General features: G+C 32.4%; 8 protein-coding genes, 2 long non-coding RNA genes and 1 pseudogene across 14 annotated transcripts; 7 read left to right on the top strand and 4 right to left on the bottom strand.

Moving 5' to 3' along the window:
• Positions 1-1,474: 1,474 nt before the first annotated feature.
• LOC142546159 (amino acid transporter AVT1I-like) lies at positions 1,475-3,405 on the top strand. The gene is made up of 3 exons (XM_075653746.1): positions 1,475-1,777; positions 2,137-2,744; positions 2,834-3,405. The coding sequence occupies exons 1-3, from the start codon at positions 1,609-1,611 to the stop codon at positions 3,350-3,352; spliced, it is 1,296 nt and encodes a 431-aa protein (XP_075509861.1). The 5' UTR covers positions 1,475-1,608; the 3' UTR covers positions 3,353-3,405.
• A 2,511-nt stretch (positions 3,406-5,916) lies between these two features.
• On the bottom strand, positions 5,917-8,136 carry LOC142546224 (uncharacterized). Of its 4 annotated transcripts, none has more exons than XM_075653863.1 (2): positions 7,066-8,136; positions 5,917-6,295 (listed from the first exon to the last, which is right to left on the bottom strand). In XM_075653863.1, the coding sequence occupies exons 1-2, from the start codon at positions 7,735-7,737 to the stop codon at positions 6,272-6,274; spliced, it is 696 nt and encodes a 231-aa protein (XP_075509978.1). In that variant the 5' UTR covers positions 7,738-8,136; the 3' UTR covers positions 5,917-6,271. The 4 variants fall into 4 exon arrangements, with proteins under 4 accessions (XP_075509978.1, XP_075510139.1, XP_075510218.1 ...); XM_075654024.1 differs by lacking the exon at positions 5,917-6,295 and adding an exon at positions 6,325-6,446; XM_075654103.1 differs by lacking the exon at positions 5,917-6,295 and adding an exon at positions 6,453-6,649.
• Positions 8,137-10,561: 2,425 nt separating this feature from the next.
• On the top strand, positions 10,562-13,522 carry LOC142546456 (cyclic dof factor 2-like; annotated as a pseudogene).
• A 2,489-nt stretch (positions 13,523-16,011) lies between these two features.
• LOC142515390 (uncharacterized) lies at positions 16,012-16,790 on the top strand. The gene is made up of 3 exons (XR_012811242.1): positions 16,012-16,109; positions 16,233-16,297; positions 16,414-16,790. It is a non-coding gene; the product is annotated as an uncharacterized LOC142515390 (long non-coding RNA).
• A 2,031-nt stretch (positions 16,791-18,821) lies between these two features.
• LOC142540218 (putative calcium-binding protein CML46) lies at positions 18,822-19,442 on the top strand. The gene has a single exon (XM_075646605.1). The coding sequence runs from the start codon at positions 18,822-18,824 to the stop codon at positions 19,440-19,442; it is 621 nt and encodes a 206-aa protein (XP_075502720.1).
• A 1,822-nt stretch (positions 19,443-21,264) lies between these two features.
• Positions 21,265-22,182, bottom strand: LOC142540913 (transcription factor MYB117-like). The gene is made up of 2 exons (XM_075647756.1): positions 21,685-22,182; positions 21,265-21,602 (listed from the first exon to the last, which is right to left on the bottom strand). The coding sequence occupies exons 1-2, from the start codon at positions 22,073-22,075 to the stop codon at positions 21,265-21,267; spliced, it is 729 nt and encodes a 242-aa protein (XP_075503871.1). The 5' UTR covers positions 22,076-22,182.
• A 3,148-nt stretch (positions 22,183-25,330) lies between these two features.
• Positions 25,331-29,466, top strand: LOC142546540 (KH domain-containing protein At4g18375-like). Of its 2 annotated transcripts, none has more exons than XM_075654340.1 (8): positions 25,331-25,449; positions 26,155-26,731; positions 27,100-27,528; positions 27,612-27,869; positions 28,242-28,508; positions 28,611-28,678; positions 29,035-29,104; positions 29,283-29,466. In XM_075654340.1, the coding sequence occupies exons 2-7, from the start codon at positions 26,156-26,158 to the stop codon at positions 29,081-29,083; spliced, it is 1,647 nt and encodes a 548-aa protein (XP_075510455.1). In that variant the 5' UTR covers positions 25,331-25,449; position 26,155; the 3' UTR covers positions 29,084-29,104; positions 29,283-29,466. The 2 variants fall into 2 exon arrangements, with proteins under 2 accessions (XP_075510455.1, XP_075510534.1); XM_075654419.1 differs by lacking the exon at positions 25,331-25,449 and adding an exon at positions 25,849-25,872.
• A 1,677-nt stretch (positions 29,467-31,143) lies between these two features.
• On the bottom strand, positions 31,144-31,584 carry LOC142515401 (uncharacterized). Its single transcript, XM_075619798.1, has one exon. It carries the CDS (start codon positions 31,447-31,449, stop codon positions 31,288-31,290), a length of 162 nt encoding a protein of 53 aa, XP_075475913.1. The 5' UTR covers positions 31,450-31,584; the 3' UTR covers positions 31,144-31,287.
• Positions 31,585-33,359: 1,775 nt separating this feature from the next.
• LOC142515417 (casparian strip membrane protein 1) lies at positions 33,360-34,404 on the top strand. The gene is made up of 3 exons (XM_075619799.1): positions 33,360-33,630; positions 33,734-33,857; positions 33,985-34,404. The coding sequence occupies exons 1-3, from the start codon at positions 33,413-33,415 to the stop codon at positions 34,198-34,200; spliced, it is 558 nt and encodes a 185-aa protein (XP_075475914.1). The 5' UTR covers positions 33,360-33,412; the 3' UTR covers positions 34,201-34,404.
• An 8,253-nt stretch (positions 34,405-42,657) lies between these two features.
• On the bottom strand, positions 42,658-44,325 carry LOC142515433 (uncharacterized). The gene is made up of 2 exons (XR_012811283.1): positions 44,105-44,325; positions 42,658-43,258 (listed from the first exon to the last, which is right to left on the bottom strand). It is a non-coding gene; the product is annotated as an uncharacterized LOC142515433 (long non-coding RNA).
• A 1,555-nt stretch (positions 44,326-45,880) lies between these two features.
• LOC142515444 (NAC domain-containing protein 92-like) lies at positions 45,881-47,338 on the top strand. Its single transcript, XM_075619801.1, has 3 exons — positions 45,881-46,287; positions 46,378-46,655; positions 46,743-47,338. The coding sequence occupies exons 1-3, from the start codon at positions 46,110-46,112 to the stop codon at positions 47,238-47,240; spliced, it is 954 nt and encodes a 317-aa protein (XP_075475916.1). The 5' UTR covers positions 45,881-46,109; the 3' UTR covers positions 47,241-47,338.
• Positions 47,339-51,306: the final 3,968 nt, after the last annotated feature.

Raw genomic sequence — 51,306 nt, forward strand, 5'->3', positions numbered from 1 at the left:
TTATTGATCATCTCAACACAAATTTCATGTTGATTTATACTGCAATATATGTGACGGACAAATTCTTTGATCGTGAGCCTCATTAAAATGTTAAAAAAAATTCAATGGGATTTACAAGAATGTACAACTCCGTTAATCCTGCATTGGTTTGGTGTCCAGCGTTTTTAAACGTAAAGGTAAATCAAATATAATATTTTATAAATGATTTAAATTTTACGATGTCCAAGAACGTATTGAACACCAAAACAAATTTTTTAAAAAAATTTCGCTGCGCCTTGAGTGCGAGAAAACGATAGTCCAACATTATGTTTTTATGGCTGATTTTTTGTTATGGTTTGTGATTATTTCCTTATAATTTTAATTTTAATTTGGATAAAAATTATGCAACTATAGTAAATATGTATTTCGTAAGAAAATAATGTGTGTATATTCGTAAGAAATAATTGTGTGCATATTTGAATTTTGGATATAATGTGTGAATATTAGGATTTTGAAAGTGAATAATAAATGGAAACATATTATTTTCTAAATTTTAAGAGTATTTCCGTAAAAATTTAATGGTGTAACAAAGTCATACCAAATTCTGTCAATATCAGGTCTCTCATTTAACATAATTATAGCCGTCAACTTGGATTGAGCTCGTCACGCTGCCCATCCCACCAAACAATTTAAGTAGGTTGAATTGAAAATTTACTAACCCATTTAAAAAAGAACATAAATAGGCAGCAGGTTGCGAGTCTAGACGGTGTTGGCTCGGGTCTGTCCGTGGGTTGAGAAGCGAATAAAAAACGTGAATTTTTATTTATTATGATGTTATATGTATTTTTTAGCAGAAGAAGTGCATTTTTAACGTCAATTGGTTTGGCTAATATGTATAAATATGAAAGCAAAAATTATGAATTTTATTGTGATTTTTTAGAAATTTATTTATGAAATTAAAAATTCAATTAATTGTTGGGATTCATATATATAGAACTTTTTATTTTTTTTTGAGCTTCGCCTGACCTACAACCTACCTCGATTTGTATGGTGGAAGATTTTCCAAGTGTGGCAAAATGAGGAGTTTTTGGTGGACCATCCCGGTCGATTACGGACGGGCCCGTCTGACAGCTTATAGATTGATATGCACTTGATAATTTATATGTTTTTTTTCATTAAAAACTTGAACGATATCAACTGAAAGATTAATAAAAGTGGAAAAATCGCATACTGAATCTCCAAAAACACGTAGAATGTAAGCTGGCCGTATTTATCTCCATTTTTTTCTTCCAATATTGAAAATTTAGACACTCTTTAAATTTAAAAATTGTTTACTTCACCTAACGTCAAGATTGAAATTTCAAAACGAGATTTTTTTCAACACTCAATTATATAATTTATATCAGGTACCAACTTATTTCTTTTATATTTATTATAATAATACAAATTTATTATTTCGAAATTATAAATAAATACTATAAAAAAATTATAAAGCAGAACCCTAACAATATCTCAGGAGCCGTATGCCACCGGCTAAGCGCTGGATATAATAAGCTTCCCTCGCAGCACACAGAACTAGACCTCTCTCCAGATTCCTGGACACACTCCATAAAATCTTTCACAAATCCCATGAAAGCCGGCGTAGACGACGGCGGCGATGGAGCAATCATCGTGCCGCTCCTGGTCGGACACAGAGACGGAGACGGGATAGTCGACTGTAAGGACGACGATCATGGCTTCGTTTCAGGCTCTACGTCTTTCTTCAAAACCTGCTTCAATAGCGTTAATGCTTTAGCAGGTATTTTTTCCACTAGCATATCCCGTCGATCTCTTTTTTCTGTTTGTTTGTGGGTTGCGCCTGGATCCAAGCTTTGACCGAGGAAAGCGAGAATCATGAATTCCTCTTTTTACTGGATTTCTGGGTGGCGGAATCAAAGTTTTACTCGTAGTTTCTGGTCTCTTTACTTCTCTTTGAGAATATTTTCTTCCAAATAATGTCTCCTATATCTCGAATATATTGTTAAATTTTCTCGGATATACAGATGAATTTTTTTCCTGGGAGAGATCGTTACAACGAGGTTTTAACCTCGTTTTGAATTTAAATTTGGGACAGCGAAAATATCATAGTGAATTGCTACTTTACTTTTGGTTTATCAGGTGTCGGAATATTATCACTTCCTCATGCCGTATCGTCGGGGGGCTGGTTGAGTTTGATATTTTTCTTCCTTATAGCGGGCTCAACTTACTATACCGCTTTGTTGATTCAAAGATGCTTGGACATGGATAAAAACTTAAGAAGCTATTCCGATATCGGTGGCCGGGCGTTCGGGTCTAAAGGACGAGCAATCGTATCCATAGCCACGAACATTGAGCTCTACTTGGTGGCAACAGGTTTTTTGATATTAGAGGGAGATAATTTGTATGACTTATTTCCAGACATCGAATACAATATCGGCGGGCTAATTTTGGGAGGAAGAAAAAGCTTTATTGTCATAATAGGCTTCCTTATACTTCCCACGGTTTGGTTAAACAATATGAGCATTCTATCCTATATATCTGCTACAGGAGTAATGTCTTCATTTGTGCTTATTGGCTCAGTTCTATGGGCTGCTGTGTTCGATGGAATTGGATTTCGTGGAAAGGGAACATTTGTAAATTTGAAAGGATTTCCCATTGCTTTGAGTCTGTACGCCTTCTGTTATTGTGCTCATCCAGTCTTCCCAATATTATATAATTCGATGAAAGACCAAAAGAAATTCTCTAAGGTACTACATAGTAAACAAGATTTCAGTTATGATAACTTGAGTTTCCTATTTCGTTAGTTCTGATTGTGAAATTGTGACTTCGATCGCAGGTCATGCTCGTTTGCTTTCTTGTTACAACAACTAGCTACGCAATTATGGCAGTTCTGGGGTATCTGATGTTCGGTTCAAAAGTGGCCTCTCAAGTAACGTTAAATCTTCCGACAAGTAAAACCAGCTCGAAAGTAGCAATTTACACCACGCTCGTGAATCCATTTGCCAAGTATGCTTTGATGCTAAAGCCAGTCATAAGTGCACTTGAAAATCGTCTCACATCAGGCCCTAATAGAGGACTTAGCATCTTGATTAGAACCGGATTGGTACTTAGCACGATCATAGTGGCCGTGGCCATCCCTTTTTTCGGATATCTCATGTCACTCGTTGGCGCATTTTTGAGTGTTTCGGCCTCAATTATACTACCATGTGTTTGCTTCTTGAAGATTTCTGGAAGTTATCGGAGATTTGGGTTTGAGATGGTGTTGATATGGGTAATTGTGTTGGTAGGTTTTGTAATTCTAGTTTTCGGGACTTACACCGCTTTGGATGAGATAATTGAACATTTGTTAAAGTAGATTTTTCGTATGAATAACTCATTTTGATTGGATTCAATAAAAAATTTTCTCCATATCTATTGCAAAGCAAAGGGATATTCCTACCTTTTTGATATCAATGAATGTTGCCTGTCCAAAATAAAAATTTGAATACGATTTAATTTTTGTTTGTATTTACATTCAGATGAAAGACGGATTTTTTTTCGAGCGATTACGAAGAAAGATGATATTTGATGATTTTTACAGGCGTGACAATGTGGAAGAGTATTTGATTTGGCATGAATGGACTGGCAACTTAAGTTTGGTATGAACGATTGGGTAAGGATGAAAAGAAGAGGTTGTGTTGAGATATTCAAACTTAGGATAAAATTGTTTAAAACCGAAAAAATCAAATGTTGAACCGAAGGTCGAATTTTGTAATTTGAATATAAATGTTAAATATGAAGTTTATTTGGATTGATTTTAGATTAAATATGTCAAAATCAAATCGACCGAAAAAAATTAAAATTTCATTAAATTAATTTTTTATTTTTTGATATATTTTATAGATGATATTTAGTGAATGAAGAATAATTTTTAGTAGACTGATGTTTATTAGTGGGGTGTATTCAATTTAGAGTTTTGACGATTTTTAATAACTTTTTCAAATGATAGACTTTTATGGATTTGATATATTTTATTGACTTTTACAGAATCTCACAGATTTATAAACATATTTATGTGGATTTATGTAGACTTTTTTGCAAGATTTTTATAGACATTTGTGGACTTTTTTATAGAATTTTATAAATTTTGTACTTAATTATAACATATTATTTTTTATTAATTTCTTTGAATCAATAATTAATTGACATATGTAACATATTCACTAAATAAATTTACTTATTTAAAAGTTAAATCATTTAATATCTACATGTTTATATATGTGGGTTTGTATGCATGTTTGTACATTTTTTAAAATACAGCAATTGATTAACATGTAACCTTGTTTTTAAATTGATAATATACATGTGAAACGAATATTATTTAGTATTGTGTGAATATAATTTTGTATAAAAATATCATAGCTTACATATTAATTGAAAATGCTAAAATGAATTTAAAAAATCATAGTTGTTACGAGACTGTTCAATTATTAAGAATTAAGCAATATTTTTTTTGGATCATATTTTATTATTATTGAATATTACATTAATTTGTATAAATAATAAATTAAAAATCACAAAATCAATTCTAGAATTCAAAATTTCCTGTGATATTAAATAAAAAATTATTAAATTAACAATCAGCCAAAAAAATAAAAATTTGAAAAGGAAATATGAAATATATATAGAGATACACTTCGAAAATTTAAGAGAGTGATAGAAATAGATGAGAGGAGAGAAGATAAGAAGAGAGGTGATGTGAAGCGACAGAGAGACAAATAAATAGCTTGTGCGTGAGTTAAAAGTTTTAAAAATCCATCCAAATCTTGGATTGAACCAAATACAATTTTGTACAATTTATAGTTGTACCTTAGGCTTTAATGTTTGCATGTTAATGAATTCCATGAAGTTATGAAAAGTCTATGGAAAATTTGAATATCTATAGACTTTTATAGAGTTTTTAAAAGTCAATGTTGAATACCACTTGACTTTTTAAAACTCTATGAAAGTCTATTTTGAATATCACTAGACTTCTATAGATTATGTAAAAGTCTTAATTGAATACATCTAGACTTTTAAAATCTACAAAAGTAATTAAAAGTCAATAAATTTCCTATATTGAATACACCCCCCTTACTTCATTGAAATTTTATATTTAAATGTTTTACTTAAAAAATTATATAAAAAAATAACATATTACATTTTACAATATATTTATATTATTAATTTAAATAATTATATCAAAACCAATTTAATCGATTGAAATAATCGAACCGATTTGATAGAAAATCGAATCGAAAAAAATGGTTCGGATTTTGAATTTACATTTCGAAAACCGAAAAAACTAAAATAAAAAATAAAAATCGAATCGACTGATGAATACCTTAGTTTTTTTTTTTTCCAACCAAAATCCGCTACACGATAACTTTGATTAAATACTTGGAATACTTGTGCAATTAGGTTACGTCAACTTGATAAAAACAACCAGTAATACGTACAAACTGGAAAGGCCATCTGTTATTGAACGAAAAGTTCAGTTCTCTGTCATTTTCTTTGGACTCCCGGAAACTCGCATTCAAGGGTCGGAGCGTTTTCTTTTCCCAAGAAATCATTTCTGGGATTTTGTCCTCTCTTTCTTAACCAAATAAAGACCCGTTTGAATGTAAGGTTCAGTAGAGAAAATTATGAATGTTTTGCTTGGCGCCAAAAATTGGGAACCCAGGGAAAATTTAGGAACGAGAACAAGAAGCAAATACGTCTTAAATGGAGGTATTGATTGTATTTGCTACTTTGTTCCTCACAGCAACAAATAATTCAAAAGATAAAGACCCGTTTGAATGTAAGCTTCAGTAGAGAAAATTATTATTTTTTTGCCAAACATTGGGAACCCAGGGAAAATTTAGGAACAAGAACAAGAAGAAAATACGACTTGAATGGAGGTATTGAGTGTATTTGTCACTTTGTTCCTCACGGCAACAAGGAATTCAAAAGACCAAATCGGATGGCTCGAACCAAATAAGAGCGCCGTATTGAAACAGACATAAAAATTTCTCTGTTCAATGTGTATAAACAAAATATAAATCCAAAAACATGGCGGAAAGGTAGGGGTTAGCTAATGTGGATATTGCCTCATCCGTGACCCAATAATACCTCTCTAGCCTGGTGCTTCCCTCTCTCTTTCACTATTCCCACCTAGATCACTTGGCCAGTGGCATCGAGCCATTGCTATGTAAGCTGCATCTAAGGACCCCATAAAACCACCTTATTCTCATGGAGCTGTGCTGGACATTACTGCTCATACAGCTCCCAGCGACAGGTACTGAAAGTGTGGATGGATGCACATCAAACAGAGATAATTTAATTTACTTTATGGCTCCCTTAAATTCATTTGTTGGTGCACTACTCCACTCGTTTATCAAGATTATGTCTATCAAAGTGCTAAGGTGCTCTATGTAAGTCTATCTGCAATCCTGTTTCCTTGTCCAAAAATTTAAGAGGTTGGAAATCCAATCTTTTCAGATAAGCGGTTGTATATTTGTAGGCAGTACTTGACACGATCTACAGCAAAAACCAATAAAAGAATTCACCAATCTTGCTTCGGGTACGTCTCAAAATGATTTTGTGAATATTTTAGACTTTGTATTTTAGAAACTTGAGGCTGTACTTATTTGTCCTGCATATAGACGAAACTCACTTTTGAATTTAAGATTTGATGTCCTGAGACAAAAAAACAGAGGTTTGCACTCATATGAGTGGAACATGAAGTAAGACTCGAATGATAGTAAACTGCAAAACTAGATCTTTGTTTCACATTTCAAAAATCATCAAAATGCAAAGCCATCAAGTACCGGTAAAGATTAAACAAATTTGAACTATTAAATATCACAGAATATGGTTTTAGAATGTTACAGGTAACCTTCAAATAACCAGTTTGTATATTATATTGTTCAGATAACTTATTCCAATAGGTTTTAATGAGCTTATTCAAATGTATATTGTTCAATGGAGACTAACCTAATATCTCTCATCGCTATAGCCACTTCGTTATTGAACATAATCCTAACGATTCTATTGACATTATTTCTTTACCTTTCGATATTTCCTCGGTCCCGGAACCTCCATTCTGCCGACAGGACACCCACATCTTGCTCGAAAGACAAGAACCGCTTTCCCATTAGGTGGAGCCATCTTCTTTAGCTCTGCCTCCAATTCTCTATGGTGATCACGATGCAATTCAAACAGACCCCTATTTAATGCAGCCTTTTCTAGATAATCAGGTTTCTTGAGGCAATCCTCCGTCTCTATTTGAATATCAAATTCGGGGGCATTATGCAGACCATGACAGCCATGTTTACCACATCTCCTATCTGTACACACCATGATCCCCACAAGTGCCATTGCTGAGAACAAAATGCTAAGTCCTAAGCACCCAAATAACAAAGGGGAATGAACAATCTCCTCAGTTACAACATCCACAACTTCTTCACCAAGTTCAATACTTTTACGCGTTAAAATCTGAGCGTAAGGATAGAGCAAGAATCCACATGCGCCTACAACAGCAATCAAGATTACAACATCAATTACAGCAGAACGAGATTGCTCACAAGCCGGGATGTTCAATTGATTCGTAGCGTTCGATATCCTTTTGTTCTTGTGGAACTGATTAATTTGCCGAAGTTTCAAGCAAGGGTCGGTTGAGTTCACAGATTTGGCCATCTCTATATGCTGCTCAACCGAAATCGAGCTTTGAAAAAAGACCATTTGGATTGTGATTACACCGAATCAAGCCCTAGATCGACTCTTTCTCAAGAACCAACCAATCAAGACCAAATTTTGAATCAGACCCACAACAAAACAGTATGTTTTCAGATCAACCCACTTCATGAATCGGAGAGATATTTGGTTTTCAACGCACGACAAGATCGTAATTCGTCGGTGTTATTCATGAAACAACTCAAAATCGTCCCACAGTTCGCTACATCGATATGATCAAGGATAAAAAAAATCTAACTACAGATGATAGAGATAAAAAAATTCGAAATCCAAAGGCAAGAGGACAAGAAATCTCAACCGGCTGGTGATTGTGAGAAGCAGAGGCGAGAGGCAACGAAGCCAATTAGATGTGATTACAGTGGTACCTTCTATTCTGCCAGGTGTGCATTTAGGTCAACGAATGACTACAAATGTTTAAAAGATTTGAAATATGTTCAAATTTTTTTTAAATTAAATTTATTTTATTTGATAGTTCATGACATGAACTTTAATTTTAATTAAAATTCAAATAATCAAATATTAAAGTCCTTGATCGATTCATGAACTATCAAATAAAATAAATTTAATTTTAAAAAATATTCTAACATATTTCAAATCTTTTAAACATTTGTAGTCATTTATTGACCTAAATGCACATAGATAGATATACATTGAGCATTTGGACGTTTCGAGTTTTGATATTTGATAGTTAAACTATAATTTTGAATTGAGACCAAAATGATCGATGTAATTCATAAAGTGTAACATCAATCACATATTAGCCATGGATCCTTGGACCTTGGTAGCTTTGAATGTGTGCGCGCGCGCATACACAGATTATCTGGACATGATTTACTTGTCTACAAGTTCACATTAAGATACGAGCCTTATTATTGATATAGTTATTGTTATATCATGTTAGTTATTTCATATCGATTGAATAAAATTCACGAAAATTGCATATATGAACTTGGTCAATCCTCTTCTTTGAGCTAGTCCTTAGGAATGAGTTATGTCCAAATATCAAGTCTCAATCTTAATATAACAGGAAAGATTGTTATGATACACATTATGAGTATCATTACATCATGGATTCGTCAAGACTTCTTCCTTTTAAATTTGATCGGCCGAAGTAGATTATTTACGCCGCTTTTAGAGTCATGTGCAACATGTTAATAACAGACGAGTCGATAATTATATTAGGAGTATAACCCTACAAGAAATTGATTCAACTGTCTTGAGTTGGAGATTCGAAATTCACTTCTTTTATTAAGGAGATTCCTTACCAGTGCATGATATTGCATTTTTTGGCATAGTAGATATTTCACTATCAATGCTTGGTTTAGTGGTTATAAATTATTTAGCATCATGTTTCTTTGGGACAATTTTTCATCTTTTAGGGACGACCCTCCCCTTAAAATCCTCTGGTCCAATTATATTAGAGGTCATTTAGTTGGGCCTAGAATGTGGACTATCGCAACATGGGTTATATTCTGCTTTCAATTGTATTTATCTTCCGTACTCTTTCAAATGGACTGTAAATTAGACTAGTTTTTTTTAGAACATTTTGTATCATGGATCCTGTTTGGATCGGATCATGATACATAATGAATGAATTAGTCCGAATAATTTTAAAATATCGACGATTAATTTCCATTTTTATCACATCATAACATACATTTTTTTTGAAGTGAGTAAAAACATTTTAACGACAAAGAGCTCGAAAATAATATCTCTCAGGTGACCTATAAAAATCACACATGCAGCAGGTAAACTTGCATAACACGGCAAATAAGCTCAAACAAAGTTGAAGTTTTTTACCCCTAAATTTCACATATTCAACCAATAAACCTAGCTTTCTAACACAACACGTTTGGGATATTGAGCCTCACTCTTGCCGTCGAACCAAGGGATCCATATAATTGAAAAGGAGAACTTTTTAGAAATCCAAAAATTGGTAGGGTAGTCATATATATACTCGTTCATGTAAGTAAAGCATATAGGAAACACAAATTGTGACCACATCATTGGTATGCGGTTCAAAATGAGTGCAAAACTACCGTTTAAATATTAGATACAACGAAACCTAAAAGCATAGGATGACGGTGACAATTTGGCAAAGCATACCACGATTCGGACCCAACTAATTCGTTTCATTACTTATAAAAAAATGTCATGCTGTCAAATTTAAAACTTCTGGTTTTATAAAGTATTGGTAAATCTTGTTCAAATTATTCATAGCTAGTGGCGTATAACCAAGATTAATGAACCATCTTGTATCGCTGATTCCACACGCATTGATGGGGTGGCCACACTTTTCTTGAACTTTTTCTTCACTTTAACAAACCTGCGTTGCCAACCACAAAAATGGGAATATTAAATAGAACACTAAAAGTTAGGCCACTTTTTGAAAGAAAATACAAAAAAGAGAGTTAAAAAAAGGAAAAGAGAGAGGGCTGGGCCAGATCAGATTAAAGAGTAGAGTCCAGTGTAGCACAACAGAATCAAAAAGAAAGAAAACAAAAGGGGAAAAGAGAGAGAGGGTGGAGATCTCAATATAACTTGTGGCTCAAAATTCATTTATTGTTGGCTGACATGGCAGTTTCATCCTTCCTTGTCTACTACACCACTTATTTCAAGTTGTAAATTTTATATTATTTAAACAAGATAACTATAAAATGAAAGAGTGTTTTTCTAATCTAATCTAAAAAAAGAGTCCAATAAAATTTGGTTTTTGGGATATTTTTTAAAACTTCACTTTTTTAAAAAAATAAAAAAAGATTTTTTTTTTCCACAAATATATTTAGGTATTGAAGCTATTTTTTTTAACACACTATCAAGAAATCGATAGTTAGGTATTTCTTTAACAAGCTACTTTGTTGCCCAAACTAGCACTCATTGTGTGTTGTCATATTTCCCAATTCCCAATCCCAATTCCCTTGCACTTGATTTTCTTTTTCTGTTCATTTTGCTGAATTTTATCATGTAGTTGGATTATAAGAACAGAAGACAGAGAGAAGAAGGAAATATGTTCGTAGAAAAAGACCCCAGCATAAAACTTTTTGGTAAGACCATTGAACTACTGGACGCCGCGGCAGTTCCAGCGGTTACGATTTTGCCTGTTCCAACTCCCTCCTTTGTTGCTGCTGAAGAGGATGGCTCTCACCAAGATCCCCCTTGTTCTTCTAATTCTATGCTTGAAGATAGGAACTTGGATTTAGATGCAGAGGAACAGGAATCAGCCAAGGTATGAATTGGAAGACGACCCTTTTCTTGATTTTGTGTGAAATATAATGGGTCCGTTTTAGTTTTGGTTGTTTTGCTAGACTTTGTGGACTTCCAGGGTAGGTTCCTGCTTAAACTTTCGTTTAGGTAAGCTTGATACTGTAGTTTGTAGAAGTAAAATGATTTTAATGTTAGGATTGATGTGAAAGCTTTTGCTTGATGCCATTTTAGGATGTGTAAATTGGAACTTAGTTTGTGACGGTAGTTTTATTATTTTGGATTGAAGAATTATTTGGTTGAGCCATGAAGTTGAGGGATTTATTATTGCTTAAAGGGGAGCTGGAGTCTTGATTAGGATAGTGCGATAGGTTTTAAGGACTTTGAAAATGAAATTTTACTCGTGGCCATCCGGATTTTCTTTATTTGTACTTGGAAGATGTCAGTATTTCTCTGCAAAAGCCACTTTTTCCCAAAAATAAACCTTCAAGAATGGAGCTGGAACATTTACTGTAGATTTATTCATGGAAATCACTTCTATGATTGAAAACTAAAAGGTTTCAATAAAATATTCCATGCTTCATAGTTCATATTGTTGATTAACAAATGGTTGAATTGATTCTTATCGAGACTAACCCGTGATTCTTCGCTTCATGGATAGATAACGAGTTTGCTTTTGTATCTACAGTATACAGTTTGAGGAGTTTCAATTTACTTCTTGTCTAAGGTCAATGTGTCCCGGAATTCTTGTTGTTTGGTTTAAATGATTGATACATAAGGGTGGATTTAGCAATTCGGGAGAAGGGGAGACAAAATGAAGGGGGGAATGGCTCATTAGTCATTACATTCTTTTGACTTATAGTTTTTAAAAAAGATTACAATGAAATTGAATGTCTCGCCCGAGTTTCAACCTGTCCTTGTTGACACATGATGGTAGTTGCTTCATGGCGTATTTCTTGCAATATAAATTATTATATGAAATTAGAAGGAAAAAAATTCCATACATCTCTCTAATGGATGATCATTATGAGCATGCAGAGTCTATCAGACACAAAACAAGATGCAGCGAAAGATGGAGATCTAGGCCAACCTTTGATGTCAGAGGAATTAAGAGATTCTAACAGGATCCCACCAATAACTGAGGACTCGATGACACCTTCCGCTGATGACGGTGCTGTGGCTATGAAAACCTCGAAAACTGAAGAAGACTCGAGTGGGTCAGGTAATTCACAGGATAAAACCTTAAAGAAGCCAGACAAGATACTTCCATGCCCACGATGTAATAGCATGGATACAAAATTTTGTTATTTCAATAATTACAATGTCAACCAGCCTAGGCATTTCTGCAAGACTTGTCACCGATACTGGACAGCTGGTGGGACAATGAGGAATGTTCCAGTAGGTGCTGGCCGCCGTAAGAACAAGAACACTGTGTCCCAGTTCCGACATCTAACTGTTCAAGAAGCTCTTCAGGGTGCCCAAGTGGATATAATAAATGTAATTCACCCCGCCGTTCTGAACCCCAATGACAGCACTGTCCTTACATTTAATTCAGATGCACCTCTATATGAATCAATGACCTCAGCTTTGAATATTGCGGATGAGTCAATCATTAACAGTACAAGAAATGGATTCCACATAGCTGAAGTGAATATATCTGTTTCTCATGGAAGTAAAGTGAACCAAGATGATCCCTCGGTTGGAACTTTTGCTAGTACTGCAAGTTCAACGGGTGACAGGAGTAAATCTGTATTGCCAGAATCGACCTCAAATTTTCCTCCTGTTCCTCCACAAGTACCATGCTTTCCTGGAGCCCCCTGGCCTTTCTCATGGCACTCTGATCCTTGGAGCTCTCCAATATCTCCAACTACTTTCAGTCCTGCTAGTTTTCCTGTGCCATTCTTCTCTACAACACTACCATATTGGGGTTGTGATGTACCCAGTACATGGAATGTTCCTTGGGTTTTTCCACCAATGCCTACTGCCATTCGATGCGACACACCTCGAAGTTCCACTGATCCAAATTCCCCTACACTGGGGAAACATTCGAGGGATGTCAACCTTCTAAAATCGCCAAATGGAAATGAGGCAGAGACACAAAAAAAGAGCAGTTCTGAAAAGAGTCTGTGGATTCCGAAACGTTGCGAATTGATGACCCAGAGGAAGCGGCAAAAAGTTCTATATGGGAAACATTGGGGATAAAACATGACTCTGTTGGTTCTCCAGGTGGAGCTCGACTTTTCAAGCCCTTCCAAAGCCAATCCAAAAGTAATGAAAAATCTAATGTTCTTGAATCCTCTTCAGTATTACATGCCAATCCAGCAGCACTGTCCAGGGTATTAACCTTTCAGGAGAGCTCGTGAGCTTGTCCATCTCGAACTCCATGCATCACACAAGCTCAAGTTGAATGAAATCGATAGATTAGATTGCAGTGGTAGTTGGGCTTCGTCTTTTAGCTTGTTTTCATAGTGTTTGTGCATAATTTTATGAGATACTTAAGAGCTAGAATGTTTTATGTGATTGAGTGTAACATGCGTAAAAATAAAGAGCAACGTTGAGAATTTTATCTTATGCCTTATCAGGTCATCTCAAAATGCATCTTCTTCTTGAATGAGATTTCTTTGATTTTTGTGGCAAAATGAGTGGTTTTTAAATTTAGGCCAATCTCTTGAAATTTCGGATTTTTATAGGGTAAATAGTTTGAAGTACTTTAACTAATTTAAAATAATTAGCAAAAATTTCTTAATATCCCCAAAATTTGAAATATAATATGATATTTCGTTGTAAATTTTCCAATATCAAATTGGTGAAGGGAGTAGATTAATCCAAATTGTCTATTCCATTACTTTTCTAACACCTTATAGCCCTTTTGACCGCAACAAATTTTTAATAGTTTTGAAATTTCCATAATTTTTTCTAAGAAAATAATGAAACAAATTATTTTCTCGAAATTTTACATAAATCAAGAATTCCAAGCTGACCAAGATACTGATATTAAATACCTTTGTGCTTTGGATCGAGTTTGAAGTCAACTCTCACCATTTCGGTCCTGCTATAACATGGAAAGCAACGTAACTTGAGTCACCTCAGATTTGAACCTTAATATATTATTTTTGAAATCTTCTATGACATTTCCATGTTACACCAATAAATTGATTCACATGTATCAAATATAAATTGATTTTCTAAAGGTATCATAATCATAAATTTATTCCACCGACAAAAACTCTACACTAGTCAATGTTAGATTTTTTTCCAATTTCCAGTACATGTTTTGCTCTCTTTGATCCATGTTCCGTTGAAGTTTTGGGTAATTAATGATATAAGATTAGGTTTCTTGTGAGACGGTCTTACAGATCTTTATTCGTGAAACGGATCAACTGTGTACATATTTACGATAAAAAATAATATTTTTGCGATAAAAAGTAATAATTTTTATGAGTGACCCAAATAGAATATATGTACACAAAATTGACCCGTGAGACCATCTCACTAGAGTTTTGTGATGATATAATAGGGTGTTAGATCAAATGGTATTTAGCTCGAAGCTTTAGATATACGTACAATTTCATTAGACATTATTTTCTTCAACATTGTCCCACATTTGGGATTATATGTTTATATCGACCTTTTCAGATTCAAACATGGTTTCAATTACGATATGAGATGTTATATATTTTTATTGAAGAGACTGTTAAAGAACGAAAAACATAAAAGCCTGTTAAAAAAAATCTAGAGTTAAATAACTAAGTAGCCCTTTTTATACAGCGATCGATTGTTTAGCCAACTGATCAATTTACTTCTCAAATCGCTCGAACTTTTGCTCCAGCCAATTAGTCTTAGTGATATCATATTCTCACAAATGTGCGAGAGATTCAGGGTCGAGTCTTCGTCGCATCCAAATAAAAAAAATTCGAGTTTTTCCCACCCCAAATAAAAATTAAAAATAAAATTAATAAATCACTCGAATTTTTAGCATTATATATGTGTATATATATATAAGTCAAGAGGACTAATATTCTTTTGCACTTGAAAATTAACTAAAAATGCATCATTATGCTTACATGGTGGACACGTTTGAGGTTGATTTACGTTTAGCTTTTTGACTTTTTTCTTTCCCCCCCCCCCCAAAAAAAAAACATATTGATGAAATTATGTTAATCCTTCATCAAATTCAAATCAGTATGCACGTTGTTGGGTTTTGGAGCTCGAAGTCTCAACTCTCACTTTAATAATAATAGTTGACTTTTTTGTGACTAATGAATTAGTTATTGTAGTTAGATTTGTAAAAATAACAGAGGCAACTTATTTAAAAATGGATCACAAATCACTATGCATCCACTTGCACATTCTTTTATCAGATACATTTTGGTTTGAAATTTCCGTGTTTCCTGAAAATATTTGTTTTCTTTTTTAGCATATAAAAAAGAAGGTATAAACTTTCGAAACAAATCATTTTTGCTTGAATACAATCATTAATTGCTACATGCTCATATATATGTATGTATGTATGTATATATATATACACACACACATTGTCGATCGACGAGACACACACGATGCATGTGTAAAATTAATGATAAATCTGAAGCATAAATATTTGATGCATTTGTTATTTATTTGGATGTAAAATCAAAAAAAAGGTGTGTTAATCTAATTTGGATGGAAAATTGAATAAGAAGTGAGAAAATATTTAATTAAAATTGTAATATATTTTATCTTTTTTAAAAAAATGTGAGAGATATTTCTAGAATTTTCTAAAATAGATAAAGTTTCACGAAAATATCAAAAATTAAATTATTCGACATAACACCTTATTTTAAGCCATACTCCTTCATTGACCCCGAATTTGGGAGGCAGTTAAATAATAACAGCGTGATTTTATAATTTTAAAAAAACCAGTGAGTAAATAAAAAAGTGAAAACCTAAAACCCATCACAAGCATTAACCCGACGACTTCTAATATTAATTAATTGATGTGTTTTAGCCAAAAAAGAAATTATTTATTCGAGATTATATAGAGGATCATGCTCAACTTCCACCGCTGGTGAAATCAGAAAGCTTCCCATTACCAAAATTTCAAAGAAAAAATATGGGCAAACTTTATTTTACTAGGGTTCTTCTTCTCTCGGTCTTTTTTGTCACCCTTATCTCCAATGGTACGTAGCAAAACTTTTTCTTCCTTTTTCTTCCGGTTGCGGCCGCTAATCTGATCTGATCTCTGTTTTTTTATAGTGCGTAATAAATGATATGTAATGAAACTAAATTTATTATTGGAATAGGGTTTTCGAGAGAAATGGCGGATTACTATGGCAGAGAAGAAGTTGTGAATGCTTCGGTGGAGCAGGTTTCATCTACATTCTTCCCATTTTTTGTTATTTTACGTTTATATATTTTGAGATCCATTCTTTTTTTTAATACATACATATATATATATAATCTAAATTTATGAAATTATTTCAGGAGAATTTAAGGGAAATAGAGTTGGATTACGTGTATGCTGGGCCAAACTTCAATTCAAAATCGAGCTTTATTTTGCCTCCTACTGCTCCACCCCCTGGATTGGGATTTTGATTAATGCAGAGCTTCACTCAAGAATCTGAATCGGAGGTGGTTTAAATAATGATAAAATCTTCTGCTTACGTGGCTGAAACGAGGATAAAAAAAATTGGTTTGCAGAAAATTTAGATATTATGATTTATATTTTTATCTATACACAAAAGTGAGAAAAGTTTCTTAGACAGTAGGTTTTCACGTTTTCTGTGTTTTTGTTTTCTCTATTTCCTTTGCTTATATTCATGACTTTTATTATATAATTATTAATATGATTTTTTTAAGAGAGGTATCGTACATATAAACTCGTGGCAATATGCGTGGTATATATAAACTATATATGGAATGTTATTGAAGTTTACATGATATCAACTAGTCCATGATCTAAAATGATATAAAAACCAGCCTAATCGTTATGTGTTGAATTGCCCTGAACATGAGATACCTGCTTATGTCTAGTAAAACTCCATGCTCCAAATGTTTATTCATAACACGAAGGAATGTGTTAGATGTATCATATTATGAAAATTAAGTTTTTTAGATTTATATATATGAACTTAGACAATCTTCCGTGGATGTGTGTCATATGTTCCAAATTGGTTGGATTAAGCTCTTTGGAGTTATATATATGTACTTGGACAACTTTCCTCCCAATGAACTAACTTTTGCAATGAATTAATTAGGTTCAAATTCATAATTTTAATATGGTATCAGATCACATGCTCATCGTTATGTATTAGATCGCACATATGAGACACACGCCAAAATGTTTTATAAGCTTCACACTCTGGATTTTTATTTCTGTGCGTGAGAGGGTGTGTTAGATGTCGTACATCAGATTGATTAAGTTTTTTAGAGTTGTATATATGTAATTGAACAATCTTTCTTCTTGAACTAGTTTTTGAGGTAAAATTAGATTCAAACTCACGATAAACCGTAGGATTTTCCCCACCGAGCATGTCAAAATATCTTTCTCTGAGTATATTTCCTCAATGAACCATGATTATTGTAGATAACACCTAAATATTCGGGCATAGATTTCTCAAAGTAAATTCTGGATGCACTTTATGTATCGCTAACTGAACGTGAATGCTTTTCGGAGTTGCTCCTGAGTCCTGATAAGTTGTTTTGGACTTTTCAGAAATTGGACTTAAGATATGGGCAGGAAAAAATCATGACTGCAAGCGAAAGAATAAGGCCCATATATTTCACCCATTTTATTTTCTAAGAATTCATCCGTTCTTTATTAGTTATACTAGCAATCACGCAACGCGAATTTATCCAAGATAGCTTAATTATTTAGAAACCGAAAAAATAAATATATTTATAAATGGTAAATAATAAATTTATTGAAATATGGAAGAAAAGACATTATTGTTCATGTACTAAAATGACCAAGATAGTTATTCTAAATATAAGGGGTTGATGCATTATTATATAGTATAAAATAATGGTGTCCACTAGAATTTTTCTGGTATATATTCTCTTCTTAACAAAATAGAAAAATTAAAATTTTAAAATTAAAAATGTTCTGAGTTTTAATTAGTTTTATTAAAAAAATTACATAAAATCAATTTGTCATGCACAAAAGCGTATATATGAGATTTTGGCGATGGAAAAAATTCACCATGTCACTAATTGTAAATTAATTTAAAACTTTCTAGTTTTAATAAGTTTTTTTTAAAATTATATATATATATATATATATATATATATATATATATATATATATAAAGTTAATATGTTATTCGAATAAAATGAGGTATTTTGAGGATGGAAAAAATTCACCATGACATTAATTTAGTACAAGATATTAATGTTCAAAATTGTTCTATCACGAGGAATGATAATGTACAGCGAGTTGTTATATAAATGATAACTTCAGGAAAACAGCAGCCAAAAAGTTTTGGTCAATTTAACCCAATATATTAAAAAAAAGGTAATTTCTACGAGGATGTAACATCAATCTGAATTCTCCTTTTGACTAAGTAAGGTGGCTTACCAAGACAACCTCAATTCCTCGAAATGTCTTTTAAAAGGCGCGGTCGCTACGAGAAATTTCCCACACATTCTTCATTCTCGGAACGTGGCGCCATCTAAATTACACGCGCTCACCACGAAACTTCCTCCTCGTTGAAAATACTACCAAATTTCCAAGATTTTGAGCCACTCCTACCTACACTATATATAAAGAGAACCCCAGCATCAAATTCCCCAGAAAAAAATTTCTACACAAGATTCATGCAAGAATAAATTATCTTTAATACTTATAAATATTTAGATTTCTCGTCGAGAGAAGAAAGATACTATTATTAGCCATGTCTCCCGCTTATCTGAATCAATTCTCAATCGAGAATGTTTCTTTAAATTTTAAAGGCCTGCAGTTGATCACGTTGATTACGGGATTGATATTTAACTTCCTCTTTGTTATATTCCTTGACAAGAAAAGGGTACACATCTTTTTATTGGGATTTTTCCAGTCTGCAATCCGATCCCAGTTGTTAATGAATCCCGTGGATTCCGAATCCAAACAGCGGGATGGAACAAAGAAGGGCGGTATCAATTCATCTGTCAAGAAAGACAAAAGGGTCGATCCAATCTTGCACGGAGGAGATGCAGAGGATATCGTCATAGGAAGTTTAAGATTGATGAGCAATCCCGAAGAAGCAAGATTTGATGTGGAATCCCATGAAATATTTAGCCTTTTCGAGGAGAAAGATCCGAGCCCGGATGAAGTGAAGGATGCTTTTGATGTGTTTGACTGTAACGGAGATGGGTTTATCGATCCAAAGGACTTGCAGAAAGTTTTGTGTTCTCTGGGATTGGATAAAGGATTGGGGATGGATAGTTTCAAGAGGATGATCGATGTTTTCGACGATAATGGAGATGGGAGATTGGATTTCGGAGAATTTGTTAGATTCTTGGAGTTTAGTTTATGATGAAACATTCTTTGATTAACATTGTAAGAGAACTTTCAAATCGTGTGTTGTTAGAAGTTAGAATTTACGGTGAAGCTTGATCTTTTTTACACAAGCAATTGGAGGTTGTGTGTTTGGTTGAGCTATTATAGTTTAAAGCTACAAGTTTCTCGAAATTCTCAGTCAATTCATGCAATTTTTTAAATACATAAAATAAATATTATACCTGAAGATATTCAATACACAATATTATACTTTGACATGGCTAGATTTGATATATATATATATATATATATATAAAACCAAATTGAGGCATGTTCGAACTACAGTGTTCTTAAACCATATTCGTCTTGTATGTGCTTCGATGATCGTCTTGGACGTCTATTTTTCAGGATACAACGGAACAATCAGCAGTGACTTGACACGACGTACTACTATGGCGAATTGAAAACGTACCTTCACTTTATCACCTAAATTTAACGGAGGTCAAATGGAAAGCTAACAATATGATATGCAAGAAAATGCTTGAAAAATATAAGATTTTCATGTATATGAAATGATGAAATAAACACTATTTATAAGCCTCAAAATGCACATCAAAATTCATGAAGGATTAGTTAATTCAATTAATTTTCCATTAACTTAAAACTATGAAGAGCCAAAAGTCTTCAATTAACTCAATAATGTCGAAAGTCAAAAGACACTTCCACAATAATGAGCCATAACTAAACCAAGAATGTGGAGAGCCAAAAGACACTCCCACATTCATGAAATATAATTTTTATTCAAACTCTAAATTTGATTCAAATTTCCAACAGATAATTAATGTCAAGCTCATTATCCACTAATATGTATAATATATGTATATATTTATTTTTTCTTTGTCTACATTCAGACATTAATACAACCGAACTCACTTTCTTGATTTGTTTGTATTGATATTTTTTTAGAGTAGAGTTTATTGTTTGAATTTATGTTACATTTGAAATAACATTCTTCCTATATTTTAATATAATATATTTAAATCGATGAATTGAACATATTGTATCATTACATAAAAAATATTGTTACTTTAGATGTGTATAGACTTATCTCGTTTAGGGATATTTGGGGAAATAATTTTGATCAAACTTTATTTTTAAAAAATAACAATATCTAAATGCAATTGAGTGTTTTCAAATACAGAAGATCATTTTTTTTAAAAAAAATATTTGATGAATACTATTTTAATAATACCTATCTAGTTTATCACAAAGGCGTGTCCAAATCCAGGATCCAGACAGAGGAAAAGCGCGCTATGATAAATTTAGGAGGATTGAATATTAAAATTTTCAAAAATTTAAACTTTTTTCAAGAAGATTGACGCTTCTCCCCCATTCCCACTTAAAATCTACTGCTAGACAAATCAAAAGATAATAATCACAAAAACCATGAACTTGAAACTTGAAATTGCAACTTATCCACCCTCCGGCTCACACGATGTAATAAACAACGTAAATATAGTCGTTATTTTTGGGTTGATTAAGAGGCTCCAACTCCAAGAAAATCTATGAAAGTAGGTATTGTTGCACTGTTCTGATCACAATGGCTCTCTCCAGTCGATGATGGCTGATCGGTATATGATATTTCAGATGTTGACAAATTGTTCTTTGTTATTGAATCCTGCAACAATATTTCTCTTTTCATACGCCATCTCCTTTCCCGACCTGCAAATATATGAACAAGATTCCTTTTATTTATGCTTTGGTTTGATTTAATTATGAACTGAGAACTTATGATATTCTGAATATTATAAGTATCATATTTATAGAAAATCGATATATTAAAGAGGCATGCATGCAATTTATTCAGTGAAAATAGGTGGAAAGATGCAAACCAGATATTGTTGCAGAAATTCATCCGTATTGAATCTTCTTCTGTAATAATTTGTACAATGAGAACTCCTTTTTCCGAGTTTCATGCATGATTTTGATAGCTCCCTCTGTCTCCTGGCCATCGCAACGTTCCAGTGATTCTTCACTGCATTATCTGTTCTACCTGGAAAAAGCCTGGAAATCAGCGCCCATTTGTTGCCGTGTTGTGTTTGAGCCGCCATTAATCTTTCCTCTTCTTCTTCACTGAAAGCTCCTTTATTGATCTTTGGGTCCAGCCGATTATGCCATCTTAATCTGCAGCTTTTTCCTTCTCAAAAAATCAAGTAAAAGATTACAGAGAAAACAAGTGAGTAACATTGTTTTGAAAAATATGATTAGAAGATCATTACCTGATCTTCCTTTTAGTGTTTCAGCTATGAGGTTCCAGTTCTGCGGGCCGTACATGGCTACTAGTTCTCTCAGTTTGGTGTCTTCTGAAGGTTTCCAGTGCCCTCTACAACATAATTTCGACTGCTTATTTTTGAATTTTTTGCAATTTCCATCTGAGTTTTGCCCATCGATCAGGTAGACGAAACCATTTTTCTTAGATTTCTCGCCGCAGGCTTCCATTGCAGCATCATCAAAAATTCCTAATTCCCCTCCCTTCAAACCGCCTCCACATCTCCTTCGAAAGTCCGCAACTTGTTCAGAATCGTTGAAAGCATCGACAGGAAAACCCATTTCACAACGTTGGCTGTTGGCGGCGGAGCAACCATTTTCTTTGTAGCGTTGCCGCGGCATGGAGATGAAATTATACGCGCACAGAAAAGATGGAAAAGGGTTGAGCTAAAAAAGACACGAAAAACCGGCTTGTTTAAGAGCACGAAAACAAAGATGGAATTATTTGAGAAAGAGAAGGAGATTTATTCACAGAAATCCACACGAATACTTAGCTCCATCTGCGGAGAGGAGGGTCTGCCACCTACATGGCTCTACCCAGTGGGCAGTAGGTATGACCCCTAGTTTGACTTATTATTACGGACTCCATTAATGCAATGTGTACCAAAAATGGGTGCAGTCTTCTTAAATTTTTGGATTTCACACGATATCGGTTCCCCTTTTTGAGGTTTTCACCAGTTTTCAAGCGGTCATTTTCCTGTGTGATTAATTTTTTTTAACGAAGCTGGAACTAGCTAGCCATCGTTATCTTTCGATATATATGAGTAAATTTACTTTAATGTAAAAATTTTCAAATCAATTTAATCAAAATAGACCACAATTAGTACGACAAAATTGTTTGATACGAATAATCGAACTCATAATAATTGATCGAGTACTAATATAATCCACCAAAGCACAAGTCAGACATATCTGAAAGGGTCTGTTTGATTAATCAGTATGTTGTTTGCCTGATTTAGAGAATGGTTGAGAGCATTTTTGCTTATTTTTAAGCTATTTTTATATATATTATTTTGAAGTAGATGATAAGTAAAAATAAAAAGTATTTGTAAATAAAAATATAAAACTGATATAAGCTGAAATTTGAGTTGTTGGAGAAGAATTATTACCAAACATAATTTTTGCAAAATGACAACTATATCCTTAATCTATACATCATTTATTTTTTAATTATTTAAAGTTTTGTATCCACATCATTGGCAGTATATTTATATAATTATTATTACATTTTGAATATTTTGTATCAAAATTAATTTATTTTTTTATAATATGAATGCTTGAAAATTTATAAGTTCCCTTCAAAACTCTTAAAAATTAATATATAAATAAAATTTAACGTTTTACAAAATCTCCAAAAATATTTATAAAAATTAAGACCAGCTAGAATATGATATATTTTTTTTAAAATATGCAGATATCAAAATATAACTTTAAATCATTAATAAAAAAAACAAAAATAGAAAAAACATGCCAATTTTCCTTTTAGCTTTTTTTTTTAAAAAAAAATTTACATATTTAATTTGATTTACTCCTATAATATTATTCTCTAACGCTAACTATGTTGTGGTAACAGTATAATTTCATTGTCCAAAACAATACACTATTTTAACTTCTAATCTTCAAGCTATTTTTCCTTTAAAATTTCAGCAGTTAAATTTGGATTAAACTACGGAAGCTGCAACATTTAATATTTTTAAATAATTTAATTTAAAATTTTGCTTTCAGAATTTTCTTGTTTAATTAAATACGATTTCTGCACAGTAATATAATTTCTACGAAAGTAAATTGGCGCAGTGATTATCGCTAGACTACGATTTTATACCATATTTCTCTTACCAACATATACAACAACAACTATTATAATCACTAGAACGTCGTGATACAAAACAATACATGTGGTCTATAAAAGAATAAGAAATAGGTATTTTTTATAAAAAAAATTTAAATAAAAAATATCAATTTTTGAAAAATTTAATTAGTCTAGATGTTTAACTTTAGTTATCGTTTAAGATCTTTTACATGGGATATTTGCACACATATATGTGTAATAATACATTTAAAAATAAAATTTATTTTATGTATATCATATTTTTATATAAAACATAATTGTATTATTATACATTTTAAATATTATTTTTGAATTTTTTTATAGAGATAAAAAATTGAATTTACTTGATCTTTGTTAGAGGAAAAAAGATAATAGAAAATCTACATCGATAGTCATAAATACATCGATTCTTTTTTTTTTTTTTAAATACGTCGATTCTTTCTTCACACACACTATAATAGATATTCAAAGTCACATCCAACTAATTTCCCATTTATTGATCGACAAAAATTTGTGTGAGATAGTCTTACGGGTTGTATTTTGTAAGACGAATCTCCTATTTGGGTCATACATGAAAAAGTTTTACTTTTTATGCTAAGAGTATTACTTTTTATTTTGAATATCGGTAGACTTGACCCGTCTCACAGATAAAAATTCGTGAGACCGTCTCACAAGAGACTTACTCGAATTGATCTCATATTTATTTCAATAAAATGATATATATTATAGAGTACGTAAGGCTAGCTACTGTTTTCGATAAAAATATTTTGAAATAAATTTTTAAATTATTTACTATACTATAAAATGTGTGAATTTAACAGTATATATTTCTTGGAAAATAATGATACTTTAATTTATAGTGTTTATATACAACGGAGCTTTACAATCATATCTCTTCATTCGAAGTATTTTATTTAATTTTTAGTATGTATTTACTTGTTTTAAAATTAGAGATGCCAAAAATGTTTAAATTGTTCGACATGATCCGTCTAATGCGGGTTCGGGTCGGGACGTTGACCGTAACTTATCAATTCTGGGTCGATATTTTAATCCGTTACGGGTTTATTTTTATACTACTGGGCCAGCCCATTTTTTGTAGATAGAAAACAGCCTGGGCACGGTTCGTTTAAGAATTTTAAATTCATTTTATTTATCTCGCACATGGGAAATGCATCTCACTCAAAAACCGCCAAAAATTAAAAACTTCGAATTATAACTTTTTATATTTATAAATCTTAAAATAGATCAAACTGATTCATGAATTTTTGTTATAATTTGTATTATTATTTGGATAAGTAATTAAACATAATATAATTATGTTAAGTTATTTTTAGAGATAATATGTTAATTTTGAAATTGAATTAGATATTGTGGTTATGTGTAAATTATATGAAAAATATTACTATCTAAATGAATATGTTATTTTCGTAAAAACTAATAGGTGTTACAAAATCGAATTACTAAAAGTCCCAACATATATTAAAAAGTCTCAAATTTAATAATATAGTATATAAATATATATAGTATATATAATATAAATAGATAGTATAGATATAAATATTCATAGAATGATTACAATACCTCAAATTAAGAATTTTGTTATGAAATTCTATAAATATTTTAAGTAATAAAAATCATGCAACTTCAATCTATTCTAGTTAATTATAAAATTTTATAAAAACCATTTCTAAAATAATTAATTCTAAATGTAGAATTATGAGAATTGGCCTAGTTTTTTTTTTTTTTTTTAAATATAATAGTAAGTATAATTTTGTTAATGACTGGTCCGGTCAAAACCCTAGGTACTTTCTCGCACCATTGCTGAACTTGCTGAAATCCCTATCTCGCTCCCGAATTCAACCCTCCAGAATTTTTGTGCGATCCAGAGGTATAATGTTGCAATAGTTTCAATCTACATGTAACTTCGCGTGTACATCGATTATTGCTGCTTATTATCATTATTATTAAATTTTGGATCCCTGGTTCACGTCATCCTGTGACTCTTGGATCTTTTCACCCCAGAATTCTCGAGTTGTTATCTTTATGCGATGCTAACAATTGTGCTTCTTCTTTAATTATTCTTCTCTGTTCTATTGTGGGTCATCCGCTTATGACTTTTGGGTATTACCACTAGAGGGCGCTGAGTCGATTCGTAGTTTTGTGCTCTCCGAAATTTGGGCAATACTCATTTGTTTTCAGTCGAGAGAAAAGATTGCTGATTTTTTTAATCAATCTATAAATTGTAGTTTCTAGAATTACGTGCCTGTTTTTTCTCTTCCCAATATCCAGCAAGACAGGAGCCTTTGCATAGGTACGCCCCAATACTCTCATGACTTTCTCGGTGCAATGGAGATTATTGACTTTTCTGCGCTGGTGAAAAGTTGTGATCTTGGTCGGCTGTTGCTTGTCGTAACAGTTTGGGCTCTTGAAAACCTTAATTTGGTGTTCTTTGGGTTATAAGTAATTCTTGGATTGAGATTCCCTTATATGGATATGTTATCAACCTTCTCAATGCTTTAATGTTTACATATGGTTATTTTTCTTTATCTGCTAATCATGTGCTTATTTGAATGTTATTAATATCTAATATCAGGATGACCGGTCAGAGGAATAACTATGGCAAACGGCCTCATTCCCATTCTGATTATGCTGAAAATAACGGGAATAAAAGAAGAAATTCTGGAAGCGATAAAGATTCATTTCATATTGGTTATGATGACACAGTGTATCGCTATTTGTGCCCAGGGAAGAAAATTGGAAGTATTATTGGAAGGGGAGGAGAAATTGTTAAACAATTAAGAATTGACACTAAATCAAAGATCCAAATTGGTGAGTCTGTTGCAGGATGCGAGGAACGAGTCATTACCATATACAGTGCTAGCAAGGAGAGTAATGACTCTGATGGATTCGATAGTCATCTTTGTCCTGCTCAAGATGCCCTTTTTAGGGTACATGATAGGATCATTGCTGAGGATGCGATGGTTGAGGACTCAGAAGAGTACGCACAAGTTACAGTTCGACTTCTGGTACCTTCTGATCAGATTGGTTGCATAATTGGGAAGGGTGGACAGATAGTTCAAAACATCCGCAGTGAAACTGGGGCACAGATTCGAATTGTAAAGGATGATCATTTGCCAGCATGTGCATTGCGTTCAGATGAACTTGTCCAGGTACTGTGGAATGCGGTGGCCTACATAAAGCCATATATTCTTTTGTTCATATCTTGGTTAAATATTCTTTTATAGTTAAGAGCCATATGGCCGTAACACTTTTCATATTCTTGGAAGTTACTATGTTACCTTAGGATGATTGGGTGATTTATTTCAGTTTTTATTTTTTTAGCGCCATGTTGTTTCTTATTCTCGTTTGCAATGCTAATTTTTAGATTGTAGATCGATGATGTTCTGAGTTGCAGTCGAGTTTCAATTGGTTCCAGTGCACTATTCATTGTCATTCCTTGTCGTTCTTGATAAATGCTTACAATTCAACTCAAACCATATTTGAGTCCAATTATCCTTCCTCTTTCCTTGCCTTGTAGATATCAGGTGATGCTTCTGTGGTGAAGAAAGCTCTGTATGAGATTGCATCTCGCCTACATGACAATCCTTCTCGATCTCAGCATTTACTTTCTTCTTCTGCTCGTACTGGGTATCCTTCTGGTGGTTCAGTATTGGGTTCCAGTGCTGGTGCTCCAATAATGGGATTAACTCCACTTGTTGGGCTCTATGGGGGATACAAGGGTGAAAGATCTGAGTGGCCTCAGTCTCTTTACTCAGCTCCTAGGAATGAAACATCTTCAAGAGAATTCTCAATTCGCTTGGTGTGTCCAACTGCTAATATAGGGGGTGTCATTGGCAAGGGAGGCACGGTAATCAACCAAGTAAGGCAAGATTCTGGGGCAACTGTTAAAGTTGATAGCTCTGCTGCTGAGGGAGATGATTGCTTGATATCTATCTCTGCAAAAGAGGTAATTTTTAGTTTAATCATCTGAATCGAGGTTTTGGTGTATTAGCTTTTATTCACATATATTCTTGTGCTGTGTTGGTTCAGATTTTTGAAGATACGTTTTCTCCGGCAATCGATGCTGCTATACGATTGCAGCCCAGGTGCAGTGAAAAAGTCGAAAGAGACTCTGGTCTTGTTTCTTTTATGACCAGGTTACTTGTTCCTACTTCTCGAATTGGCTGTCTCATTGGAAAAGGAGGGTCCATAATTTCGGAGATGAGGAAAGTGACCAAGGCTAATATTCGCATTGTGTCGAAAGAAAACCTGCCTAAGGTTGCTTCTGAAGATGATGAAATGGTTCAGGTGAACTGATAGGAATTGTTGTGGTTTTTAATAATTAGCATCAAGTGCACTTTCTACGTTTAAGCGTAATGGGTGTCAGCATGTACCCTTTCTACTTGTTAAGTAACTGGTATCTTCTTTGGAATATGTGTGATTGCTATTGCATTACTCTATTTTAAGTTTCTTAAGATTATGTCAATTGCTAGAGTAATTATGAGAAGATAAATTCGGTGTATGCTTTTAATGTCTCTGGTCTCTCCCCATCCTTAGCAGAACTAGTGTAAAATAAAAATTAGCCATGCAAATGAGGAAGCAGAAGCACAAGCAATGGATCATCTAGGACCGTAAAAGAAATAATTGAATGTAGCTAATGTTGTGCTTTACCTTTCGCAGATTTCTGGAGATCCTGATATTGCCAAGGATGCTCTTATACAAGTAATGTCACGTTTGAGGGCTAATGTTTTTGAGAAGGAGGGCGCTATGTCTACATTTATGCCTTTTGTCCCATATCTTCCAATATCAGCAGATGGTTCAGACAGCTTGAAATATGGAAACAGGGATGCTAAGAACCGTGAGCGAGGGTATTCTTATTCTGGTGTATATGGTCGTTCTGCTGATTTGGCACCAGCGGATAATTATGGTAGTTATGGCGGTTCCCGGGTAAAAATTTTTTTACCTCATAAATAACTAAAGCATGAGCATACAGCTTGTCCATTTATTTTGTTGTTCTGCATTGTTATCACATTTTTCCGCCATCTGCAGAGTGGTAGCGGCGGCAATGCATATGGAGCATATGGAAGCTATTCCTCAGGGCGATCTGTTGGTTCTGGGTGAGACTTGTTGCATTCTTTTTTGTTTATTCACTCAACGTCTTTACCTTTTTTGGTTTTTGTATCAGAGGTGTAACCAGTTCAAGAGTATTGATTGTGTTCTCCTTGAAACTTTACAAGGAAAATTATTTACTGGCATGGACTTTATCAAGAGTTTCTGTCCTTGAGATTGTGCTAGATTAGATTACCTAAATGACCTGATTATTTCATGTTCTCTGTTGTTATGGGCTCTGTTTTTTTTTTAAATTCTCACTAGGGAAGTTGACTTTCAATCATCTTAAAATGAATAACTGCCTTGTCTGTCATTTGAAACGTTTAAATGTTCCCAATACTTGATTTTCCATTTCCTTAACCAGGTTTTCTGCACGTAGTCCTGTTTCACGTGGGAGAACCTACGACTACTAGAGCATTGTAGTAAAATTACAGGTAGAACATGATATCATTTTTCATATTATGTCTCCACTTGCTTCCGTTGCGCTTATATGTATTTGAAGTAACATTGCAATGAAGCATTTTGACAAATTGCCTCGATTGTCACACCCCTGATCCAGTTGACTGATGCTATTATTTTACCTTTGTTTCATTTCCCTTCGCAATATAACAGCTGAGATATCTGAAGCCTGAAGTCAACCACTTGCCTATATTGATGAAGCCACCTGCCTTAACCCAAAGACCAGTTGATAGAGGGTTTTGATTAACTGATGGCCCACCTTGATGCTTTTTTATATGAGGACCAATACCTGAAGACTCTCCCCTTAAAACACGTATTGGTACCAAACATCACCAAGCTTAATCTGTAGTGCTCCCAAGAACCTGCTGCCACTCTCTATTTTACGTTTTCCAACTGATGTATCAGATGACTTCATTCTTCTCAGCTGTATGTTTAGGATGATACTTGTGGTTTCCTGTAGAGTCAATACTAGTTATTTCTCATGTCATGTGTCGGCTTATATGATTGCATCTTATATCTTGAGCGTTTTTGCATTGAATTGCATTTGAACTATTGGCATTGCTCAATTTGAAACTAATCATTATTGTTGTTTATTCTTGGGAAGCTTTTTGTCTATTTTGTTTGAGCGTCAAGGTAATTCTTGTTATGTCAAAAAGGATTTCCAAGATGGATTTGAGAAGAATTAGGCTATGTTTGGCTCAGGATCTCATCAACATTCAGTCTTTTAAAAAACAAATCGTTACCTGTCTTCTAATTACTCAAAATATATATCTGCGTTTTGGGGTTAATGGACTGTAGAGACCGGTTGTGATGTCAGCAGGTAAACTTGCCTCAATATTATCACGCACGCGTCTTACCCATCACAGTTTTGTCTCTTCTAGTGTCCACCATAGGCCTGGTAAGTTGTTAACAACCCCGACTCCCACCCAAATGGGGTTTTGGTACACCATTCCTGCATGTCTGAAGCTGTGGATATATGCATGTATGAGCTTATTTTCATTCTAGTAATCTTGTATATTTCATGCATATGTGTGCATATAATATTCGTACGAAGGAGGTTGTCTATTTTCGGATTCAAATTGCATACATCGGCTGCCACACTGAGGACTTGTATTATATTGTATATTACATGTGTATGTGTGCATATAATACTCGTACGAAGGTGGTGGTATATTTACGGCATCAAATTGCATAATTCGGCTGCCACACTGAGGATGTTTACCTTGTATGTTTCTATGAGATTCATGGTGAATATCCTGGTTGTGGATATTCAGTTAAAGCAAAGAACAATGCAGTGGGAAAAAAATAGTTGGAGTGCTTGCAACCTGAGATGATCGATACACTTGTTCTCAGATCAAATTGTTCTTGAAGTTGCTTGGCCATATACTCAAATCGCGATTGATATTTATTTCTTTCTCGAGGTATTGATCAATAGTTTTTCCTGTGTCTAGTTTTGTCTTAGTTTGCGGGGTCGTCGTATTCTTTTGATAGCTCTGAGCGAGTTGAATGTCGGCCATTTTTACATTCAACGGGTGATACTTCTGTAACCGCGGATATTACATAAATTTTGAAAGAGGTGATTGATTAGAAGCAAGCTGAAAGAGACTGTCTTTATTTGGTTCTAGTGTTTACTGATTAATTTTTCAAACAATTACTATCGATTTTGGTGAATATAATTCATTATTGCTTGATCATGTGATATCATATCGATCAAAATCGACACCTATAGATATAAATTAAACACCTTTTTTCTGGGTAACAAATGTGAGCACGAGTTATGGTTGAAATCCTACAAATTTTTAAGTACTCATCGTAACAAACGAAGTTAATTCTTGTTTATATTATGTTACACAAACCACAAACCAAAGACTTGCGCGAATATAAATTACCCTTTCATGTGATATAACGTGAGGGTCTAAAATAATAGTCGGGTAACTCTCCGTAGCGGCTTGTAATATTATTTCGAAACCAAATATACCACAAGTTAGAACTGAACTTTAGTAAAACATAAGCATGAACAAAACATTTGGTGGTCAAATATCTGGCTTCCAAGAATCTCAAGTTAGAGGCACAAAATGGAGAACAAACGCAATAAAACTAAAATTATTATCTATTTTCGAATGATAGAAAATAAGAATATCCTTCGAGAACAAGCTCGTCAAACAGAGAGAATACCTTCTCTAACAAGAAGACCAAAGATCAGAACTAGTAATCCAACCGTGATACACTGTGTGGGAGATATGAAGGTCTGGGAATAAGCAGAAAGCGTGATCACCGCACCTACGATTCCGATCAGAAACGCGCTTTTGTTTTGATCCATCTCTTTCCCTCTGGCTCCTGGATTAATATCAAGATCACAAGTAGAAGGGAGGGGAATTTATAGCGGAAGATGAAGAATCGGGACTTAAAAAGTTGTCTGAAAGTCAACTCTTTGGGAGCTATGAATCTCGAATTTAGTCCATTAAATGGTTTGGCTCGGGCGAAATGACTGTTTTCTCCTTGTCATAGTTGACTTTTCCTCTAAGCTTTATATTTCCCCATCACAAACCAGTGTAATGAAATTGTAAGTTTATTATTTGGTTATGCGACGGATTTGATTTAGGAGAAACAAAGCACGAATTGGGCTGGTGCCGTGATAGTCGTAGCAACGTCGAAAATGAAGGTTTTGGTATGGATTCTGATGATGTGAAGGATTTTAATAAATTCATCATTTATTTTTATTAGGTGATTTTCATGTGAAATCGTTAAAATTCATCTTAGTCTAATATATATATATATATATATATATATATATAAAGTTTAGATGTGTTTAGAGCCATTAGATTCCCAAAACACTTGCGGATTCAAAATACAATATAAGAATATGGGTTTTGTATGTAATAAAGCTTACTCCAATTATGCTTAGATTTTGTTCTTTTTATTTTCCGTAAATGTACATGGAATATGCTATAAGAATATTTGTTTTTTTTTAATAAAAATGTCGCTTGATTTTATGTCTGTTGATTAGACAACTTACCATATATCCTTAAACATCACCCCGCGATTTTCTCGGAGAAGAGCTAGGTAAATATGAATGCCCAAATTTAGGGGTGTATACCGTACTCTAACGAAAAATACATAATATATACCGTAACGAAAATTAGATCATTAAAAATATTTACCGTACCGAAAATTTTCTATATGAATAATTAGCATATCGATTATAAAGAAATATTATGGTACGATATTAGTATATATTGTTTTTACCGAAAAATACATTATATTTTTTAAATTTCACTTTATTATTGAAAAATGTTATATATATTATTTTGATATTTTGTTATATACCGAAAATTTCAAATTTCATATCCATTAATACTCTAACGAAAATTTCGGTAATTCAATATTTTTTATTACTGTAACCTCGATGTACCGAAAATTCGATATTTTTTCTAACTCAATGCACAATATAATTTAACACTTCTCAATTATGTTCACATAAGCAACCAATACAAATTTCGACGGGAGGTTTTGATATAATCATTAGTTAGAAAACTAAATATACTAAGTTATAAACGAATTTAATTATTAAAAAAAAAGGTCATGGTCTTTTCACGGCAGATTGATACACCAAACCGACTCGCGATTGGCAAGAAATATATAATGGTTTAAGTACAGATTGTCGATAATAAAATAATAGAAAAGTGATACACGGTTCACACACGTATTACGCACAATCCTTATCAAAGAGAGAAACATCCTCCCAACAATTTATGCATGTTTGCTCCATCATTTTTATGTGTAGCATTAATTTCTTCCTTTATAAATATTGTAAATACTGAATAAATACTTATCATATGTACATCAAATAATAAGATATATAGATAACACATATTGTCTCTGTGTGTGCGTGTGTGTGTGTGAGAAGATTGGAATTAGTATATATACATAGATGTATAGAAGTAGAAGTAGAAGTGTAGAACCAATTATTTCCATTTTAGGTATTGGACCAAACCTTTTCCTTTTCCTTTTTCAAGCTTAGAACTTCTAATGGAGTTGGAAAAGTACAGCAGGTAGACTTAACTTAATATGGTTCTGTAGCAGCTTTAGCAAGTAAATTATTTACTACTCCACATCTTGTTTCGAGATTCTGCACAAATACTAACCTGCTACGCATTTCTTATCACTCTTCCACGCATATAAATTATCATATCAGGTAAGGCATTGAATGTTACAGCAATTTTTGTTAACTAAAAGAAACTTATTTTTTTCCCAACAACTAGCAACATTTATACTCGATAAAGATGAAGGGAGGCGTGCTCGAACTCGGTGTGAAGGAATCTTCAGCTCCAAGAGCTGGGGTGAATCGTGGAGTGGCTGTTATAGATTTTATCCTGAGAATTATTGCGCTTATTGCAACTTTATCAAGTGCTATTTCCATGGGGACAACTGATGAAACGCTTCCGTTTTTCACTCAGTTCATTCAGTTTCGGGCTGAATACAACGATCTTCCCATGTTCACGTTAGTTATTTATTCATCTGGAAGAATTTATGATGATAATTTTTTTATGCATGCATGCATGAATATAATCTTGATCGTAGTATTAATGAATTAATTTCTGCAGGTTTTTCGTTGTGGCGAATTCTATAGTAAGTGCGTATCTTGTTCTCTCTTTGGCACTGTCGATCTTCCACATTGTAAGAAGTGGTGCACAAAACAGTAGGGTTGTCCTGATTTTCTTCGACGCAGTAAGACCCCTTTCTTTATTTCATTACATTCATAATTCTTGTCCATATCCAGACTATGTAACTTTAATAACTATATATGATTAAATATTCAAATGAAAAGGGATTTTCTTAAAATGATTTTGTGAAGGGAATGTTGGCACTTCTGAGTGCTGGGGCATCAGCAGCAGCAGCAATAGTATACTTGGCACACAAGGGGAACACAAGGACAAATTGGTTCGCTATTTGCCAACAGTTCAACTCCTTCTGCGAACGAATTTCGGGGTCACTGATCGGATCATTTGCAGGCATGGTTGTTCTCATACTCCTGATCTTGCTGTCCGCTGCTGCTCTCTCGAGACGTTGATTCAAACCAGCCGTGTGATTTTTATATTGCATGTTATTTCAGTGTTTTGAAGAATGCATGTTTGCTGTTTGTGGAGTATTATTATATATGGTTTAATATTTTACAGTACTGTATTAAAAACCTCAGCGGATGAAGATTGAGTTTAGCTGTCTTTGTATTGTATCCATGCATTTATTTTCGTTTTAATTTAATATGTTATCCGGGAAAATTTTGTGTGTTTTAGAATTTTTACATATATCTTAATTCTCTCATGGTTGATAGAATAGGTATCTACAGATTAGTTCATATAAATTGACTGCAGAGTCGTACCTGTGGTTCACAGGACCTGAGCCAATATGTTAAAATAATCTTGTTGTGATAAATAATCGTAAAGCTCATTTTGCAAATTAAAAATAACCAAAAAATAAATATAAGAAAAATATAATTTACGAGTTATATATTTATCTCTTTGAGATTTTTTTCTTCGTGCGCCACAACATCAACATAGCTCTAACGTAATGCAGTATCATTAATTATATTGAGAAAAGATTGAAATTGACAAAAAATGTAAGATAAGTTGCCAAAATTGAAATTTATCAATATAAACTATCAAAATAACAAAATGATAAATATAATGAACCAATATTGTAAAAATATATGATTTGTTTTAAATAATAAATATAATATTTTACTCAAAAAATAGAAAATAAAGATATGTAAAATAGGTAAGTATCACAATTTTTTGTGTTTTATTTTTTTGAAATGGGTCCAACTACGTAAATTCAAGAAAAGAGGCCAAATAATCGACAAGTAAAGTATAAAAGTTTAACACATGTGTTGACACAAGATAAAATAATAAATATATTGGATAAACATTACCATTTTATGCATACAAAATTTTTAAAAATTTAATCAATGAGCCGTGTAGTTTTATTGTTTGGGCTCTACATAATTTGATTAAATCCACAATAACACAATCATCATATTTAATCATATTTTCAATGGATCAATGTCCGAATTTTTTTAAATGTCCATTACACATACTATTTAGGTGCATACATAAATAACATGAGACTTATGATTTTTTTTGGACCCCTGTGAGGGCCGGGCCCTGAGGCGATGACCTCTCTCGCCTCATAGGAGGTACGGCCATGAAATTGAGTTATATTAAGAACTGATGCAAAGAATATTATGGTATCACTAATTTTTGTTCAACTCAAAAACACTGGCAATAAATTGAACAGATCAAACTACAGAATTATCCAGCCAACTTCAAGATTTCATACAGAACTCCATTAATTCGCTACTTTTGAAGATACACAAGAAGCAGTATACTTCTCTTTCTATGCAATACCAAACCAATGTACATGTGAAATGCAAATATAGTTGCCACTTCTCGCGCAGTGAATACACCAGTTCACGGTTCTCATGGGGCTGAACCAGCAAAGAATAGTATGACATCTTAATATTTTTCCATGAATTTTTGTGGCTTAAAACTAACATAGACGTTTATCATCAAGAACGTACCTGATGTAGAGAAGCAGTTCATACTTATAAGTCAATGTCGTGCGCGTGCAACTGCATTTGTAACTTTGTAAAGAACTTGGAAGATTGAAGTGTCGCTTGTCATCTTTGTTCCAAGATATTTCAAGTACAACTTCAATGCCGAACAACGACCTTCATCTTGGTTAGCAACAAAAGGAAGTCCTTTCAGGATCCACGGACGGTTCCCATGCTTTTGAGCCAGTGATGCTATGAACTCTGATTTAGTGCCCAACTCTTTGAGTTTGTATGCTATGAACTCTGATTTAGTGCCAGATAACATGTGTGAAATATTTAACACGGTACATTTTCTTTGAGATTTAGTAAAAGGAGAAAATATACAAGAGGTTGCACTTGTAAAACATAAGCTCGTATGCAGTAAGTGGTGAAAAAAATATATATTGGCCGGGGAGACAGTGGATCAAGAGAAGGATAACTTATCTTAAATTTTCGACAATTAACGAGTTCTTCTCGATCGAGTGAAACAATGTCCATATTAAAACCGATTAACGAGAGAAAACACAATCCGCATCCAATATATTGAAAGGCAGCTAGCTGCCTGAGTTTATGATAAAGAGTGGACCTACCAATTTGATGCAAGTGAGATCAATACAAATAAAAAAATAAAACAGCTGAGAGATCAGTAGCAAACAACACAGAACAATCATTACAACAAGGAAATCTTATTTCTCACGTTGTCGAATGCACGACCCAAATGAAAAATCATATGTAGCATGGTGTTTGTCTTTGAATCAATTGCTCTATTGGCAATGTAGTACCTCTTAGCTATGTGCGTTTGAGTTATCTCAAACTTTTATCCACCTCAGTGCGCAAAATCCATCGAAAATTAAATTGAAACTCACTCTTTTAATATCAAAACAAGAGGCGACTCGCGTGAACTGATGAACGCAAAATAGGTTGAGTTGTGGACCTACATGAATCACGAAAATGTAACTGACCCAGTAGAAACCGCAGATAATCACTTCCTTTCAAATGGGGAAAAAAAAGAAATTTTATGTATATTTTTTTCGTAAAAATTCTACTTTCGTTTTCACCCACCCAAACTCGTGAAGGTTGTAATTTTGTATACTAAACCATTACTTCCAACGCTAATGATATTGGGCCAGTCCTCTTGTAAACCTCTACCTTGATGGGCTATTTCCATCATCACGATTGGGTTAAAGTATCACTCGATTTCGCTTTCAACAAAATATCGAAATCATAATTTAAATAGTTTATATCGGTATTTAATTTTTGTCTGATACATGGCCACATATATCATCTCTGACATGCGGTAAAGTTTTTAGAAAACAAAGTGAAAGTCACAAGTTCAGATTCCAATGAAAAACTAAATGTTACTTACCTTCCAATTTGTATGTATTTTGCCCGTGTCCGGATTTATCTGAGGGACGAAGAAAGGAGGTAATTCTTTGAATTATGGTTAAAACAACCTTTCATTAAGACTTGTCAAGAGTAAAAATAAGCTTAAAGAGAACTCGGTGGCTAAACTCTGAATTCTGGGACTTACGTTAAATTTCCCCACCATTTGTTTTAGCAAGTTTTCCTATTTTTACGCACCAAGTTTCGATAAGAGCCTTGTGATCATAATCAGTTAGTAACATTGGGGATGTGGGCGTATTTGAGATCGAATTCAAATTTCTCTGATTTTAAGTCACTTTCTTTTTAGGAGAAATTTGTCACCTCAACAATATTTCTTAAATTTTTAAATACACACATAAATTCATACTAATAAAAGATAATTAACAAACAAAACTTGTCACATGTTATATTATTGAATCTTTTTTATGCTACAAAATTACTGAAAACAAAATCAAATATACAAATTTGAGGACGCAACGTTACTTTAATCACAAGTGTCAAATTTTGTTTTTGTTACACTAAGTGGCGGAGCCACATGCTCCTTTAAGCCCAGGTGGTCTAATTTTTTTTTTTAAATGTATATGTAAATTTTGTATAATTTTGAAATAATATGATATTAGTCCGGGTAGATCAATTTAAAATATTAAAAGATTCTATAGTTTAAAATTACAGCCCGGGCAGAGCCATATTTCTAGCTCCGCCACTTACAATAACTTTTGATTTTCGACTATTTTCTCATATATCTTTAATGTTTCCGCGATCGAACCTCTTGGTCTAATACCACTGTGTGTCCCAAAAATAAGACACGTCTCGAGTTTGAAATCTTATAAACCTCCCACCCCAGAATATAAAATATAATGCTAAGTACTCTAGACATACATCACAACCATGTCTCATTTATATGGTCAAAATGGGAATAATTACAGTTTCTAATTTTGGAAAGACAACAATGGGATGTCTCTTCACTCGTTTTTTTAGGTGGCTTCGATTAAATGTATCTAATCCCAATATCTATCTCATGTCAAGATTCAATTTGTGTTCATTGAATCCGTAGCATATAATTGTGAGTTGTATACATACCTAAATGTCTGGTTCATTTTACTATCACATCTGTGAATTATTGGAACGATATAAAGTAAAACTAGCTAGAACTCTTGTTTTTTTGTGTGGGAACAGTACTGCAAGAGAGGAGCTCTATCATTCTAGGAGGATCGAGCATAGAGTTCCCTTATAAGCCAACAGTTTTATTGTAATTTAAATTATACTGAAGAGTAATCATTGCATATTTGAATGCCCGATATTTTTATGTATTTAAAATTTTAATATTTGCTTATTTTTTGGACAACGTGTATATGAAATAGGATTGATAAACACATGCGTGGATGTCATATGGTCAGCAATTGATCCGTAAAATAATACATATTTGGAGAGATAGATTTGATAGATTGATTTCAAATGACATTTATTTTTTGTATATTTGAAATCCACGACTATTATTATTGAAGCTTTATAACTTAATATGCAGTAGATTAGAAATTCACTTCAATTTTGTTCGTTCATTAACCAAAATAAAGAATAGATTTAAATCTATCAATTCAAACACAACGTTAGATATATCTACGACATCCATATCTTAAGTTTATGGATGTTTAGTTTCTTCGGCAAATTGAGGAGCAATAGTTATTTTTGCTATTTTAAAGGATTTAAATTGCATGCTTAAGTTGTAACTTTACTAACAACTTCAAGCAGTACTACCTCCAACATAAGGTTCGATTTTTATGAATTAAATATTGGTATAATTATTAGGAAGATGGTAACCATCAATTAAAACAAAGTTAATTTTTTTAATTAATATCATTATCATATGTTATAATTTTTCATGAAACAATTCAGATATTTACGTAGGATTAATAATTCAAGACATATGGTAGGTTTATTGTTCCATAATGTTTCAAGACGACATGCTTGACACTAATTTGGAATTAATAATAGGCAGAAACATTCAGTTGGCCGTAACCTAATCCATATGCTTAACCATTACATAAAATTAAATGCCCATTTGTGTAGGATAATGTTAAATCTTATATTTTGTATTCCATTTTTATCAATGATATCTCACATTTCATGGGCCATAGATCTTGATAAACAAATATTCCCCACATTATTCCATGTTCTCAAAATGTTTTGTTCTTGGATGCATAGATTTCAAATCAATGATTCCAATTTTTCTGACTTGTTTGGATTTAGAAAATTCAAGGGAATTTTTTATGTACATGTAAGAATTTTTAACAGTAATTGTGACGAGTTTCAAATGCTCTGTCATTTTGAAATATCTCACTCTAAACGCATTATTAGTTATTACATTTCAACCTCTAATCATCCGAAAGACTTAAAAATACAAAAGTATATCACACATTTTTCAACACTTTATATGCCTAACTCTTTCATACCACTTGCATGTGTTACCATTTCCATTCAAACCTGAAATAAGATTAACTTTGGTTATCAATAATAATAAATAAACTTAATTGGTAGCCAAACTGATATGGATGCACACATGGAGAATCCTACGAGACAGGATGTGCCGCGTGGATGTCTCCTGCGCGTGGATGCCTCCTGTCGTGGCACCCTGTCGGAACAGATGAAACATGGCCCACTGTTAGTGGTGGTTATCCTGAAATTAGCTTAATGAAAAGTCATTAGTCAAAATTAAGTTTGGCCGATTTTAACATCAAACTCTAATCATGAACCAATCAGAACTAAGACAGCATTCAGATTTCGGATTATCTTTGTTACTTCCCTTTCGACATCCGTACGATTAGACTTCAGTATTTAAAATATTTGATTTTATACACATTTTTTAAAAATATTAATTAAATTTTTTTTAACATTTAGTATATTTATTATTTAATTAAGTTTCAAATTATATTATATCTATGGTAGAGTCTGTTTACTTGGTTGATGGGATTACGTGGATAAAAAAAAGTTTGTTTATTAAAATATTTGAGTTTGAAGTGGAATAATATTAAATAAATAATAATATGAACTAATTAATTTGGGATAAAATTCTAAATTTCAATTTTTATTCTATTCAATAACTAATAAATGTGAATAAATTATATATATGAATACTAACAGTATAATTTTTATTTAATGATTTGATTGATATGAGAATAACATATAATGATTTGATTGATTTTGGATAAATGATCAATATATACTATTGCAACAAGACATTTTATGGTATTAAATTATTAAGCATTACCTTAATTAAACTTAAACCCCTTTAGTAGATTTAAAAAAACATTATAGAATCTTCTTTATAAACTTTCGCAAATTTGTAAAAAAAAAAAAGAAGTTCATAATCACTTTTCACTATCTAAATATTGGTATGTTGGTTAAGTTGTATATAATTCCAAAAATATTTTATAACCACCCAACTACATAATCAAAAAAAAAAAATCTTATTTCCTATCATTTCAATATAATAAAGATGACAAAAACTTGTGTGAGATGGTCGGGTCGTATTTGTGAGACAGATCTCTTATTTGGATTATCTATGAAAAAGTATTACTTTTTATGCTAAGAGTATTGCTTTTTAGGGTTGACCTGACTCACAGGTAAAGATTCGTGAGACCGTCTCACAAGAGACCTACTCAAAAAAAATAACTTTCATTTCAATATTTATTTATAAAAAAAATTACGCTCTTCTTCGTGTTTGTTATTGATTGCACACATCGTGTATATCATGACGTATCAGCACCAAATGAAATTGGAAGTTGCTTGAATAAATAAAGTTAAAAAATGTGAAATTTAAAACATACATTGGGTATATAAAAAGAGAAAATTTCCAAAACAAATTTTTCTACCATGTTGACAATTAGGATATTTACACCCAGTAAAAGAAATGAAGTGAAACTTTGGAAAAATTTCTCAGATATTAATCACAACGCGTTCTCCCATTGACTGGCGTTTGATTGTTTCGTTGAATTATTTTTTTTACTCCGACTCAAAGTTGAAACGGCAAAATATAATTTTTAAAACTCCTAATTATCAATAAAAACATATTTTATGAGTAATTTATATTATTTTAAAAAAAATATGTTAAATAAATGCATGATTTTATATAATCATTTTTTAGTTGAATGCACGATTTTTAGCCCTGTGTAAAATAGGGCCCCTGGGTTATGATTGTAGTTGCAAACCAATAATATATGTTAAAAAAATCACTAGCTCAGTTAATTTTCCATGCAAAACTAGATCTGTTTTATGCTAAGAGTATTATTTTTTATTGTGAATAAAAAAAATCACTGAAATTTACGACAAAGTTAATAATATTATTTCAATGGTACAGTGCTCAAAGTGTTTATGTAATTAATTATTAAAATTAATAAGTATTAGTATTTGAATAAATATTTAAAATTATTGATATAATATAATGAATACATTAAAATTTTAAATATTATTATAAAAATATTACATAAAAAAAGTTTGTTTCATTTGAGATAACGTGTAATTGAGGATAACAATTTTGTGTCGTTAAAATAATTTTTTTTTCTTGGTTGAGTGGAACTGTTAATAATATAAATAATAGAAATTTTAAAAATCATATATTATTTTTATCAAAATTTTGATAATAAATAAATATTTTTCAAAAAAATCAATTTTTTTTGTCATTTATTGGATTATTTTTGAGGATATGTTAAAAAATGTTTATATTAAAGTTCTAATTAAGTTGTATAATAATAATAATAGCAATTTACGGACCGTCAATATACTATAATTTCGCGACGACATTTTTCAAAATATTTGAAATATATATTATATAAAAATTTATATTTTATTTTATATTATGGATAGTAGTGAGAATTAAATATATAAAAAAAAAAACTCAAAATCATACACTACAAAAAAATTACAAATAACGACGGCATTGTCGCTATTATGTCGCTAAATACTTTTAGCGACATAATAGCGACGGAATATCGATCGTCAAAGAATTTAGCGTCGCGGACTTGTATAACGACGGAAACTTCAATTCTGTCGTTATTTACTACGGAATATTTATGTTTGTCGTTAAATAATAACGACGAAAATTTAAATTTTGTCGCAATATTTTAGTGACCGAAAAATATTTCGTCGCTAAATTTGTGACAGAAATTATATATCCGTCACTAAAGCAGCGACCAAAATTATAAAAGCGTCGGTAAATTTAGCGACAGATTTAAGTTTCTGTCGTTGATATTTGCGACAGAAATTATAAATCCGTCATTAAATCCAGCGACGGAAATATGTTTTAGTCGTTGATATTTGCGACAAAAATTATAAATCTGTCTCTAAAATTAGTGACAAAATGATAGTTTTCGTCACTAATTTTAGTGACGGATTTTTAATTTCCGTCGTTAAATGTTGAATTGGGCAGCCCCCTGATCCCTTTTTTTTATTAATTCCCTTTTATCCAACACAATTTCTAATTCAACAAATCCAATACAGTGTCAATTTTTCAACCAACAATATACATAATAAAATCACATCAAATTAAAATAAACACCTTCATTCCACCTATTAACATTCAAAACATATTAATCCATCCATATCCAAAAATATCAACACATCCCCGGCTTAATTACAAAATCAGTAGCCACATTTCCAAAAAGAGTGGCCACATTTCCAAACGAATCATAATTCATTGACCAAAATATGGAGACAAAGTGGCTTCAATACGTACAAAAAAAGCCTATTAACCATGACATATATAAGGGGACTATGGTTGTGTGCTATCATCGTCATAATCTTGAGCACTCGAAGAAGAGATGGATTGGGGGTCAATAAGTGCATGCGCCATCAAGTAACGAACTTGCTGCCTCAAGCTAGTCAACTCCCTTGTAAGTTCCTCTACTTTAGAAGTCGCAGCGGCAGCCACAGCTTTAGCGGCAGCCACATCCATAGAGTTAGCACGTGTGTGTGTTGCACGTCCCGACATAGCTTCAGGATACAACACCTCAGCCTGCGAGCCAACACCATACAATTTTCTCTTTTTAATCCCACCAACAGCCAATATATAGAGTTCATTTTGAACCTCTGGGGTTGGATTCTGTGGTGACTCACAATCAGCATCAAGTTGTGATGCTTCAAGAAACCGAGCATTCATCTCGGCCTAGGATAACAAAGAGAAATTAATTGATTTACAACAATTGCATCAGTCATAGATAAAATGCATAATTCAACAATCTTTCTTATGATGCTAAACATAATGGCTACTAAAAGCTTCTTAAGTTCATCTACGAGTTAAGATTCAACTCATCGAAGTTTAGCAAGAACAATAAATTAAATGACCCTATCTTCAATAATATTGAACAGAATATCAAATTGGCTCGCTCAGAACTTGGGAATTATCTAAAAAGCTATGTGGAATTCAACTAGAGTTCGTCAAGAACGAAAACTGGGACGAGCATGGCTCGATAATCTTGCTTCATTTACGACATCAATTGGAATCATAAAGGAAATCTTATAATAAGTTGAAACGCCTCTTCAACAACCAAACAAAAGCTTAAAGTTTACTACACCAATCTCTCCTTAAAAAAAGTTGATACCAATCTTACTCCAGTGTTTACACACACGCAGTAAATGACATCCCAAAAAACATCACTTCAAATGTATCTGAATCAATTATTATTTTTTCTCAATTACATTTATATTTTTCTGAAACAATAATTGATCAAAATTATTTTACAAATTTTCTCGATTTTAAGAAACATGAAGTCGTGAATTGTGATGTCCTCCAAGACACCACTATGTCAATGTGAATACTATTCTAAATTCTTATTTATCATTCTAAAATCTCGGGCAGTACCGCACCCGAGTAAAATATATTTAGTCCCTTGTTAGGTGCGTTTACCAGAACTTGCGACCGAAACTAAGCTGGAAAAACAAGGGAACTGAAATGGCTTCAAATACTACCTCAAAAAACAGCAAAACTACTAAGTTACAAGCACAAGCTCACCTAATGCGAACCAAGAAGCACAAGCAGAGGAAGCTCACGCACGGCTTGCTAACAGGGCTCGATCTGCTCCTTTCTTCCCGTTCCAGCCTCTACAAAGGTTGCTGCTCCGATTCCGGTAAATGCACGATCCGTTTCTGGCGAGGAAAGAAGGGCGACGGGTTTGGGGAAGAAAAGGGGTTATTGCCGTTTTTGGGAAGAAGGGCGACGGGTTTGTATCTGCAAAGAAAAATTTGGACTTTGGGGCTTAATTAATGAACGACAACTTAAAAATTTTTGTTGTTAATTAATGACTAAAAAATTAATTGTCGGTAAATTAACCACAATTTTTACAAATCCGTCGTTAGTTGTGACAGAAAAATAAATTATATCGTTATATTATATTTATGACAGATTTTTTATTTCCGTCGTTAATTAATGACAACATATTTAATTTCCGTCGTTAAACACAATTTTTCTTGTGGTGATAATTGAAATTAAATGAAATCATATAATCAATACAAACAATTAAATGTAGTTTATATTTTCAAGAGACACCAAAATAAATTTCCGATATTAAAAAAGAAATTGAAAAAAAATCATATTTAATCAAATATTTATTTTTTATTTGTTTTCAAATATTTAATGCGGTTAGTGAATAAATTAACATATTATTTTTTGCGAGAACTTTCTAAATATCACAAAAAAAAATATTTTTACATCGACAACATAGATAACCTTCTCTTCAATCAGGGAGCGACGTGTGTTCGTATCCATGTTAAAACAAAAAAATGCGGTAACTAAACTATCATCATTGATTAATGACATATGTTTGGATTCTATCATATTGGTAATTTACGCTGGTTCGGTTTTTTTTGGCTTCGAAAATATATCGGATAGGAGCTATCCGATATATTTAACTATGTGTTGGAATCGGATTATAATTAATTTGTTATATAATTATTTACTTAAACACAAAAAGAGAGAGAATAGATTAATCGTTTTTATAGCGAGAAATAAGAAAAAAGAACATGCTGTTTTTGCTAGAATACATGATACAAGAGCAAAGTTCTAGGGATCAAGAAAAGTAGATGCAGAAAAGAGGAAGACGGGTACAAAGAATCCACAATCCCTTCTCAATAATTACAAGTGAACAAATAAAATAAAAAAAAAAAAAACGAGTTATATTCGTCTAGATTAAAAGAAAAAAAGACCCTTACAACATAAAATGTAATAATAAAAAATAATAATAATAATAATATTATTATTATTATTCTAACAATTGCATCATGCGAACCTAAATCATGAGAATAATGCACCAACCAAGCCCCAACAGAAACTACCCTTTTGTTGTGGTCCTTCTAAGTTGGAAGACAAATCGAAACTCTTGAGTAGAACGTACTTTGGCCGAAGAAAGACAAGATTGATTTTGTGAACTGAATTTAGCATCCACACACTATGGAATATCGCAACATAAAACCTTAAAATACTTGGCATTTCGCGCCACAGATTATTAGATTAATCGTATCCGTGAAGTAAAAATTATGATAATTTGAAATAATTATTAAACTGAATTGGGGGTGTTTGACATATAGCAACTTTACAAGTAGATAAATATGGTTAAACAAATTGTAACTAACAAGACTTTTTAAATTACTTTTCGAAAACCCCTAATATGTTTTGAGCTTATATTTATTTAATATATCTATATTTTAAAGCAAAATAACGGAACAAATTGCTGAATATAAATCCAAGAAACCAACAATTAACATTACATAAGAAAAGTTTTGGTTGCATGATTCCCACGTTTTATATCTCCTCAAAAAACAACTATTTTAGGAGTTGTGTTCTACAAAACCTCTCGATCTTTCTGTTATGAGACCTCATCCTGTTTCTTTCCTCCCATATCCTTCTCTCATACACACCCAAATAATCATTTAAAAACTCTATATAAAATGCGCCATTTGAGTATTACATCTCTGTTCTTGTAAGAAAAAAAGAATTGTTTAATCTAAAAAGGCAAAAAATAATGGAAGATATTTGTGGTTCTGATGAGCAGATTGAACTGCCACCGGGTTTTCGTTTCCATCCGACGGACGAAGAGCTTATAACTCATTATCTGTCTGCTAAAGTTCTTGATTTTAACTTCAGCGCCATAGCCATTGGGCAGGTTGATTTGAACAAGGTGGAGCCTTGGGATTTGCCATGTAAGTGTTGTGATAGTTAATAGATAGATATGTCGATGTTTGTTTTTGCGTGTCGTGTTGATTTTTTATCATTATTATTCTGGATTAAAGGGAAGGCGAAAATGGGAGAAAAGGAGTGGTATTTTTTCTGTTTGAAGGATATGAAGTACCCGACCGGATTGAGGACGAATAGAGCCACGGAGTCGGGATACTGGAAGGCCACCGGAAAGGATAAGGAGATCTTTCGAGCGGAGACGTTGGTCGGGATGAAGAAGACTCTGGTTTTCTATGGAGGAAGGGCTCCAAGAGGTGAAAAGAGTGACTGGGTTATGCATGAATATAGACTGGAGGGCAAGAATTCCATGTGCAATCTCCCCAAAAGTGCTAAGGTCCAAGCTGCCTCGGTTTTCCCCTGTTTTTTGTATGATTCTTGGTTACTTATGTCTAATATTTCTTCTCTAATTGAATTTTTGCAGAATGAATGGGTGATATGCAGAATCTTCAAGAAGAGTTCCGGTGTGAAGAAGATCCACGTATCCGGTCTCGATCACGGTGCAGACTCACAGTCCTCGGCTTTACCTTCACTGATGGAGATATCTTATGATGAGAACCAGGCAAGGAGATTCTCCGAAGCCCAAATGTCGAACTTGCCTAGCTTCTCGACTCAAACGGAGGATCATTCAAACTTCTCGCCACTTGCATCTCATTTCTCCCAAGTATCAACTCCAAAATCTTACATTTCGTCTCAATTTCATCACAATACGCATTACCCGGATTCGACCATGATCCAAGATCAGTCCATAGTAAAGCTTTTGCTGGAGAATAATGGACCAAGCATGAAGGAACATGCTAAGCCAGGATTCTTACAGGAAAGTGGCAATCTTGAGGTTGGATTCATGCCTTTCGAGGACCAAGAATTCGCAGATATGTCAACTTGTTCAATAGACCTTGATTGCTTGTGGAACCATTATTAAGTTTTCAATTAGAAATTTTACAAAACTGTATTAGTATAAATTATTATTTCAACTTGTTTCTGAATTCGATTATGTGACAAAAGTACATCAAATCCCAACCCTTAGTTCCCACTCAAACAGAGTTATTTTTCTTCAATAATAATTCGATTTTTTGAAGTTTATCGTGCTTGTCATAATTTAGTTGTTCTCGTTGTAGATTGATGCGTGTATATATATATATATATATATATATATATATATATATTATTATTAGGTAACCAACCAAGCCTCGTGGCACATAGTATGTATGTGACCATTTGAAAAATCAAGATTTTTAGTAAAAGATTTGAAGTCCCTCTAATGAATTCCCGTCCTTTTTCATTTTGTTATATGCTAAATCTTAATTGCTCCATAAATCAGAATATTCTTGAGGTAGTTAGCAGAATAATTTTGATCGGATATTTTTTTTAGAAAAAATGACATTTTCAGGGTATTTGAAAACACTCAAATAAAATACATTTAGAGACGGTCATTTTTTGAAAAATGAAGTTTGACCAAAATTATTTCCTCAGATATCCCAATATTTATCCTATTCGAAGATGAAGATAATGGTGCAAAGTTCCGAAGAGGTCAAAAAATTTTAAAAATAAAAAAATTAACATTTTATGGGGTCGATGAAAATTCAAGAGACTTACGACCTGTGGTGTCAAGCGAGAGATAATTCGAAAAATGATTTTGTTCGAATATTTTTTTAATATATATATATATTATTTTAGAAAATGAAATATAATCAGAACAATATAATGGGCCGCTAGCAGATGAAGCAGGGCCCCACTGGAATTGGTTTCTTCAATCAATTATCCAATCTCATCATATGGGCCCATGGCCCATGTCTGTGATCCGCTATACGACAAATAAGCTCACCAAACCAACCAGCTTCGCTTTTCGCTTAGGAGGTTGACCCGCCGTCATTTCCTGCAACGTCAACCATTTAGCGCGTTTGCACGTGCTTTTCATAATAATTGAGATTGAATGTTTGTTCATTTTCTGATTCCCCAAGAGGAATTGAAAATGAATTTGGTCAATAATTTTTTTAAAAAAAACTGAGTTCTCCAAATGTATTTGAAATACATCGGAAAAACTCATTTTTAAAAATAGTCATTCAATAAGATTAAATAACAAAATATCTCGTAAATTCATATTTTAAAGAAAAGATATACACATTTGATTTCATATAAAATTTAAACGGGTTTACACCTTTTTTGTAACCATACAAATATTGACGTGACTGAGTCATTGGTATTATAATTTATTACTTTATTTTTACGTTTACATAAAATTCTTGATTTGGCCAGTTATCATAAATATGTTACGCTGCATTTGAATAGTTGGATTTCCGGCTTAGGTTTTATATCGGTAATAATAAATTTATCTTCTTTTTTTTTTTTTGGCTCTTGAAAACTATCAACATACATTTCTTATTGTTTATCAACTAATGCAATAGATTTCAAATTCTCATAAAATGAAGCCATACGAAATCATTTCTCAATTTTTTTCTCAAATCCAAATCTTTGAATGCAAATTTATAATTATTTTAATTTTTATGAGGTTTAAGAATGTTGCAGTCCTTGGGCCTGGGCTGCAATTCACACTTGTCTGATGTCCTCTTCAATCAAAGAATAATATGGGCCGAACAATCTTCAAAATAATTGTTTAGTAAAGTAGACATATATTTTGTACAATAAATTACCTTTTAAAATGAAATATTTATGAATAATGAATATATTTGACATTAATCACCTTTAAAATGAAATATTTATGAATAATGAATATATTTGAGATTAATCACCTATACTTTATTTTAAATTTCATTTTTACATTTTATTTTTTGAAATTGTATAAGTAAATATTTCGGGAGAAAAATGTCTATCCTCCTCGACGCTTGTTCTATAAAAAGATTTAATATGAATATTAAAAATTGAAAATTTTAATATTATTTAAATTAATATGGATGGTGTGAAAACGTTTAACAAAAATGTTAAAGTAAAATAAGAAAACAATGAGACGAAAAAAAAAAAGAAAAAAAAAAGAGAGACAACATCATCAATGATTCCACCTTTGAGAACTATGTTCATGTTTATAATAAAAAATAATATTTTGACATAAAAAGTAATATCTTTTATGAGTAACCCAAATAAAATATGCGTATAAAAAATTGACTCGTGAAATCGTCTCACATAAATTTTTGTGTTTAAATAATGAGTACTTGAATTCAATTAAGCATATGTAACTCGAGCCCTCATTGTTTGCTAACAAAAAAAAAAAAAAAAAAGTCCAACTCCTCAATGTGTGATTAAAAGAAAAATCTTACAACGGTTACAATAGACTTCAAATCTTACGATAATTAATGTACATGCCATGATATGAAGATATTTTTCTTTCAAAAATTTTGTTCACTGCTTTTAATATTATATTTACAATCTAGATTGAGTTTTATCAAACACAAAAACTCATGTGTAACGTTTTCACATATCAATTTTGTGAAACAAGTCTCTAACTTAACCCGACTCATGAAAAATATTATTTTTTATGTAGTATTATTTTCACTTTTGTTAATTATGTATAATTAATATTGGATAATATTTGATTTTTAATTTGAATGAAAATTAATATTTTTTAAGTAAAAAATATTACTTTTCGCGACATTTAAAAAATTAATCGACCGTCTAAATAAAATAAATTTATAAGACAGTTACACATTAAACATACTCCTTTTTTATGTGATTCATCTAATATTAAAAATATATAATCTGTTTTATAGTTATACATCCAATAGATCAGATCGCTCGTCTCACAAAACAGATAGTATTCAACTACACTATGAAAATCTAAGTGTAAAACTTCCTATAAATTGGGTAAATGTGTTTGTTCCGTAAAAACCGTTAATATTACGTCAGCAGTTATATAACATTGAATGATTTGGCATGATGGGATGTCTATTAGTATGATGTAATAACAAATTTATTGCGCATCAAACTCCATAGGGGAATCATATCGTCAAACTAAGAATGAATAGTTTTCACGTGTGGTCAGTAATTTATTTAGGTTTGTGAAAAAAATATCTATTTTTTAGTATATTGAGCTGATTTATCAAAAAAATTTGTACAATATCAATTTGATATCAAAATTTTCGAAGCGATAACAATATAAATTTTGAATTTTTTTGATATATTTCGAAATAATATATATAATGTAAAAATTAAATAATAAAAGTAATTTTCTTGAAAAAGTTATTTTTTATGTATAAAATAGTATATACTCATATCGTACAAAGATCTCGGTATATCGCAACATTTCGATATAATTGATATACTAATTATACACGCCGAAAATGGATACGGTGTCAATATAATTTTTTTTAATACAATATATAATATATTTTTCGTTACGATACGTCATACTACTCTTAGAATTTTATCGAATTTAAGTTGGACCACACGAATGGGTGTTAGCTGGCATCATTTCCAGACAATTTATTAAAGCTGGCCCATTCGTCGGCTACTATTAAACAACAATTTGGGCTTTGAGCAAAATCTTTCAGCCCCTCAAATTTTTATTTTAAAATTTTTTGGTCCATGTGGGCCTATTTGTCTTATCTAACCCATATCAATCATGACTAATATAATTTGCGAGGCCCACAAAATTAAATGGTCCTTCTGCCTGGTCGAACTTCCGAAAATACCCTCCACTGAGGCATGAACCTTCTCCTTTCTTCTTAGTCACGACATTTTTTAAAATCCGTAATTTAAAAATTTGTAGAGCAAATGATACAATATAATTATGATGGGCATACCAAAAGATAAATATCAAACAATACAAACCATAGAAATAGACGTACCACTAAATCACCGTAATATACAATAGCAAGAAAGCAACAGTAAGAACAATTGAAAACATATATGTTAATTTTTAAAAACAAACTAGAGTCGATGTCCTAAGAAATATTTTCGTCGGGCACACTTTGTATGGAACGAACTATCAAAATAAGTAGTATTTGTACGAGTTTATTTTAAGTATTTTCAATTTA

The sequence above is a fragment of the Primulina tabacum genome, chromosome 1, assembly GCF_025594145.1.
Source record: "Primulina tabacum isolate GXHZ01 chromosome 1, ASM2559414v2, whole genome shotgun sequence".
Classification (NCBI taxonomy): Eukaryota; Viridiplantae; Streptophyta; class Magnoliopsida; order Lamiales; family Gesneriaceae; genus Primulina; species Primulina tabacum.

Excerpts from the sequence above, each read along its gene's own strand:
- LOC142546159 (XM_075653746.1), top strand. The coding sequence starts at position 1,609 with ATGAAAGCCGGCGTAGACGACGGCGGCGATGGAGCAATCATCGTGCCG. Across the intron at positions 1,778-2,136 it reads TAGCGTTAATGCTTTAGCAG|GTGTCGGAATATTATCACTT; the intron begins GTATTTTTTCCA and ends TTGGTTTATCAG. Across the intron at positions 2,745-2,833 it reads ACCAAAAGAAATTCTCTAAG|GTCATGCTCGTTTGCTTTCT; the intron begins GTACTACATAGT and ends CTTCGATCGCAG.
- LOC142546224 (XM_075653863.1), bottom strand. The coding sequence starts at position 7,737 with ATGGTCTTTTTTCAAAGCTCGATTTCGGTTGAGCAGCATATAGAGATG. Across the intron at positions 6,296-7,065 it reads GACCGAGGAAATATCGAAAG|TACCTGTCGCTGGGAGCTGT; the intron begins GTAAAGAAATAA and ends CCACACTTTCAG.
- LOC142540218 (XM_075646605.1), top strand. The coding sequence starts at position 18,822 with ATGTCTCCCGCTTATCTGAATCAATTCTCAATCGAGAATGTTTCTTTA.
- LOC142540913 (XM_075647756.1), bottom strand. The coding sequence starts at position 22,075 with ATGCCGCGGCAACGCTACAAAGAAAATGGTTGCTCCGCCGCCAACAGC. Across the intron at positions 21,603-21,684 it reads AACACTAAAAGGAAGATCAG|GAAAAAGCTGCAGATTAAGA; the intron begins GTAATGATCTTC and ends TTTTTTGAGAAG.
- LOC142546540 (XM_075654340.1), top strand. The coding sequence starts at position 26,156 with ATGACCGGTCAGAGGAATAACTATGGCAAACGGCCTCATTCCCATTCT. Across the intron at positions 26,732-27,099 it reads GTTCAGATGAACTTGTCCAG|ATATCAGGTGATGCTTCTGT; the intron begins GTACTGTGGAAT and ends CTTGCCTTGTAG. Across the intron at positions 27,529-27,611 it reads TATCTATCTCTGCAAAAGAG|ATTTTTGAAGATACGTTTTC; the intron begins GTAATTTTTAGT and ends GTGTTGGTTCAG.
- LOC142515401 (XM_075619798.1), bottom strand. The coding sequence starts at position 31,449 with ATGGATCAAAACAAAAGCGCGTTTCTGATCGGAATCGTAGGTGCGGTG.
- LOC142515417 (XM_075619799.1), top strand. The coding sequence starts at position 33,413 with ATGAAGGGAGGCGTGCTCGAACTCGGTGTGAAGGAATCTTCAGCTCCA. Across the intron at positions 33,631-33,733 it reads AACGATCTTCCCATGTTCAC|GTTTTTCGTTGTGGCGAATT; the intron begins GTTAGTTATTTA and ends TAATTTCTGCAG. Across the intron at positions 33,858-33,984 it reads TCCTGATTTTCTTCGACGCA|GGAATGTTGGCACTTCTGAG; the intron begins GTAAGACCCCTT and ends GATTTTGTGAAG.
- LOC142515444 (XM_075619801.1), top strand. The coding sequence starts at position 46,110 with ATGGAAGATATTTGTGGTTCTGATGAGCAGATTGAACTGCCACCGGGT. Across the intron at positions 46,288-46,377 it reads GGAGCCTTGGGATTTGCCAT|GGAAGGCGAAAATGGGAGAA; the intron begins GTAAGTGTTGTG and ends TCTGGATTAAAG. Across the intron at positions 46,656-46,742 it reads ATCTCCCCAAAAGTGCTAAG|AATGAATGGGTGATATGCAG; the intron begins GTCCAAGCTGCC and ends GAATTTTTGCAG.